We start from the raw sequence: 72,089 nt of genomic DNA, 5'->3' as shown, positions 1-72,089 counted from the left end.
ATAGTTTCTTCAAAGGCCTTGGTGCTGAATTTCTTTGGCAGTAACATAGCTAGGAAAAGTGATGAGTACCTGAAGAAAGAATATAAAGAGCTAGGTAGGAAGTTGAAAAGCAGGACCTCAAAGACAATAATATCTGGATTGATGCCTGTGCATATTAAGGGGAAGAATAGGAAAATTGGCAGATATATGTGTGGCTGGGGAATTGGTGCAGGGAACAGGATTTCAGATCTTTGGATTATTGGGATCTTCTGGGGAATATATGACCTATACAAAAGGGAAAAGTTACACCTGAACTTGAGAGAGCTGAATATCCTTGCGGATAGATTTGCTGGAGCTGCTGGGGAGGGTTTAAACTAGTTTGGTGTGGGATGGGACAGAGGATGGCACAGTTGGTATACACATAGATATAGCAAGTAAAAAGCATGTGAGGAAGGATAGGTGGTTGACAGGGTAAAATTGCAGTCAGTGATGTAGGTTGTATTATATCTATTTTAATACAAGAAGTAGCAGGAACAAGGGTGATGAACTTAGGACATGGGTCAGTACACGAAACTGCGACTTTTTAGCCATTATGGAGACCTGTCTGTCACAATGGTAGATCAGACTACTAGATGCTCCATGGTTTTGATGCTTCAAAAAGGTTAGGGAGGGAGGTAAAAAAGATAGGGGAGTGGCATTGCTAATCAGAATAATATCACAGCAACCAAAAGGGAGGACATCATGAAGGGATTGTCTGCTGTGGGTGGAAGTAAGAAACAGAAAGTATACAATCACTCTAGTGGAACCATTCTAGCATAGACAACCCCCTCCCTGACCAGTAGCAACAGAGACACTGAGGAACAGACTAGGAGACAGATTTTGGACAGGTGCAGAAATGACAGGGGTGTTATCATGGGTGGCTTCAACTTCTCCAATTTTGCTGGCACCTTCTTAGTGCATAGGGTTTCGATAGGCCAGTATTTCTTCAGTGTGTCTAGGAGGGATTCCTGACACAATATACAGTCAGGCTGAGTAGAGGAGCGGCCACATTGGATTTATTGCCAGCCAGTGAACCAGACAGATGTCAGATCTCTCTGTGGATGAGCATTTCAGAGACAGTGACCACAACTCCCTGATTTTTACCATATCCTTAGAGAGAGTTTAGAATTGACAGAATCAGGAAGTATTTTATTGGGGAGAAGAGGAATTTTGATGCTATTAGGCAGGAATTAGGGAGCATAAATTGAGAACAAATATTCTCAAGGTAGTGCACTATGGAAATCTAGAGCACATATAGTGCAAGGGGTTCTGAATATATTTGTTCCATTGAGGAAGGGAAAGGATAGTATGGTGAAGGAACCATGGTTGGAAGAGGGATATGAAACATCAAGTCAAGAGAAAGAAAGAAGCTTGCTTAAAGTTTAGGAATTAAAGATCAGGCGGGTCTCTATAGAATTACAAAGTAGCCAGGAAGGAGCTTAAGAATAGACTTAGGAGTGCTAGAAGTGGGCATGAGAAGACCTTGGTGAGTAGGATTAAGGAAAACTGAATGCATTCTCTATGTATGTGAAGAACAGGAGGATAACTAGAGTGAGGATAGAGTGCATGACCATACACTTACTGTATTCCATTTGCCATTTCTTTGTTCATTCACTAATCTATATAAGTCCTTTTGTAGCCTCTCAACTTCCTCAAAACTACCTGCCCCCTACCTATCTTCATATCATCCACAAACTTTGCAACAAATTCATCAATTTTATCATCCAAATCATTGACATATAACATTAAAAAATTGGTCCCAACACAGACCCCTGTGAAACACCACTAAGGTCTAGAAGACAATCAGAAAAGCCTCCTTTTTTTCCACTCTTTGCCTCCTGCTAATCAAACACAGTTTTATCCATGCTAGAATCTTTCCTGTAATGCCATGGGCTAGTAGCTTGTTAAGCAGCCTCATGTGTGGCACCTTGTTAAAGGCCTTCTAAAAATCCAAGTACGCAACATCAACCAATTCTCTTTTGTCCATCCTGCTTGTTATTTCTTCAAAGAATTCCAAAGGATTTGTCAGACAGGATTTTCCCTTGAGGAAACCATGCTGATTATGGCCCATTTAATCATGTGCCTCCAAGCACCCTGAGACCTCATCCTTAATATTTGACTCCAAAATCTTCCCAACCACTGACGTCAGACTAACTAGCCTATAGTTTCCTTTTTCTGCCTCTGTGCATTCTTGAAGAGTGGAGTGACATTTGCAATTTTCCAGTCTGCTAAACCACTCCAGAATCTAATGATTCTCAAAGGATCATTACTAATGTCTCCATGATCTCTTCAGACACCTCTTTCGGAACTCTGGGGTGTAAACCATCTGGTCTGGGTGACTTACCTACCTTTTGACCTTTCAGTTTCCCAAGAACCTTCTCCCTAGTTATGGTAACTGCACACTTAATATCCCCTGACACTTGAACTTCCACCATACTGTTAGTGTCTTTCACAGTGAACACTAATGCACAATACTTATTCAGTCCATCTGCAATTTCAATGTCCCTCATTACTACCTTTCCAGCATAATTTCCCAGTGGTCTGATATTCACTCTTGTCTCTTTTGCACTTTATATATCTGAAGAAACTTTTGATATCCTTTCTAATATTTTTGCTAGCTTACTTTTGTATTCCATCTTTACTTTCCTACTGACTTTTTAGTTCCTTTCTGTTGGTTTTTAAAAGCTTCCCAATCCTCTAACATCCCATTAATTTATCCTCTATCATATGCCCTTCTTTGGCTTTGACTTCTCTTGGTAGCCATGGTTGTGTCATCTTGTCTTTAGAATACTTCTTCCTCTTTGGGATGTATATAGCCTTCCAAATTGCTTCCAGAAATTCTGGCCATTGCTGCTCTGCCATCATCCCTGCCAGTGTTCTTTTCCAATCAATTCTGGCCAACTCCTCTCTCCTGCCTCTGTAATTCCCTTTACTCCACTGTAATACTGATACATTTGACTTTAGCTTCTTCTCAAATTTCAGGGTGAATCTGATCATATTATGATGACTCTCCCCTAAGGGTTATTTTACCTTAAACTCGCCAATCATTTCTGGATAATGGCACAAAACCCAATCTAGAATAGCTGATCCTCTCATGGGCTCAACCACCAGCAGCACTAAAAAGCCTTTTGATAGGCCCTCCTGGAATCCAGCACCAATGTGACTTTCCTAATCTACCTGCATATTGAAATCCCCCATGACTATTGTAACATTGCCCTTTTGGCATGCACTTTCAACCTCCCATTCCAATTTATAAACCACATCCTTACTACTGTTTGTGGGTCTGTATGCAAATCCAGTCAAGGTTTTTAAATCATGGAGTTCCTTAGCACCACCCACAATGATTCAACTCCGCCTGACCTTTCATGACCTCTTTGTAATGACTTGGTTCATTTTTTACCAACAGAGCAATGCTGCTCCGTTGTACTAAGTAATAGTGTGTAAGCCCTGCCACAATTGTTAAACATCAAATTCAATTCAGTTTTAATTATTATTCAACCATACATGAATACAGTCAAATGAAACAGCATTCCTCAGGGGTCAAGGTGCAAACATACACAGCAGATTCAAAGTAGCAAGCACACACACAGTCACACAAAAAGCATACACATATATATAGCCCAAGTCCCTGAGCAACGTGTTCCTCAAATTGATGGTGGTGTGTCAGGCATATGCAGACAAACATAGACATGCCATCCAGCCTTTCATTCCACCGGAGAGCACTAGAGGGCAGCACTGTTGGGAGAGGACTGCCACCAACTGTGCATGGATGCCACGCTACGCCTCCTCAAGCGTCGCCTCTTCTGGATTGTAGCAGCAGGCAAGGCCACGGCTTGAGGCCTGGTCCTCACTACAGACGAGGCCATGCAACTGCACCATCATCTATTGTACCACCAAACAAGGGAATTAGTCCATTATCAATGTTGAACAGAGTCTTGCGACGAGAAATGTCCAAGACAACCACCCAGAGTTACACTGCATGCCGCCTTTGCGCAGAAAAACCAATGTCTTTGATGCCTTCCGGAAGCAGGCAGCAACATAGACTGCACCCAGTCCACACCTCTGCCAACAACCTGCTCACTGATAGGGTATACCTGCAGTGTCTGAAATACTTGGAGCCCAACATTGTCTTACACTCATAAAAAAGGCACTTAACAAATTGTCCAAATTATGAATTGCCAAGTTCTGGGGCTCTGTAGGGGAAGACGTGAAATATTTTACTGGATCATAAACAAGAGAAAAGCTGCAGATGCTGGAAATCAAAGCAACACACACACACACACACACACACACACACACACACACACACACACACACACACACACACACACACACACACACACACACACACACACACACACACACACACACACACACACACTCAATGCTGGAGGAACTCAGCAGGCCAGGCAGTATCTATGGAAAAGAGTACAGTTGACGTTTTGGGCTGAGACCCTTCAGCAGGACTGGAGAAAAAAAGATGAAGAATCAGGTGGGGGGATGGGAGGAAGAAACACAAGGTGATAGGTGATAGGAGAGTGGGTGAAGAAAAGAGCTGGGAAGTTGATTCCTGAAAGAGATACTGTGGCAGGCGAGGGAAGAGATTGCTGAGCCTCTGGTGATGATCTTTGAATCATCAATGGGGACAGGAGATGTTCCAGTGGATTGAAGGGTTGCAGATATTGTTCCTTTAATTCAAGAAAGGGAGTAGAGATAGCCCACGGAATTATAGACCAGTGAGCCTTACTTCAGTGGTCGGTAAGTTGATGGAGAAGATCCTGAGAGGCAGGAGTTATGAACATTTGGAGAGGTATAATATGAATAGGAATAGTCAGCATGGCTTTGTCAAGGGCATATCATGCCTTACGAGCCTGATTGAATTTTTTGAGGATTTGACTAAACACGTTGATGAAGGAAGAGTAGTAGATGTAGTGTATATGGATTTCAGCAAGGCATTTGATAAGGTACCTCATGCAAGGCTTATTGAGAAAGTAAGGAGGCATTGTATCTGAGGGGACATTGCTTTGTAGATCCAGAACTGGCTTTCCCACAGAAGGCAAAGTGTGGTTTTAGATGGGTGATATTCTGCATGGAGGTCGGTGCCTAGTGGGGTGCCTCAGGGATCTGTTCTGGGACCCTTACTCTTTGTGATTTTTATAAATGACCTGGATGAGGAAATGGAGGGATAGGTTACTAAGTTTGCTGATGACACAAAGGTTGGAGGTGTTGTGGATAGTGTGGAGGGCTGTCAGAGGTTACAGCGGGACATTGATAGGATGCAAAACAGGGCTGAGAAGTGGCAGATGGTGTTCAACCCAGATAATTGTGAAGTGGATCATTTTGGTAGGTCAAATATGATGGCAGAATATAGTGTTAATAGTAAGACTCCTGGCAGTGTGCAAGATCAGAGGGATCTTGGGGTCCGAGTTCACAGGACGCTTAAAGCAGTTGCGCAAGCTAACTCTGTGGTTAAGAAGGCATATGGTGCATTGGCCTTCATCAATTGTGGAATTGAATTTGGGAGCCGAGAGGTAATGTTGCAGCTATATAGGACCCTGGTCAGACCCCACTTGGAGTATTGTGCTCAGTTCTGGTTGCCTCACTACAGGAAGGATGTGGAAGCCATATAAAGGGTGCAGAGGAGATTTACAAGGATGCTGCCTGGATTGGGGAGCATGCCTTATGAAAACAGGTTGAGTGAACTTGGTCTTTTCTCCTTGGAGAGAAGGAGGATGAGAGGTGACTTGATAGAGGTGTACAAGATCATGAGCGGCTTTTTTCCAGGGCTGAAATGGTTGCCACAAGAGGACACAGGTTTAAGGTGCTGTGGAGAAGGTACAGAGGAGATGACAGGGGTAAATATTTTACTCAGAGAGGGGTGAATGCGTGGAATGGGCTGCCGGCAACAGTGGTGGAGGCGGATACGATAGGGTCTTTAAAGAAAATTTTAAATAGTATCATGGAGCTTAGATAAATAGAGGGCTATGGGGAAGTCTAGTAATTTCTAAGGTAGGGTCATGTTCAGCACAACTTTATGGGCCAAAGGGCCTGAATTGTGCTATAGGTTTTCTATGTTTCTATTCTATGTTTCTAGATACATGGCTGGAGAAGGGGGATTCTAATAGGAGAGGGCAGTTGCCCATGGGAGAAAAAAAAGGGGAGGAGAACTAGAGGAAGATGATGGGTAGGCAAGGAGATAAAGTGAGAGAAGGAAAATGGGATGGGGTATAGAGAGGGGGGGGGGCATTACCAGAAGTTTGAGTAATTGATGTCCAGGCTAGCCAGATGGAATATGAGGTGTTGCTTTTCCGACCTGAGTGTGGCCTTGTCATGACAGTAAGAGTGGCCATGGATAGTCATAATGGAATGGGAATGGGAAGCATTGGACAGAATATATGAACCCATTAGACTCACATGTGTTTGCCTCACCTGGAAGGAAAGATGGGGGTGATTGAAAGATGTGCTTGGTGGTTTAGTCATCATTGGAGATGGCAGAGGTTACGGAAAATCTTGTGTTGTTATATTGGATATACACTTGTGCATACATGTCTTTATGAAATCAATGACAATGGTGGCTTATTCATTAAGTCCACTGATGAATCCTTGAATATGGATCAGTCCACTGACTTGAAGTAAATCCAAATTCATTCCTCTGCCTCTGCTGTCCAATTCTTCATATTCTTCCTCATCAGAGTTCCATTCTTCAGTCTCTGTCTACACTGAAAAAGTGCAGTCAATTGGTTGCATATGTGGGCAAACACTCTTGATGGTGGTATAGCAATAGTCAAGTGTGTTAGGTCCTCTACCATTGCAGGTGATGTGTTGACAGTAGTGGGCAGAAACCTCAAGGCGAAAAGTGTCAGAGTATATCGCTTTGTTCTTGTTGATTGCAACACCTAGGTTCTTTAGTACTGACTTGATGTCTGCCTGGGGTGACTGGTTGGAATTTAATTGAGCCTCTCTAAGGTTTGCAGAGGCTCACAGGCTTTGTAAATACATGCTGTTGTTGTTGTTGAGTATTCCTGTTGTTAAATCATAATGGTAGTGTAGTTGTCCAGAAGGTTTTTGTGAATTGATAGGCCTTTCTTCAGTGAAAATACCACTGCTGCCCAGTTTGGGACCTGGCCAGATTCGATCTCAGGACCACCCACCCCGAAGTCCAGTGTTGATGTCACTATACCACTGGTTGGCCCTTTTAAGTACATACTGTAGCTACAATGCTCTAGGTCCTAGAACAGGCCCACTTGAAAATATCAGAGTTAGATAATATGGTGAAATACATCAGGTGAAAAAAATATTTCATCACATCAGTTTCAGACGAAGGTAATGAAAGAATTTATAATTGTTGAAATGAAACAAGTGATAACTGAATGAAAAATGTAGTTTTCAGAGAACCAGTTGTAAGAAATGTCTACAAGACCTTCAAAATATATTTCTCATACTGCACTGGAGTGAAAGATTGTGAGTGTTCTGAGAAGTCTGGAGCAATGCCATGTTTATCCCTGCTAAAGTCATATTCATGTCCATGTTCCACAGTTCTGTTGCTTGCGGTCTTTTATTGCCATAAGGTCTTGTATTACCAAGGAATGTTCAGCAAGGTTTTTGAAGACCAAATATAATATAAATAGTAAGACTCTTGGCAGTGTGGAGGATGCTCAAAGCTGCTGCACGGGTTGATAGTGTTGTTAGAATGCATATAGTGTGTTGGCATTCATCAACCATTGAGTTCAAGAACTCTGACGTAATGTTACAGTTATATAAGACCTTAGTCAGACCCCACTTGGAGTACTGTGTTCAGTTCTGGTCACCTCACTACAGAAAGGATGTGGATACTATAGAGAGAATGCAGAGGAGCTTCACAAGGATGTTGCCTGGATTAGAGGGTGTATCTTATGAGGATAGGTTGAGTGTACTTGGCCTTTTCTCCTTGGGGCGATGGGGGATGAGAGGTGAACTGAAAGAGGTGAATAACATGATGAGGGACATTGATTGTGTGGATAGCTAGAGGATTTTTCCCAGAGCTGAAATAGCTAACATGAGGCGGCATAGTTTTAAGGTGCTTGGAAATGGGTACTGAGGGAATGTTGGGGGTAAGTCTTTCACACAGAGAGTGGTGGGTGCATGGAATACTCTGCCGGAGGCAGTGGTGGAAGTGTATACAATAGGGTCTTTTAAGAGCCTCTTAGATAGTTACATGGAGCATAGAAAAATAGAGGGTTTTGCAATAGGAAAATACTGGGCGGTCTCTAGAGTAGTTTACATGGTCGGCACAACATTGTGGGCCGAAGGGCCTGTAATCTCCTGTAAATTTCTATGTTCTATGTTCTTTAAGACTAAAAGCAAATAATTGTTACTGACAGTGTGAAACTTTCAGTTTTTATATCGCCATCATGGACATGATTGCTAAAGACTTGAGGCAGTATTATTTATATCTTCTGTACTTATTAACCAACTATTTTGCTTTTATCTAAGGATGTTAACTTTGTCGAAGATTACTAATTATGAGAACATACTAAGTAAGCATGGGTTGTTTTCTTTGGAACTCTTGTTTCCCATCCTTCCAGTCTGCAACCTACAAAGGAGTCTGAATGGAGATTTAATTGAGGTTTATAAAATTACCATAAACCTAGACTGGCTAACAGGACGAGAATTTTTTTTTCCTTCTAGTGGAGCTCAATAACCATGAGGTAAATTTAAGTAAATTGGTTGGGGAATTAGAGGAACTCTGAAGATATTTTTTCACTTAAGGAATATGGAGGTGGGGTAATACGTGTACTGTGGTGGAGGTGCTCAGCAGGTTAGGCAGCATCTATAGATGGGAATAAACAGTCAATGTTTCGGGCCGAGACCTGAAATGTTGACTGTTTATTCCTATCCATCAATGATGTCTGACCTGCTGAGCTCCTTTAACATATTGTGCATATTCCAGTATTCTAAATTTCCAACATTTGCAGTACCTCGTGCATATGGAGCTGGGGAATCTTCATGGGCAAAGCAAGAACGAAACTTATACTTTCAATTGAGTGGCATCTTAGCCAAAATGTAAAGACAGTGATCTGGCCTCACACATAAATATTGACTCAGCTTAATTGCTCATTTTCTGAGAGGAACCAAGGGTAAATGAAATAAATGAAACATTAAAAAATTAACTATTAATGACCTTGCAGGGGGAAACTGCAGTTACCTGGTCTCTGGCACTTAGTCTAGCTCTGGAGTTCAGAAGGGAAGGGGAGAAGAAGAGAGTGGTGGTGATAGCGGATTAAATAGTTCGCAAAATAGACAGGAGATTTTGTGGATATGAAAGAGACTCTCAATGGTTTATTACCTCCCAGTTGCCAGAATCAGGGATGTCTCAGATCAGGCTCACAGCATTCTTACAGGAGAGGCTGAAACACCAGAAATTGGTGTACATAATGGTGCTAATGACATACATAAGAAATGGGATGAGGGCATGAAGAGAAAATATAGGGAGTTAGTTAGGAAGCTGAAAACCAAGATGTCAAGGGTGATATTTGTGTCTGTGGACAAGTATGTATGTATATATATATATATATATATATATATATATATATATCAATAATCAAAGCTCTGACACAGCAGATGGCTTTAATCAGTGTCAACACAGGTGAATCTGCAGATGCTTGAAATAAATAAAAACACAAAATGCTAGCAGAACTCAGCAGGCCAGACAGCATCTATGGGAGGAGGTAGTGACGACGTTTCGGGCCGAAACCCTTCATCAGGAGGGTTTAACCTAGGCTTAAGCACACATCCTTAAGTTTCAGTCTATTGATTTTGGTGGACAAATGATTTGAATTCACTATCAAAAACTGTAAATGCTGGAAACTTGATGCCAAGTAAGAAAGTGTTAGAAACACTCAGCCCCCTGGTAGGTAATATCTGTTAAATAAAGAAACAGTGGCTTCTGTTTCTTTGAACACAGGTATTCACCACTGCATCAATTGTTTTGATCATTTTTTGTTTTAAGTAATTATTGCCCATATTTAGTTTTTACTTTATAGATCCTCGCATTATTCTGTTGCCTCAATGTATTCTGGAAATTTTTTTTAAAAATTCTCTCTAGTTTCTAGCAGCATAGGTAAGCTGAAGAAAGTGTTAGTCAAAATGAATATAATTGCTTCAATCTGAAACATTAAATTATTTTCTCATTTGTAGACACTGCCTGACCTACTGAGCATTTGTAACATTTTCTATATTTATTTCTATATAATCTGTATTTCTGTTGTCTGCAAAATCATGAAATCACATAACCATAGGAATGAACATGTGGTGGATATTTGATCTATAGTGTTAAAGCTGATTAAAAACTGAGCTATTTTGGTGATTCCCATTCATTGGTTTCATCACTTTGCAGATTTTGGCATTTCAGGGTTCGCAAGGTTAATTTTAAATATGATAAGTATTTTGACTTTCATCAACTTTTAAACAGTGGACCTGGAGACAATAATATCCACTTGACCTATCTACATTTACAATGAATGTGGTTTGTACTATCACCAGCTGTATGTGGGCCCAAATAACACCATAATTTCTTAATGTGTGATGTTTGGCATTTACTTGAGTTGATAGTGTATGATACCTTAATGAAATAGCTGAAAGTGGAATTTCTGATACCCCCTGAATTACGAAATTATTCCTTGTGATCAATCTGCCCGTAATTTAGTGACTAACCGACTTGTTCTTCCTGATGCCAGTATCTTCACATTTGCTGGCCATTAGCCATGTCTCCAGTTCATTATGACCTTATCCTCAGCCTTCGAATTGTGTGTGTGTGTCAAGTCCTCAGATTTTCAGAACACAAGAAGACTTCCCTTGTGGCTTTCTCACAGTACTCCAAGAACAATGTAAATAACCCATACACCTTTAATTACATTAGACAAATTGCTGGTCATAACACACATTGTGAAGTACATTTGGCCAGAACATACAACCAACCACCTCCCTCCCAGCTAATGACAACTTTAACTGATGATATTATTTTTTTCCCTACAAACTTGTAAGTTTTATGGACAACCAGAATATAGAGCACTTATCTCTTAAATGTCAGAATCAGAATCACATTTAACATCATCAGTATATGTTGTGAAATGTGTTGTTAAGTGGCAGCAGTACATTGCAATGCATAGTAATAAAAAACTAAATTACAGTAAGTTTATATATATTTAAAAAGTTAAATTAAATAGATAGTGCAAAAAGAGAAAATTAAGTAGTAAGGTAGTGTTCATGGATTCAATGTCCATTCAGAAATCGGATGGTAGAGAGGAAGAATCTATTCCTGAATCATTGAGTATGTGCCTTCAGGTTCTTGTACCACCTCCCTGATGGTAGCAATAATAAGAGGGCATGCCCTGTGGGAGTCCTTAATGATGAATGATGCCTTTTTAAGGTATCACTCCTTGAAGATGTCCTGAGCGCAAGGGAGACTAGTGTCCATGATGGTGTCACATGCTTTCTAATTCAGGCAGCATCCTGGTAAATCTTCCCTGCATTTCTCTAATGCTTTCACATCCTTCCTATAATGAGGTGACAAGAAATGAACACAAGTGTGGACTAACCAGAGTTTTAGCATGAATGAATAAACAGTTAATATTTTGGGCCAACACCCTTCTTCAGGACTGGAAAGGGAGGAGTAAGGCACCAGAATAAAAAAGTTGGAGGGAGGGGAAGGAGGGCTAGTCGGAAGGTGATGGATGAAGCCAGTTGGGTGGGAAAGATAAACTGGAGAAGCAGGAATCTGACAGGAAAGGAGAGTGGATCATGGGAGAAAGGGAAGAAGGAGGTAATATATTAGAGTGAGGAACAGGAGACAAGGGAAGGGGCAGGGAAAATAAAAATTAGCAGTAGGAGAAATTAACGTTCAGGTCATCAGGCTGGGGGCTACACAGATGGAATATGAGGTGCTGCTCTTCCACCCAGAGTGGCCTCATCGTAACAAAAGAGGAAGCCACAGACCAACATGTTGAAACAGGAACGGGGATCGGAATTAAAATGGTTGGCCACCAGCAAATTCCACTTTTGACAAAGCAGACCCATATTTACGCCAGCTCTCACCAATGTCCACATCGGGAGCAGCAGTTTCCAAAAATAACCCCAAAAGATTCATAGGTGAAGTACCGCCTCATCTGAAGGACTGTTTGAGCCCTAAATTGATGTAAAGGAGGGGGTGAACTGAATGGAGGTAAGGGCATTCTTTTCCAGTCCTGAAGAAGGGTCGCGGCTCAAAAAGTCAACTGTTTATTAATTTTCATAGATCCCACCTGACCTGTTGAGTTGCTCCAGTATTTTGTGGGTGTTGCAGCATCCACCATCTGCAGAATCACCTGTGTTTATGATTAATCCTGTATTCTGCCCTTTAAGTTCCAAAGAGAATCACTTCATGCTTTTTCCACATTGAACTCCATCTGCCACTTCTCAGCTTAGCTGTATATCGCATCAATGTTCTTTCACAAAACTGAAACCCTGTCCCTTACACCACTTCTTCAGCCTCACATTCATCTGACAAGTCATCCTATTCTTACACTCATTGGCATCCAGAAGTCAAGTGGACACCAGGTAGGATAGCAACAAGAACTGGGCCACTGACGTACATGACATATATTGGAGTTCGGACATGGAGATGTCATGTGGATCAGATACTGGATGCACAACCAAAGAAAACACCTGAGTTGATTTGCATCAATGAGACAGACACATTACAGCCACCAGATTTACCTCTCAGTATGGTCATGTCACCGACAGCAATGTGACAAAGGAAATAGAGAAGGTTATCTTAGGCAAGTCACCTGCCAAACCTGATGCCATTCCACAGGTCCAGAGGCGCTATCCTGAAAGAAACAGAGCGCCACCCAAAAGACTGAATCTTTAGAACTGTGAAGTTAATTATGGACTGTAATTGTGAAAGCATGCTTATTTGGATTTATGGGTTTATGAAAGGGAAATTGAATGTTTTGTGCAAATACAGTTTTATGTTGCATTAATCTGAAGCAGAAGGACGTATTATGTGTGGATCTATTTCTTTTAGAGCAAAGAACCCCACCAGCACTACGTATTGATCTGCTGTCTGTGCAGGCACTGTTGTCTATGCATGCACATTGTTCTCTCTCTTTCATTGCAACATGAGTACACTGATTAAATAAAAACACAAAATGCTGGCAGAACTGAGCAGGCCAGCCAGCATCTATGGGAGGAGGTAGTGACAACGTTTCGGGCCGAAACCCTTCATCAGGTTCTGGCCAAATGTACTTCACAATGTGTGTTATGACCGGCAATTTGTCTGATGTAATTAAAGGTGTATGGGTTATTTAATTTGTTCTTGGAGTACTGTGAGAAAGCCACAAGGGAAGTCTTCTTGTGTTCTGAAAGTCTGAGGACTTGACACACACACACACAATTCGAAGGCTGAGGATAAGGTCATAGTGAACTGGAGACATGGCTAATGGCCAGCAAATGTGAAGATACTGGCATCAGGAACAACAAGTCGGTTAGTCACTAAATTACGGGCAGATTGATCACAAGGAATAAATTCGTAATTCAGGGGGTATCAGAGATTCCACTTTCAGCTATTTCATTAAGGTATCGTACACTATCAACTCAAGAAAATGCCAAACCTCTGACTATCCATACTATCCACATCATCATATACATTTCTATCAGGTCACCTCTCATCCTCCATCGATCCAAGGGAAAAAGGCTGAATTCACTCAACCTATTCTCATAAGGCATGCTCCCCAATCCAGGCAACATCTCCTCTGCACCCTTTCTATGGTTTCCACATCCTTCCTATAGTGAGGTGACCAGAACTGAGCACAGTACTCCAAGTAGGGTCTGACCAGGCTCCTAAACTCAATCCCATGATTGATGAAAGTCAATCCACTGTATGCTTTCTTAACCACAGAGTCAACCTACACACCAGCTTTGAGTGTCCTATGGACTCTGACCCCAGTTCCCTCAAAAGTTCCATCAAAAATTGTTCAGGCACCAATCTGCAACAGCATCAAAGGAGAGAGAGAGATCATTCGAATGCAAGGACCTTCCCTGGGAAGTGGTGCGTGAGAAGGGGAGAGAGGTCATCACACACAGGCACCTACCTCATGCAGTAGCAAGCAAAAGGCTGGTAGACAGTACTGAGCAGTCATTCACTTCAGTGATATCAATCTTTCTCAGCACTTTAATGGGAATCGGCATTAAAATGTTTGACCTCCTTCTGCCACAAGCAGGACCTCCCAGTGGCCAAACATTTTAATTCTGATTCCCATTCCTGTCCTGACTTGTCAGTCCATGGCCTCCTCTTGTGCTGAGCTGTGCTTTATTGTAGGTTTCCAGCATCTGCAGTTGTTCTGTTTTAATTCATTTACTGTAATATTCTGACTGATTACATCTGCACCAAAATGAGGCCACCCTCAGGTCGGTGGTACAACACTTCATATTCCTTTGAGTTACTCTCCAAATTGATGGCATGAATATCGACTTTTGCTGTAAAACAAATCCCCACCACCCTCTATTCCCCACTCTGACCTTTTACTTCTGCTTACCTGCTTATTACTTCCTCCCCAGGATCCCCTCCTCTTTCCCTTTCATCTATGGTCCACTCTCCTCTGCTATCAGATTCTTTCTTCACCACCCCTTGACCTTTCCCACCCACCCATCACCTTCCAGCTAGCCTCTTTTCTCTCCCCCACCTTTTTATTCTGGTATCATTTCCCCCTTCCTTTTCAGTCCTTAAAGAGAGCCTCGGCCTGAAATGGTTACTGTTCATTCTTTTCCTTAGATGCTGCCTTACGTGCTGAGTTCCTCCAGCATTGTTATGTCTGTTGCTTTGGTTTCCTGCATTTGCAGGCTTTTTTGTGTTTATACATGTACAGATCCAATAAAAAGCTTAGTTGCAGCAGCATCCCAGGTACATAGCATCATATAAGCAGCACTGACAAGGAAAACATTAGCTCAATTGTTACAAGAAACTTTTACAAGAAAGGTGGTCAGAGCATTGATAAATTGTGGAGATTAGGGTTTTGCAAGTTAGTTCAAGAGCCAAATAGTTAAGGGGGATAGTTATTCTTGAACTTGGTGGTATGTTTTTCCCAATAGCAGCTATGAAAAGATGGCATGACCCAGGTAGAGGGGGGTCAGTAATGATAAATGTTGCCATCTTAAGGCAATAGCTCTTGTAGATACAAGAGGTGGGAAGGGATATGCCCATGATGTATCAGATAGAGTACACTACTCTACACTTTCTTACTTTCCTGTATATTTGAATTGCCATACCAGACTGCATTGCAATTAGTCAGGGTAATTTCAACAGTACATCTATAGAAGTTTGATACAGTGATGATGACAAGCTGAACCACCCTCACTTCCTAAGAAAGTAACGCTTTCCTTATGATTGCATTTATGTGCTGGGCTCATAATGATTCATCTCAAGCCTGAACTCACAGGAATTTAAAGCTGCTAGCTACCTTCACTGCTGATCCCACAGTGCAGACTGGTATGCCACCTTCTTTTCCCTTCCTGAAGTCAACAATCGCTTCTTTAGTTTTGTTGACATTGAGCAAGCCCTTGATTTTGTGGCGCCACTCAACAGGAGAACTCATTCAATCCAGTAAGCTGACTTATTACCTCCTGTGATTCACCCAGCAACAGTTTAATGGTCTGGTTTATTTTTCTATAATGTGCCAGGATATCAGTGTTAAGAGTGCATCAGAAAATTTCATTAAGAACAAATTATCTTCTGATTTTATGATAATTTCAGATCAGGACCTGATGACCAAACCAGCTTAACCCCTTCAAATCAGCTCTAGCAAATCTGCCTGCAAAGATATTACTTCAAAAGGTTTTCTTTAATATCAGAGAATGTATTCTGTATACAAACTAAAATGCCTACTCTTCGCAGACATCCACAAAACAAGAACACCCAAAGAATAAATGATAGAAACATCAGAACCTCAAATTCTCCCTGCCCCAGCCACACACAAGCCCCAGAAGCACCCCTGCCCCCCACTATGCAAGCAATAGCAAAAGAGTCCTAGAGAGAACGTAACACAAAATACACTGCAGATGCTGTGGTGAAATCTACACGTACAAACAAGCTGGATGAACTCAGCAGGTCGGGCAGCATCCTTGATCTGGAGTCAATCAAACACTACAGTCCATAGCACCATGGCCCAGCACTTTGGTATCTCAGACAGGCTCTCTCTCACAAGCGAGGGACAGAAAGATCATTCTACTGCAAGATTAAAATTGGGAAACCAGCAATTTGGTGTTCAGATGTTACAATCTTCCACATCACTTCTCCAAGCCCCCTGACTCAAGGACTGATAGGAACGGGAAGGAGGTGGAAAGGGAGAGGGAGGCAGAGAGGGTCCTGACATTTCAGTCTCACACGACACTTCAATCAGCGATGAACCAGGTCGTCTATGGGGCCACTCCCCGAAGGCACGCATCTTCTAGGCAATTCCTGGAGATAGCGAAGTGCCAGGTTGCACAATAGGACAATATTGCACTCAGTGAGATGGACTGAAATGTGTCTATTTTAATGCTAGATGTATCAGGAACAAGGGTGATGAACTTAGAGCATAGGTCAGTACATGGAACTTCCATGTGCGACCACTATGGGTACTTGTCTGATGTGAGAGCAGGAATGGCCGCTGGGTGGTCTGAGATATAGATATTTCAAAAGAGACAGGGAGGAGGACAAAAGAAGTGGGATAGTGGCATTGTTAATCAACGACAATATCACATCTGCAGAAAGGGAGGACATTGTGGAGGTATTATCTATTGAGTCAGTGTGGTTGGAAGTCAGAAACAGGAAGGGAGGAACCATTCTATTTGGAGTATTCTATACAACCCCTCCCCATAGCAACAACGCCAGAAGGCAGAAGGATGCCAGATGCCAGAACAGATCAGAACGCAGATTTTGGAAAGGTATGAAAACAATAGGGTTGTTGTCATGGGTGTCTTCAACTTAACTAATGTCAATGCAGTCCTTAGTGCAAAAAGTTTATCAGTCAGGCATACTGAGGAAGAATTCCTGACAAAATATGTACACAGGCTGACTACAAGGGAGGCCCATACTAGATCTGAGGTGTGGTGTCAGTGTGGTGAGCATTTCAGAGACAGTGATCACAACTCCCTGATATTTACCGTAGCTTTGAAGAGAGATAGGAGCAGACGGTATGGGAAAGTATTTCATTTGGGGAGGAGGGATTATGATGCTAACAGGCAGGAAGTTGGGAATAGAAATTGGGAATGGCTGAACTTAGGAACTGCATAACATAAATGTGGAGATTGCTTGGTGAGCCCTCGCATGGTGTTCTGGGTAGGTTTGTCCCATTGAGACAGGAGAAGGAAGGTAGGATGAAGGAACTATGGCTGACAAGTGACAAGTTAAGAGGAAAAAAGCTTACTTATGGTTCAGAAAGCAAGGATCAGACAGGGCTCTGCAGAGTTACAAGGTAGGCAGAAAGGAACTGAAGAATGGACTCAGGAGTGTTAGAAGGGGGCATGAGAAAGTCTTGGTGAGTAGGATTATGGAAAATCCCAAAGAACCCTATATGTATATGAAAAACAAGAGGATGTTTACTGTGAAAGTCATACCGATTACAGTTAGAAGAGGAAACGTGCCTGGAGTTGGGGGAAGTAGATGACATTCTTAATGAATACTTTGCTTCAGTATTCACCAGTCAGAGAGACATTGATGTTTGTGAGCACAGCTCAGAGCAGACTGTTACACTACAACATGTGGACATTAAGTATGAGGATGTGTTGGAAATATTGAAAAACATTGAGGTAGTTAAATCCCTGGGGCCAGACAGGACATACCCCAGCTGCTGGCAGCAGGTAAAGGAAGATATTGCTGTGACTTTGGCTATGATATTTATGTCTTCCCTTGCCTCAGAAATAGTATCAGAGAATTAGAGGGCAGCAAATACTTTTCCTTTATTCAAGAAAGGGAGTAGGGATAACCCTAGAAATTATAGACTAGTGAGTCAAGCATCTTGGAGAAGATTCTTAGAGATAGGAATTAGTAGTATTTGGTTAAGCATTGTCTAATTAGGAATACTAAATGTGGCTTTGTGAGAAGCACATCCTGCTTCATGAGCCTGACTGAATTCTCTGAGGATGTGACAAAGCACTTTGATGAAGGTGGAGTAATAAATAACATGTAAATTTTACAAAGGCATTTGAAGTAAATCCCTGTGGTAGGCTCACTCAGATAATAGGAATGCATAGTATCGAGTGAAACTTGGCTGTTTGGATACAATATTAGCTTGTCAGAGGTTACACAGGGCATTGCCAGGATGCAGAGCTGGGCTGAGGAGTAACAGATGAAGTTCAATCAAGGTCAGACTTGATGGAGAGTACGGAGTTAATGGTAGGATTTTTAGCAATTGAAAGAAAAGAGGAATCCTGAAGTCCACATCTGTAGATCCCTCAAAGTTGCCACACAGAGTGCTTAAGAAAGCGTCTGGTGTGTTGGGCTTCATTAGTCGGGGGACTGATTTTAAGAGTCATGGGGTAATGTTGCAGTTCTATTGAAACTCTGTTCAGACCCCACTAGGAGTACTGTGCTCAGTTCTGGTTCCCTCATTATAGCAAGGGTGTGGAAGCTTTAGAAAAGGTACACAGGAGATTTTAAGGTGGAAATGGCTAATGTGAAAGGAGATAATTTTAAGGTGACTGAAGCTGGGATATTAGGTAGGTTTTTTTACACAATGTTAGCTGCATGAGATGCACTGCTGGGGGTGGTGGCAGAGGCAGATACAATAGGGACATTTAAGAGACTCAAAATTCAAAGTAAAATTTATTATCATAGTACATACATATCACCACATACAACTCTGAGATTCTTTTTCTGTGGGCATACTTAGCAAATTTACAGAACAGTAACTGTAAACAGGATCAATGAACACAGCCTGTGCAACTGCAAATATAAATAACTGGTAATATATAATGACAGCATGAAGTCACAAGATAATGAGTCGTTAAAGTGAGATCATAGGTTGTGGGACCACGAGGTGTAGAATGAGTGTAGCTATCCACTTTTGTTCAAAAGTTTGGTGATTGAGGGGTAGTAATTCTGATTGAACCTGGTGGTGCAAGTCCTGAGGCTCCTGTACTTTCTACCTGATGGCTGCAGCAAGAAAAGAGCTTGGCCTGGGAGGTGAGGATCTTTCATTATGAATGCTGCTTTCCTACGGCAAATTTCATGTAGATTTGCTCAGTGGTTGGGAGGGTTTTACTTGTGAGGTACTAGGCCAAATCCACTATCTTTTAAAGGATTGTCTATTCAAAGGCATTGATGTTCCCATACCTGGCCTTAATGGAGCACACTTTCCACCACACTCCTATAGAGTTTGTCATGGTTTTTGATGACATGCCAAATCTCCACCAACTTCTGAAGAAGTAGAGGCACTGCTATGCTTTCTTTGCAATTATATTTGTGTGATGGGTCCAAGACAGGTCCTCTGAGATAGTGACATCCAGGAATATTAAGTTACTGACCCTCTCCACCTCTGATCCTCTAATGAATACTGGCTCATGGACCTCTGGTTTCCCTCTCCTGAAGTCTACAGTCAGTTCCTTGGTCTTGTTGACCGTGAGTGAGAGGTTGTTGTTATTACACCACTCAGCCAGATTTTTAATCTCCCACCTGTATGCTGAATCGTCATCACCTTTGACATGGTCCACAACAGTGGTGTCATCAGCAAACTTGTATATGGTGTTGGAACTGTACTTAGCCACACTGCCATTGGTGTAAAGCAAATAGAGCAGGGGGCTAAGCCCACATCCATCTGGTGCTCCTGTGCTGATGGAGCTTGTGGAGGAGATGCTTTTGCCAATCTGAACCGACTGGTGTCTACAAGTAGGAAAATACAGGATCCAGTTGCACAAAGGAATATTGAGGCCCAGACTTTGGAGTCACTGATTAGTTTTAAGGGGATGATGATACTAAATGCTGAGCTGTATGTAATTGATAAAGAGCATCCTGATGTATGGATCCAGATGTTCCAGAGTTATGTGAAGAGCTAATGACAAGGCATCTACTGTAGACCTGTTGCTTTGGTAGACAAATTGGAATGGATCCAAACTGCCACTCAGACAGGAGTTGATGTGCTTCAACACCAGCCTCTCAAAACACTTCATCACTATGGATCTAAGTGCCACTGGGTGATAGTCTTCAAGGTACAGGGATGAAAGAAAAGGGGAGAGCATTTTTTAGGGATCATTCTGGAGTTATGAAATTTGGATAAAATAATTATGGATTAATTAATATAGGAACCAGACTTCAGGAAATGAAACCTATACACAATATAACTTCCAGCTCTGTGACTAGTGAAACCAATCATATGGTGTGGGGTTTCTGATTCAATTCCATTGAAACCACATAGTAAAGACAATAGCTGAATGTTCCTGTTATTAGCATATTGTTAAAGATGTGTCCCTGTCACTTAAGGCACAATTTCAGACAAATCTTCTACCCCCTCATCAGGACGGCTTTCTTCCCCCTTTCCTTTCCAGTTTTGATGAAGGGTCTTGGCCCAAAACATTGACAGTTTATTCATTTCCTTAGACACTGCATGACCTGCTGAGTTCCTCCAGTATTTTCTGTGTGCTGTTCCAGATTTCTAGCAATTGCAGAATCTCTTGTGTTTTGAACAGATCTTTTATCACTTAACTACTTGGATAGTTGTATGTTCATAATGCCACCCTTCAACACTGTAATAAAGTTATATTTTGTGTGACTGCCTTTTGGAACAGATAGCAATCTTGAATACTCAAAGTGGTTCTGCTAGATGGGATGTGCTACCACTGTAAATACAATACGTAATTCTGTAAATTTAGCTGATTATATTCCAAATGTAGGTAATTATAGAAATTGAAACTTTAGTTAATTGATTATTGTTACCTTTGTTTGCCACAATAATAGCAGTTAACTCGGCACTATTATAGCTCAGGACCTCCCAGAGTTTGATTCTGCAAAGAGATTCTGTGCGTATTCCCCGCGGAATGCCTGGGTTTTCTCTGATTCCTCTGGTTTCCTTCCACAGTTCAAGAGTGTACTGAAACTGGAATTGGTCATTGTAAATTGACCAGTGATAAGATTAAGGTTAACTGGAGATTGTTGTGGAAGCTTGGCTCGAAGGACTACTTCGCACATTATTGCCGAATAAATAAAAATATAAATAAAACAACCATGTGGAACACACGCACTGTGCTGGAGGAATTTAGTGGTCAGGCAGCACCTATGGGGAAGAATAAACAGTTAATGTTTTGAGCCAAGACCCTTCACCAGCCTTGTGTTCTTATGTTTTCATTTGAATGAAAACTGGCTATCAGAATTAGGTTTAATATTACCAGTATATGCAGTGAAACTTGTTGTTATGCAGCAGCAGTACATTGCAATAGATAATAATAAAGTGTTAATTACTGTAAGTATTTAATATATATTCATTAAAGTTAAATTAAACATTTTAAACATTTGTATAAAGCTAATTTTATTCCACTAACTGAGTTACCTTAAAAGACTATTTAGTAAATGGTCTCCTCTTTCTTTATCCTTTTTAGGCCATATTAATTCTATTAAAATGAATATGTTACCTAAATTCTTATATCTTTTCCAAGCATTGCCTATTTTTATTCTGAAGGGTTTTTTCGACTCTTTAGACTCAATTCTCTCTTCTTACATATGGAATAATAAACAACCCCAGCTGAACAAAGTCTTTCTTTAAAGGAAAAATAAAGATGTTGGTCTAGTTTTACCTAATTTCAGATTCTATTACTGGGCAACTAATATAAGGAATATCACATTCTGGTCATATTATATCAAGACGGACGACTGTTCACCATGGACTTTACTGGAAGCTCAATCGGTTCAAATGCCTCAATTATTTCTCTTCTTGGATCTTCTCTTCCTTTACCCTTCAGTAAAATTACTGAAAACCCAGTTCTTAAACATCCTTTGAGAATCTGGTCGCAATTTAGGACTTTTTTTGGTTTGTCTCATTTTTCCCTTTCTAGTCCCATTCTTTGTAATTATTTTTTTCTACCCTCGACTACTGATAAAGTTTTTATAGAATGGAATAGATTGGGTATTCAACAATTTTTGGATTTATTTGTTGATGGGAACTTAGCGTCATTTGAGCAGCTATCCATCAAATTTGGTTTACCCCAAACTCATTTTTATGGTTACCTTCAAATTAGAGATTTTCTGCGTTCTGAATTGGCTACCTTTCCTTCAAGTTCAGATAAGAATCTCTTAGATGATATTTTAAATTTGAAACCTTTTTTTTGATGGATCAATCTCTAATATATATAATAAACTGCTTATGTTTAAGCAGCTTTCTTTACAAAATATTAGGCAAGCTTGGGAGCATGATCTGAATATGCAAATCTCTGATGAAGATTGGAATGCTATTTTAAAATTAGTGAATAAGTCATCTTTTTGTGCTCGCCATTCTTTGGTACAACTTAAAGTGGTACATAGAGCCTATTTGTCTAAAGAGAAATTATCCCGTTTTTATTCTGATATTTCTCCAACTTGTGACAAATGTAATTCAGCCAATGCTTTGTTAATTCATATGTTTTGGTTATGTCCCAGCTTAGAAAAATTTTGGAAAGATGTATTTTCTACTTTTTCTCAACTTTTTAACACTAACTTTGAACCTAATCCTCTTACTGCTCTCTTCGGTATTCTTGGAACACAAGGTATAACTTTAACTCCCTCAGACTTGTATGTTCTAGCTTTTATCTCACTTATGGTGAGAAGACGGATTTTGCTTAAATGGAAAGAAGCAGTCTCTCCTACTCATATGCAGTGGTTAGAAGACATTATTACTCATCTTAGTTTGGAGAAGATTCGGTGTTCTATTTCTAATTCAGCACAGTACTTTTATACAACATGGGGTCCTTTTATGAACTACTACTCTAACTTGTGAAAGGTTTTTTTTTCTACGTAGATGTTATTAATTATGTAATTCTTTGTTAACAAATTAGCAACACTTTTTAAAAAATATTTTCTTACCCATTGGCTTTCTTGGTAGGGGCTAGATTTTTTTATATATATAAAATTCCTGATGTATACTCTTTATAAATTTGCAGTATTAGTAATTATTACTGGAGTACTATATACACGTATGTTACTCAGTCCTATACAGTTCAATTTTTCTATTGTCTGTATTCTGTTAGTAATTTTTTATATATATACTCTGTATTTGTTATATATTCTTGTATACATTAATAAAAATATTGAAAGAGAAAACAAAAAATATTAAATAAGTAGTGCAAAAAGAGAAAATAAAGTAGTAAGGTAGTGTTCATAGATTCAATGTCCAATTAGAAAACGCAGAAGGGAAGAAGCTATTTCCGAATCACTGCGTGTGTGTGCCTTCAACCTCCTATACCTCGACCCTAATAGTAGCAATGAGAACAGGGCATTTCCTGGGTGATGGGGTCCTCAATGATGGATGTCACATTTCTGAGGCATCACTCCATGAAGAGTGGAGACTGGTGCCCATGATGGAGCCGGCTAATTTCACAATTGTCTGAAGCTTATTACGATCCTGTGCAGTAACTTCCCCCCACCACCACTTGCTCCTCCCACCCCCATACCAGACCGTGATGTAGCCAGTTAGAATGTTCTCCACTATACATATGTAGAAACTTGCAAATGTTGTTGCTGATATACCAAATCTCCTCAAACTCCTAATGAAATAGAGTTGCTATCATACCTGCTCTGCAACTGCATCAATATGGTGGACCCAGGATAGATCCACAGAGACGTTGACACCCCAGGAACTTGAAATTACTCATCGTTTCCACTTCTGATTCCTCGATGAGGACTATTGTGTGTGCTCTTACCCTTTCTGAAGTCCACAATCAATTCTTTAGTCTTACTGACATTATGGGCAAAGTTGTTGCTGCAACACCACTCAACCTGCTGATCTATTTCCCTCCTGTATGCCCTCTTGTCACCATCTAAAATTTTGCCAACAATGGGACTTACAAACTAATCATGAAATGGGAACTTCACTCCTTACTGAAGTCTAAGACTGCAGCATTGAATTCAGGTGACCCTGACCTTACAAGAAATTGAGGTATGATCTCCATAAAACGGTCAGAGACGCCAAGAGACGAAAAGTCTAAAATCAAGTCCTATACCTGTTACTTGTGCAGAGCTTAATGCTATAACAAGTAACCAAACAAAGTCAGGGAGTATTGCTGACAATAATACCTCCCTTCCCAATGAGCTGAACACATTTGAACAGAAGGGGATTAGTATATCACCACCCACCTCAACCAATCTCTAGTAAACCTGAATCCACAGTTACCATTGTGGATATAGATCAGTCATCTGGAAAATGAACTTGTGGAAAGTATCTGGCCTATATCATGTCCCTCGTAATATCCTTAGATCCTATGCAGATCAGCTATATGCCTTAGACACTGCTGCCCAGGGGTTCGGATATTAATCAACATTAAGTGCTTTAAGAAGCTAGTAATGGCATGCATTAACTCCAACCTTACAGATAACCTTGACCTACTGCAATTTGCCCACTGTTGAAATGGTTCCTTGACTCTCGCCATCTCCCTGGCCCTACATTCATTTCTGAGGCATCTGGACAGTAAAGACTCCATGCCAGACTATTGATTATTTACTACATATACACCTTCAATACTATAATTCAAAGCAAATTTATCACCAAACTCTGAGTTTGGGAGTCAGCACTTCCCTGTGGAACTCAACATTTTAACTAATGGATTGCAATCAATAGGGATAGGTAGTGACACTGCCTCCAGAATTATTCTAAACACTGTGCTCAACAAGATTGCATCCTCAGTCCCCTACTCCACTAAATCCACTCACAACTGTGTGGACAGATTTTGCTCTAAATCCATCTACAAGTTTGCAGATGATGCCACCAGAGTGGGCCATATCTCAGTAATAATGAGTCAAAGAATAGGAAGGAGTTATTGAGCTTAGTGCCATGAAAACACCCATTCACACAATATCAGCAATACAAAAGTGAAGATCATTAACTTCAGGAAGGGGAATGGTGCACATGTTACTGTCTTCATCAACAAGACTGAGTCTGAGATGGTTGAGAGCTCTCGGTTCCTCAATATCATCATTAACCTCTCCTGGTCCAACCACATTCATGTCATGATCATGAAAGCCCAACAATGCTCCTACTTCCTCAGGAGGGTAAAGGAATTGTCATATCAAAGTTCAAAGTGAAGTTTATTATCAGCGTACATACATGTCACCACATACAATCCTGAGATTCTTTTTCTGCAGGCATACTCAGCAAATTCATAGAACAATAACTGTAGACAGGATCAATGAAAAAGCAAGAGGATAGAAGACAACAAGCAGTTGAAATGCAACTGTAAGTAGCAATCAATAACAAGATAAGGAGTCCTTAAAGTAAGATCATTGGGTTGTGGGAACATCTCAATAGATTAGTGTAATTATCTTCTTTCGTTCAAGAGTCTGATGGAGATGTAATGTAAAGGTTTTTACTCCTCAGGTATGTGAAGGATGTAAGAAATAATGTCAATACAATTCAATGGGTTGAGGGGAAGTAGCTGTTCTTGAACTTACTGATACGAGTCCTGAGGCACTAGTACCTTCTATCTGATGGCAGCAGTGAGAAAAGAGCATGGGCTGGTCAATTCAGGTCAAGTCAAGTCACTTTTATTGTTATTTCAACCATAATTGCTGGTACAGTATATAGTAAAAATAAGACAGCGTTTTTCAGGAACATGGTGTTACATGACACAGTACAAAAACTAGACTGAACTACGTAAAAAACAACACAGAAAAAAAAACACACAACAACTACACTAGACTACAGACCTACACTGGACTGCATAAAGTGCACAAAAGAGTGCAAGCATTACAATAGATAATAAACAGGACAATAGGGCCATAAGGTGTCTGTCCAGGCTCTGGGTATTCAGCAGTCTGATAGCTTGAATAGCTTGAGGGAAGAAACTGTTATATAATCTGGTCGTGAGAACCCGAATGCTTTAGTGCCTTTTCCCAGACGGCAGGAGGGAGAAGAGTTTGTATGAGGGGTGCGTGGGGTCCTTCATAATGCTGTTTCCTTTGCAGATGCAGCGTGTAGTGTAAATGTCCGTGATGGCGGGAAGAGAGACCCCGATAATCTTCTCAGCTGACCTCACTATCCGCTGCAGGGTCTTGTGATCCAAGATGGTGCAATTTCCGAACCAGGCAATGATGCAGCTGCTCAGGATGCTCTGAATACAATCCCTGTAGAATGTTTTGAGGATGGGGGGTGGGAGATGGGGGTGGGTGCACTGGATGTTGAGAATCTTTGGTGATAGATGCTGCTTTCCTATGACAGCGTTTCAGGTAGATGTGCCCAATGGTTGCAGAGGCTTTACCCATTATGTATTGGGCCTAATCTATTACCGTTAGTAGAATTTTCTGTTCAAAGTCATTGATATTCCCATACCAGGCTGCAATGCAGCCATTCAATACACTTTCCACTACACATCTATAGAAGTTTGTGTTTGATGTCATGCCAAATCTCTGCAGCCTTCTAAGGAAGTAGAGGCGCTGTCACCTCTCACCAGCTTTTGTTGATGCATCATATCCAGATACATTACAGCCTGGTATGGCAACTGCTCTGCACGTGACTGCACAAAACTGCAGAGAGTTGTGGACATCATGGAAACCAGCCTTCCCTCCATGGACTCTATACTCTATACTTCTTGCTTCCCCGGTAAAGCAGCAGCTTCATCAAGGACCCCACCTAGTCTACAAAATCCTGAAAGCACGTACCACTAGGTTCAAGAGAAGCTTCTATTCTACTATTATAAGACTATTGAATGGTATAATAAGATGGATTTTTGACCTCACAATCTACTTTGTAATGATCTTGCAGCTTTTTGCTAACCTGCACTGCACTTACTCTGTTGCAGTTACACTTTTTTTTCTGTATTTTGTTATTGTGTTACCTTAAAGTATTTTGTAATGAATTAATCTGTATGAACAGTATTCAAGATGAGCTTTTCATTGTACTCCATTACATGTGACAATAATAAACCAATTCCAATTCCAACTATAATTGAGAATGCATCAAAGAATAGAGGCAGTAGCTTTTAGTCTCCTCTATTATTCAACAACTGTATGGCCTATCTTTCAACTCAATGCTACTTTTCTAATGTACTCCTCTCTCAAGCATTTCCAGTTTTGTTCCATATACAATGTTAAATTACATTAAAATCAAAAAGAATCATCAGTAAGTTTTCATTCAATTTTAAAGAAAATAAAAAAAATACAAAATTCTTTACAACCAAACTACAGTCATTTGTTGTTGTGTGGATTGAAAAATACTATGTAAATAAATCATGCTGACAAATTAAAGAAAAGCCTGACAGTAAGTCTTGTAATAAAGAAGCTTCATTTTATTACAATGGGCAAATAATAAATTCATTGCCTAAGGTAGAAGGAGTCAATTTTAGAAAACCTAGCGCATTTATTTTTCAACATAGTCCTCTCCTACATTTACACAATTAGCCCAGCGGCCGTGGAGCATACAGATCCCTTCTTTGTAGAAGTCGGCATCTTGGACCTCAGAAGTTGTCCACAGCAGGGTGATTGATAAGTTCGTGGCCTAAGGTAGAAGGAGATGAGTTATACTGCTCTTGTTACATGCATGTGCAGTTCAACTCATTGAGTGGTTATGCAGAAAGTTTGAAGTTAATAACTCGTAACTTAATTTCTCCAGGCTGGGTGAATAACTTAACTATGGAAGCAAACTCAGCTAGTCCTGGCAACATCTTTTAAATTTTTCTTTGTACTCTTTCAAGCTTATTTACATCTTTCCTGTAGGTAGATGACCAAAAGTACACACAATACTGTGGGTGGAGGTTAGGAACAGGAAAGGGTCTATAACTTTACTGGGTGTTTTTTTATAGTCCATCCAATAGTAACAGGGATATCGAGGAGCAGATAGGGAAACAGATGGAAAGCTGTAATAATAACAGAGTTGTCGTGATGGGAGATTATAATTTCCCAAATATCGTTTGGCATCTCCCTAGAGCAAGGGGTTTAGGGGTTTGTTAGGTGTGTTCAGGAAGGTTTCTTGACACAATATGTAGATAAGCCTACAAGAAGAGAGGCTGTACTTTTGGTATTGGGAAATGAACCTGGTCAGATGTCAAATCTCTCAGTGGGAGAGCATTTCAGAAATAAAGATCATAAATTTGTCTCCTTTACAATAGCATTGGAGGGAGATAGGAACAGAATAATTAGAAAAGCATTTAATTGGAGTAAGGGGAATTATGAGGCTATCAGGTAGGAAGTTGGAGGCTTAAATTGGAAACAGATGTTCTCAAGGAAAAGTATGGAAGAAATGTGGCAAATATTCAGGGTATATTTGTATGGAGTTCTGTATAGGTACGTTCCAATGAGACAGAGAAGTTATGGTAGGGTACAGGAACCGTGGAGTACAAAGGCTGTAATAAATCTAGTCAAGAAGAAAAGAAAAGCTTACAAAAAGTTCAGAGAGCTAGATAATGTTATGAGATCTAGAAGATTATAAGGCTAATAGGAAGGAGCTTAAGAAAGAAATTAGGAGAGACAGAAGAGGCCATGAGAAAGTCTTGGCAGGAAGAACTAAGGAAAACCCCAAGGCATTCTACGAGTATGTGAAGAGCAAGAGGATAAGACGTGAAAGAATAGGACGTATCATGTGTGACAGTAGGAAAGTATGTATGGAACCAGAGGAAATAGCAGAAGTACTTAATGAATACTTTACTTCAGCATTCACTATGGAAAAGGATCATGGTGATTGCAGTGAGGACTTTCAGCAGACTGAAAAGCATGCAGATATTAAGAAAGAGGAGGTGCTGGAGCTTTTGGAAAGCATCAAGTTGGATAAGTTGCTGGGACCAGATGAGATGTACTCCAGGCTACTGTGGGAGGCAAGGGAGGAGATTGCTGAGCCTTTAGCGATGACCTTTGCATCATCAATGGGGACGGGACAGGTTCCAGAGGATTGGAGGCTTGAGGATGTTGTTCCTTTATTCAAAAAAGGGAGTAGAGATAGCCCAGGGAATTATAGACAAGTGAATCTTACCTTAGTGGTTGATAAGTTGATGAAGAAGATCCTGAGAGGCAGGATTTATGAACATTTGCAGAGGTTTGATATGATTAGGAGTAGTCAGCATGGCTTTGTCAAGGGCAGGTTGTGCCTTACGAGCCTGGTTGAATTTTTTGAGGATATGACTAAACACATTGATGAAGGAAGAGCAGTAGATGTAGTGTATATGGATTTCAGCAAGGCATTTGATAAGGTTCCCCATGCAAGGCTTATTGAGAAAGTAAGGAGGCACGGGATCCAAGGGGACAGTGCTTTGTGGATCCAAAACTGGCTTGCCAATAGAAGGCAAAGAGTGGTTGTAGATGGGTCATGTTCTGCAAGGAGATCAGTCACCAGTGGAGTGCCTCAGGGAACTGTTCTGGGACCCTTACTCTTCGTGAATTTTATAAGTGACCTGGATGAGGAAGTGGAGGGATGGGTTAGTAAATTTGCTGATGACACAAAAGTTGGAGGTGGTGTGGATAGTGTGGAGGACTGTCAGAGGTTACAGTGGGATATTGAAAGGATACAAAACTGGGCTGGGAAGCAGCAGATGGAGTTCAACCCAGGTGAGCATGAAGTGGTTCACTTTGGTAGGTCAAATATGATGGCAGAAAATAGTATTAATGGTAAGACTCTTGGCTGTGTGGAGGATCAGAGGGATCTTAGGGTCCAAGTCCATAGGATGCTCAAAGCAGCTGTGCAGGTTGACTCTGTGGTTAAGAAGGTGTATGGTGTATTGGCCTTCATCAATCGTGGAACTGAATTTAGGAGCCGAGAGGTAATGTTGCAGCTATATAGGACCCTGGTCAGACCCTACTTGGAGTATTGTGCTCAGTTCTGGTTGCCTCACTACAGGAAGGATGTGGAAGCCACAGAAAGGGTGCAGAGGAGATTTACAAGGATGTTGCCTGGATTGGGGAGCATGCCTTATGAGAACAGATTGAATGAACTTGGCCTTCTCTCCTTGGAGTGACAGACGATGAGAGGTGACCTAATAGAGGTGTATAAAATGATGAGAGGCATCGATGGTGTGGATAGTCAGAGGCTTTTTCCCAGGGCTGAAATGGTTGCCACAAGAGGACACAGGTGCTAGGAAGTAGGAGATGTCAGGGGTAAGTTTTTAGCTCAGAGAGTGTGTGGAATGGGCTTCCAGCAACAGTGGTGGAGGCGGATACGATAGGGTCTTTTAAGAAACTTTTAGATAGGTACATGGAGCTTAGTAAAATAGAGGGGTATAGGTATGCCTAGTAATTTCTAAGGTAGGGACAACTTTGTGGGCCGAAGGGCTGTATTGTGCTGTAGGTTTTCTATGTTTTCTATACAGTATCAATGTTTTCTATCATTGGTTACAAAAGTAAATTAATATTAGTAACAAATTGAAGAAGTCATAGTCAGCCAGAAGATTGGGAACAGACTCTGTGAGGATACAGATTAGAATATACATACTTTTCTGCCTCGTTCCTCAGGTTCCTCAACCTTTCCCTGTTCTGGACTGAAGCTTCTGTCTAAAAGGCACTCCTAGCAGGATTACTGCAAAAGCACCCATGGTAAGTTATTTCCCGTGTATCAGTTTGAGGTAAAGCTCAATCAAGATGTCTAAGACAGCAAAGGAAAATCAGCCTTTGGAAGCAACATTTAGAAAGCTCTGCAACAGTCTAACTTTACTGTTTCAATGTGTGTAGCCCTTTAAATTGCGCAGCGACTGAGCACGCAAAGTAATTGAGACCTGATTTTCTTACTTACTGTTAAATAACATCCGTTGCCTGGGTCAACATAATCAATTTTATACTGGCAACAGTGGAAAATGGCATTGCATCAGGGCTCTCATCTTTAGCTGAATGTCTAAATTGAGGATGTGACAGTGTAGTGCACATTCCAATGCTACATACAGTATTCAGGAAGCATCTGCAAAATCTCTTGTGTTTATTAAAGTTCAACATTATTGAAAGAAGCTGTAGAGCTAAAACCTCTGGTTCTGCAGTTCTCTTGTACCAAAGACCAACATCGGAATTGCATTCCAAATTGCTTATTGAACCTATGCAGTAATCAGTATCTTGTGCTGCTACATGCTAAGATGCCTCTGGATGCCAATGTTTGCTTATGTCATTAATAAGGTATATAACCATATAACAATCACAGCATGGAAACAGGCCATCTTGGCCCTCCTAGTCCATGCCGAACCCTTAATCTCACCTAGTCCCACCTACCCGCACTCAGCCCATAACCCTCCACTCCTTTCCTGTCCATATACCTATCCAATTTTACCTTAAATGACACAACTGAACTGGCCTCTACTAGACCAATATGGAGACCAATTTTTCACTTTCCAGTACTTGATGACAGTAGAACACTGGCCATCAAAGGCACAGTGGAATGTTTATAATTGCCTTTGTCTGAAAAGTTCAGGGTTCCCACTGTCAAATATAAACTGTAATTCTTGAAGGTGCAGCTACCTATTCATATTTTGACAGCTCCACCTTGAAATTGGACTTCTTGTGGAATTTAACATGGGAAGATACTTACTTTGCCGTATCTGCAGACACTACTTTGACCTCGATGAAAAGGCAGTATCTGTAGTTACTTAAATGGAGAGAAATGGATGTGAGGAACAAGAAATATATTGGATAATTTACATCACTTAATATCAAGTGGATTTAAAATAAAGCTCAAACAATTGAAACATACTGAAATACTGATCCATAGCTCAGTGTGTCTAAGCTGGTCTTTTTCATTGAGATGGAGAAACTATCTTTAAACCACACATAAATTAATGCAGAATGTAGAAGCATATTCCTTACTATTAGACTTGCCAGACCTTTACCTCCTATGCTGAATGTCATGTGGATTCTGAAATGTAATTGCAATGCTTGCTGCCAATAAGGGAACACAAATTCAGAAATGCCACGTTCACATCAGTCTCAAAGTTACCATCAGTTAAGTAAATTCGCCAATTCCATTCTCATAGATTAGATCCAATCCAACAGACAACATGGACCACAGTTAAACCTAAAATAATGTGAAGCTATTTCTATATTCCCCTTAGTAAGATTTCCCAATGCAGATTTTAAAGTGGTTAAAATTTTTAGCCATCAGTTTATTATTTTGTCCATTATTAAATCCTTAGCACCTACAGAACAGACTTTGGGTAAATGACTTCATTTTGTTTACTTATTTATTGAGATACAGTGTGGAAGATTCCCTCTGGCCCTTTGAGCCCCACCATCCAGCAGCCCAGGATTTAACCCTAGCCTAATCACAGGACAATTTGCAATGAATAATTAAACTACCAACTGGCATGTCTTTGGATTGTGGGAAGGAACTGGGTTACCCAGACGAAACCCGCACAGGTTTGGGGAGAACATAGCGTTCCTTACAGACAGTGACGGGAAATTAACCCTGGTCATTGGTACTGTAAAGCATTGTGCTAACCAGTAGGCTACTGTGCCACCTTTTTGCTTGTGCGATTCAAAAACAAAAATAAACTAACACAATTCCTCACCCGTCTGCGCATTTTCTTAAGTTCTGGCCAAGTATTTTTGTTCTTAAGTGCAATATTGATTTCTGCCCCACCACACCACCAGGAAATGTGCTCCAAATGATGCCCCAAACTTTATTTTCTTTTGGCTGATATATCCAAAATATTTCTTAATGTTGTTTTTGAATTTTGTTTCCTTCATTTTAAAGTGAACAATAGGGTTAAAGGTAACAGATATTTGTTAATTCATGTGAAAGTCAACAGGAATCAATCCATTTACTAGACTTTAAATGAAAAATTAAAAGAATGGGAATCTGAGAAATGGACCCCAATAAACCAACATGGGAAAATCTGCAGACTCTGGAAATCTAAAGTAACACACCTAAAATGCTGGAGGAACTCAACAGGATAGGCCGCATCTATGGGATAGTGTAAACGTCGGCTGTTTACTCTTGCCCATAGATGCTGCCTGACCTGCTGAATTCCTCCAGCATTTTGTGTGTGTCCCCTTATAAACAAGCTTATTCATAAAATTATTTTTGTAATCATGAGTAACGTAAAGAGCCCTAGTCACAGCATTTTATATGTGAACACAAGATTAAAGATGTTCTGTCAAAACAATCAGAATATTCATTTCCCTGCAACTGCCAAAATACGCCATCCATAGTCATAAGTCTTGTCAGTAATCTTGAAAAACTAGATCTGTGGTTTCCTTGCAGATTAAGGACATTCCTGACAAGGACACCTGCAACAGTTTGCAATTTAGGTCATCATAACCCTTGAGATTCCCATAGCCACACTGTTGTTCACAGGGGTTGAGAATGTGAAATCTCTGTACGTTAACATCAGATAATGTTCTATGATGCATGCAATGAGTGCATCTTGGCTTTAGAAAGTAAAAGATTATCATAATGGAGTATGTCAACAACTCACACAAATATTGCTCAAAAATGACATGGTGGACATGGTAGAATATTTTTGCTTTCTTTGCTCACTCTTAATAGTTCGTTCACCTTTGATAGGCAATTTCATGTTAAAATCAGCAAAGCCCCAAACATCTTTGCAAATTTATTTCCTATATCTGGAATAACATCTACTAATTTGCTAATCCCATCACTCCTTTAGTAATGATGACCATGAATACTTACTAGATTGATGTGGAAGCCCATGTGTTTTACAAATGATCCACATCATATAATTGACTCTCAAGTGGCCTAGCAAGTCACTCAGTAGTACTATTACAATTTTTAAACAGAAGAGGAATAAAAACAACAAGCCACACAGGCAGAGAATTTATCAAATTTGTAACTTTGCTCCCAGCTCAGTTGACCTTACAAAGCTCTTCTCACAAACATTTGGGAACTGGTATCTATGTTGGGACAGATGTGCCTCAGACTAACTGCAGGAGCATATTTTTATGATACTTATGATTCTGCTACAGCCAACAAAAGCAGTCACAGAGAGCAAATATCCCAATTAAGTATGTTATATAAGGATACATATCCTGATGATATATAAAAAGATATTAATGAACTTGTTAGCTCCAAGTGGAATATTTTGGAAGACATAAATAGTCATCAGATTTCCTCCTAAAATAAATAATCTATGTAATAAATTGAGAAGAAAAGAGCGCTTTGGGAACATCTGATCACTAAATAGTTTACTGTTAACAAGCTGTAGAGTAAAAACGACCCTCAATGAAATGTGATACTGATCGATTGGTTGGGTCAAAATGATGCTTTGTCATGATCAGGATACTCACCAGAGATGGGTTTCTCATCTTAGGTTAGATAGAACTATTAGATGTTTACAGATTGGTCAGCCATTGAGTTTGAGGTACAGATTACATGAAATTATGTTAAGGGTATGTTGACATGATTTGTGATGTCTTGTTACAGTTTGATGTGATTTGTTAGGTTTTCTATGCAAGGGAGGGGCTGTTTGTGAGATGTATTTTTGATGTTTTTTTAAAGAACTTAAATGGTGTTTCTTTGTTTTGTGGCTATCAGGAGAAGACAAATCTCAGAGGTGTATACTGCATACAAACTTGAATAATAAATGAACCTTTGAACATTTGTTGATGATATTCTGGATCTCCGTAACAGAGTGACTTCCTTGCATATTCTTAAATAAATCAGTGAAATGAGGAATTTGAGTTTCAACTGACACAATGGGTTTGGAGCAGATTAAGCTCCTATAGCCCTTGTCAAGCAAATGCCTAGAGAGACTGTACTCATAGAATTATACATTAAGCACAACATGCCAAACTACTCCATTACCAACCTAGGATATGTCTTGCTCTACCAGCAAAATAGATCAAATGAAGGCAATGATAGATTAGTGGAGGGACAAGGGCTTACGGGCATCAACATTAGCTCCAATCTTATGAAGTTATATGCTGTTAGGTCAAGCATGTGTGAAGGAAGGTTTTCCTGATTATACGTCTCTCAACTGATGGAGGAAATGCTCCTCCATTTTGGCCAACATCAAATGAAGCACCATAGTAAGTAATAAGGACACAGGATTTGGACAGGGTGGACAGTAGCAGTCTGTTCCATTTGGCGGAGGTATCAAAGATTAGAGATAGCAAGCATTGAACAGAATCAACTGAACTAGCTATGGCTACAAGAGTTGGTCAAACAATGGTTACCCTAAGGTGCATGACTCACTTTAATACTTCAATGATTTTTCACCATCTGTAAGGCATAGCAGGATAGTCTCCACTTCCAGGATAAATGCAAAGACAAAATTTGACAAGAAACTCAACACCATTCTGGAGAAAGCAACATGCTTGATCGTCACCTTGTCAATCACACAAAACATTTACCCTCTCCATGACAGCACAGCGCCTGTAGTGCAGATCATATAAACATATACAGCAGTGACTCCATTTTGCGCTGTGATATTCTGACAACACTTCCCAAACCTGTGACCTTGACCACACACAGCCACAAGGGTAGCCAGCACATGGTAACACAATCACTTGTAAGTTCCCCTACAAACTGTAAACTATTTTGACTTGCAAGTATGTTTCTGTTCCTTCTTTGCCAAAGGGTTTAAGTCCTGGAACACCTTAGCCAACAGCAATCTGTGAGTACTTTCACCGGAATGTACCACATTTGAGGTCACTAAGGGTGGGGTGATAATTGTGAGCCTTGTGGGATAAATAAAAATAGCACTGAAAGGTATTTAACAATCATGTTTGTGTGCTAGTATCCTTTTTAATGGCTGTGAAAGACAAGCCTTGTTCTCCAAAATAGAACAACCGTGGAACCAACAGAGCAGTTGAAATGCGATCCTAAGAAAGAATTAGCCAAGGGTCAGTGTAGACCATGCCAGATACTTGATGGCTTTGCTGGCTCAAACAAGTGGAGAGGATGTTCTAGTGTCTACTGCCATAGACCATTCTCTGACATCAGTCTGGAGAAATAGGATCAAGGTTGATGTGGTCATCATAGACAGCCACCCAATTACACAGATTACAGTTTCTAGGTGAGATCAATGGGACATCAGATCCCACCTTCCAATAATTGCATCATTAGGCTTATATATTACTCCAACACTTACCCTATTACTTGTCTACAATTATTTCCCAATCAAACCTAATAAAGTGGTCTCTGAGTGTATTTCAGTATGATTCTGGTCTTCTGCTGCTGTAGCACATCTACTTCAAGGTTCAACATGTTATACATTCAGAGATGCTCTTCTGCACACCACTACACCACTGTTATAAAGCTGTTGTGGTTGCTTAATTTGCTGTCACCGTCCTGTCAGTTTGTCTGACCATTCTCCTCTGATCTTTCTCATTCCACCCACAGAACTGCCACTCATTGGACAATTTTTTAGTTTATTGCACCATATTCTGTAAACTCTGGGAAATGATGTACATGAAAATCCCAGAAAATCAGGCATTTCTAGATACTCAAACCGTCCCATGTGGCATCAACAATCATTCCATGGTCAGAGTCACTTAAATCACATTCCAATAGGTTCAATAGGTACATTTAATGTCAGAGAAATATATACAATATACATCCTGAAATTCTTTATCTGTGCAAACATCCACGAAAACAAGGGAGTGCCCCAAAGAATGAATGACAGTTAAATGTTAGAACCCCAAAGCCCCCTCCAACTCCACCCCTCCCATGCATAACCAGCAACAAAGCAAGGACCCCCCTCTCCCCCACCAGCAAAAAAGCATCAGCACCCTCCACCAAGCACTTAAGCGTGCAGCAAAGGATCAATAAAGACATGGACTTGCAGTACCCCAAAGACCACTAGTTCACTCAGTAATTCGACATAGCACAGGCTTTCTCTCTCCCTAATAAAGGAAAAAGAGGTGTCCCCATTTCACAGCAAGAGGAGAGACATCCCAAAACAACTCACTGATTTGTGGTGTTAAAAATCTGTTGCATCGCTTTTTCTGAGCTCTGTGCTTAAAGAACTCGGGTCTCCGGGCACGCAACCAGCAGCAAGCTCACTGCTTCCAGTCTTCTGTGTACTCCCATGATGCATCAAGTGGTGGCGGCCCTGACCTCGAATCTGCCCCCCTCCGGAACCGTGAAAATCCAGCACCAGTCTTCCAGGCTGCGTCCTTGGCATATCGAAAAGCAGCCAGTCATGAGGCCCTGAGAGTGGGTCCCACTTTCGCAAAGAACCAAAGTCAGCGTGTAACTCCAGGTCAGGGTCTTCAAAAGAACCTTGAAAGGGGAAAAAGGAGATATCAAAGATAAAAACAGAGCTGTTTCTGAGGAGTCACCTTTAGCCACCATCATCCTAAGCCCCGTCCCTTCACCATTCCACATCCTGATGTTTGCTCTGAACAACAATTGGACCTCTTGACCATATCTGCATGCTTTTTTGCATTAAGGTACTGCCACTTATTAGATAATTGCATTAATGGCCAGAAGTACAGGTGTACCTAATAAAGTGGCCACTGGATGTATTACTTGCCTTTATTCCAATTCTGCCCACTGATTAACACCTTTGTCTTCCCTTTGCCATTGCAATGTCATTGTTCCTCCAAATAAGAGGGAACTCACACCCATCCTGGTACTAAGATGGAGGCACGCTCTCACCTGCAGCCACCAGCTCAGAAAGTGACACTTCATCTACAGTACTGAGTATTGAAGAGGTTAGCTTGGAGGCTGGCTTGGTTTATGGATCTTGCTGATTTTGCAGAGTGCAACCAGGCCAGAGGGGAACTATATTCATTTGACACCAGAAAACATAGGAAGAGAATTAGGCTACTTAGCCCATCGAGGTTATTTGAGTTATTCAGCCTATAGCCAGGGTGCCAGTTGAGCATGTTATGAGCAGGTAAAGTAAGATTCTTGGGGCAACAGCTGTCTGCCTGAAAGCTTGATTGAAATATTGGTCTGAGGAAACCCAGATTAGGCAGTTCAAATAGACTTTTAAGGATTTGGAGCCCATTGTAAAGGCTTCAGGCAAGCTTCAATCATACCATTGCCAAAGAAGAGTGTGGTAACCTGCCTCAATGACTATTACCCAGTGGCGCTTACATCCACAGTGATCAAGTGTTTTGAGAGGCTGATGTTAAAACATATTGGCTTTTGTCTAAGTGATGACTTGGATACGCTCCAATTTGCCTACTGGGGCGACAGGTCTACAGCAGAACCATTTAACGATATAACAATTATAGCATAGAACAAGGCCATCTCTGCCCTTCTAGTCCATGCTGAATGCTTACTCAAAGAAACCTTCTCATTAGCTCTTTACACATCCCTGGAAAATCAGAATAGCAAAGATACTGTCAGTACCTCCAGCTGAACTTTGTCTTTTTGTGTGTTTTCCCTCTAGCTATCAGTTTGTTGTTTTGTATTGCCACGTGCTCTTGTTTGTTTTCATGCCCCATGTGTTCCTGTCCCCACTCCTGCTCTACACCAGCCCCTGTATCACTGAGTACTCTTTCTTTCATTATTACCTGTATTGCTGCCACCTGTGTCGCATTGTGCTCCACCTATCATCTGCCTCTGTTTATTGCTCAGTGTATTTCAGTCCTGCATTTTCACCTGTTTCTTGCCAGATTATACCAATGAGTTTTCCTGAGCCTTTCCAGCATTTGTATCTGTACTCTGTATGTGTGAATATCACCTCTGCCTGTTTCCCAATTCTGGTTTTTGGATTTCTCTGGATGATTTGGTCTCTACCTGAACTTTGATGCCAACTTTGTTTGCACCTTGGGATTAGTTACTCAATTAATATCACTGTGCGCACAGATCCCAGCTCCGGTGCCCTGACATATCCATATTGAGATGCTCATTATCGATTACAGCTCAGGATTTAATTCCATCATCCCCTAAAAGCTGATCAGTGAACTCCATGACCTGGGCCTCAATATCCCTGTGCAACTGGATCCAGGATTTATTCACTTGTAGGCCCCAGTCAGTTTGGATTGGTTAAAACATCTCCTCCACAATCTCCATCAGCACAGGTGCACCACAGGGCTACGAGCTTAGCCCCTTCCACTTCTCACTTGAAACCTATGACTATGAGGCGAAGTGCACCTCCAACACCATATTCAAGTTTGCTAATTATGCCACTGTTGTGGGTCAGATGATGACGAATCAGCGTAAAGGAGGGAGATTGAAAATTTGACTGGGTAGTTGTTGTCATAACAACAACCTCTCCCACAATGTCAGCAAGATCAAGTAACTGATTGTACAGTTCAGGAGAGGGAAACCAGAGGTCCATGAGCCAGTACTAATCAGAAGACCAGAGGTGGAGAGGGTCAGTAACTTTAAAATCTTGGGTCTCACTACCTCAGAAGACCTGTGATGGAACCATCATATAGTTCAAAGTTCAAAGTAAAATTTAATATCATAGTACATACAACCACCACATTCAACACTGAGATTCTTTTTCTGTGGACATATTTTGCAAATCTATAGAACAGTAACTGAAAACAGGATCAATGGAACACTGCAGATGCAGGATATAAATAAATATCAATAAATAATGAGCATGAAATAATAGGAGAAACGAGTTCTTAAATGAGTATAGTTATCTCCTTTAGTTCAAGAGCTTGACAGTCGAGAGGAAGTAACTGTTCTTGAACCTGGTGGTGAAATTTCTGAGGTACTTATACCTTCTAGCTAATGGCAGCAGTGTGAAAAAAAAACATGGCCTGGGTGGTGAGGATCTTTGAAGATTGATGCTGCTTTTCTATGGCAACATGTCATGTAGATGTTCTCTATGGTTGGGAGTGCTTTACCCAAGATGTACTGGGCCAAATCCACTGCCTTTTCTCGGATTTCACACTCAAAGGCATTGGTGTTCCCACACCTGACCATAAACCAGCCAGACAGCACAGTTTCCACTACACATCTGTAGAAGTTTGCCAAGTTTCTTATTGAATGCTGAATCTCCACAGACTCCTGGGGAAGTAGAGGTGTTCTTGTGTCTCCTTCACAATTATATTTATATGATGGGTATAGGGCAGGTCCTCTAAGATAGTGATACCCAGGAACTTAACATTACTGCCCCTCTCTGCCTCGGATCCTTCAATGATTACTGGCTAATGGACCTCTGGGTTCCCTTTCTTGAAGTCTACAACCACTCCCTTAGTATTACTGATATTGAGTGTTATTACACCACTCAGCTAAATTTTCAAATGTTCATGTTGTGGTAACTTACACTTTAAAAAAGGACCACTCAACAGTTTCATGGCCAAAAGAACATCTTTATCTGGGACAGCAAATAATATTTACAATACAGAGACTTTAGGACCCTTGTACAGCCTGGGTGGGGGAACTATATACAATGCATACCGGAAGTAAAAAGAGCAGAAGTAAAACCCTGCCAACCCCGGAACCAGACCCTTGTTACCAACAGCTTCCTGATTAGTATTAACTTACTTTTAAATATACTCACATTACAACACATGTAAATGTAATTGCAAAAGAAAGCACGACAACAGCTCTGTGTCCTTAGGAGTCTGTGGAGATTCAGTATTGAAAGCCTTGAAAGCCTTGACAAACTTCTATAGATGTGTAGTGGAAAGTGTATTGACTGAATGCATTACAGCCTTTTACACGAACACCAATGCCTTTGAGTGGAAAATTCTATAATAAGTAGTGAACTCAACCCAGTACAACACTCCCCCAACCATTGAACATCAGGAATTCACGTCACCCAGATCATGCTTTCTTGTTGCTGTTACTATCAGGTCTTGCGCCAGCAGCGTGCTACAGCATAATATCTGGCAGCTGCCATTGAGATTCAGCAAACAAATATTCTGAAGGATTTAAATTACTACTGCATATTTTTGGATGTTGTTAGCTGACCACAGGCATGGAAAATGGCAAGAGTTTGACTCATAGTTTTCAATTTTAACAGTATCAAACTAGAGGCATCTAGAAGCTTGACAAACTGGAAGGACCTCTGAGATCCAGTTCAGGAGTACAGAGAGCTTGATGATAGAAAAACAGAAAGGCTACAAGAACTTAGCTAGTCAAGTAGTTCCCATTTTGATTCAAAGACATTGATGCACCATCAATAACTCACACTGAGACATAAGGCGAGATATTGGCTTTTATTGACTGGAAGAAGGAACCAGGAGTGAGTGTCCATCATACCATGTCCTGGAGACTGAGGCCGAGCGTCAGGCCTCAGATCGCCTTTATACAGGGGCCTGTGGGAGGAGCCACAGGAGCAGTCAGAAGGGGGCGTGTCCAGACAGGCACATAGTTCACCACAGACATTTTACAAGAAGTCAAAATATTAAAAGTCATATTTTGAGAATCATAGTCATTAGAAAAGTACAGTGCAGAAACAAGCCCTTCAGCCTATCTACTTTGTGCTGAAACGTTTAAGCTGCCTACTCCCACTGACCTGCACTGAGACCATAACCCTCCATATCCCTCTTCCGTGTACATATTCAAACTTCTCTTAAACATTGAAATTGAGCTTGCATGTACCACATTTGCTAGCAGCTCATTTCACAGTGTCACAACCTTCTAAGTAAAGAAGTTTCTCCTGTTTCCCTGAAACTTTCCCCCTTTCACCCTTAACTCCATGACTTCTCAGTGAAAAAAAGCCTGCTTATAGTTACCTGATCTATACCCTTCATAATTTTGTATACTTCTGTTGAATCTTCTCTCAATCTTCTACGTTTCAAGCAATAAAGTCCTAAGCGATTTTTCTGTACTCTTTCAACCTTTCCTACATCTTTCCTATAGGTAGGTAACCAAAACTGCACACAATTTCCTTTACTCCACTGAAATACTGTTACATTAGACTTTACTTTCTCCCTATCAAATTTCAAGTTGACTCACTCATATTATGATCACTAAAGATTCTTTTATCTTAAGCTCCCTAATCATCCCTGATTCATTCCACAATACCCAATCCAGTATAGCTGAACTCCTAATAGGCTTAACGACAAACTGCTCTAAAGAGTCACCTCTTAGGCATTCAATAAACTTATTCTCTTGGGATCCATTTCCAAACTAATTTTTCCAATTGACCTGCATGATGAAATCTCCCATGACCAATGTTCCCTCTAATTTTTAGTAGTCAGTATGTGCAAAGATCTTAAGTTGCACAATTTTTTTTCCTGTGACAAAAGTATGCGCACACTGAATGCACAAATGGCACAGTTTATGTAGGTTTACAAAATATTTGACATAAAACTGCATAGAGTAACAACAAAATAACATACATATTTATGTCACTCAATTATTTTTTCTCTCTCCTGTTTTGGGCATTTAGCCATTCTTTGTAAACTCTATCTAGACTAATAGAACTTCCAATTGATAGCTTTTGATTCTCATTAACATATCCAAATGATAATCACCTAAGTGGTTTCTCAGCATGTTTTTGAGTTGATTCACTAATCTAAAACCTCACTCACAGTCTGCACTAGATGCAAGAAAGGTTCCCCCAATGTCCATCAACTGTACAAGGTCGCAAAAACGTTCATTTTATAGTACATATGCCACCATATGGGCAAAGTTTGAGATCAGTTTGGATTTAATTTTTTCTTGCATGGAAAATTTGAAATCATTAAACTGTCTAACTATTACAATATTTTCAGCTAGAAAATCATGATATTTCAGACATTTTAGACTTTGATCTCCTCTGGGTTTGATAGTTTTCACTCTTGCTCATCAGCACTCAACCATAACATGCCTAGAACTCCTGTAACGGGTAATGAGGGGTTGTGGTGCCTGAGCTTTTGTACATCATCCAAATGTGATTTATTTGCCAAACGATGCTTCAAAAAGTCAAGTTTCCAAATATCATCCCACTTCTTTCTACTAACAAATTCTCCAGCAACTTTTCGCATCATGACAATACAAACTGATAACTCCAGTTTCCGAATCATACATAAGTATTTCTCGTAGCTGAATGTTCATGACCTCATGAGCTTTCAGTGTAGCAGTTTCTACTATTTTTTAAGTCATTCAACTTTAAACAAATTTGCAGTTCTTTTGCACTTCAAGTCCTTTGTTTCTTTTGAATCTGTCATAGTGAATCAATATTTTTTCAATAAAAACTTAGTAAGCTACCTATAGGATTTGAAACAGATCTTTGTAAACTTTACGATATGAACACTGTCCGCCAAAGATGGCTGCCACTGTGATGCAGCTGTACAAACCGGAACAGGAAAAGTGAGCTGACGTAAATTAGTGATGTGCATTGTGGTATTTGAAAACCTGACTAACTAGTTAACAGAAACACTTAGCTAAAATATTATTTTCAATAAGTATAATTAATAATTTCTACATTATTTTAGGTAACTAACGTTTTGTGCATACTTTAATTCCCTTTGTGTGCTAGTTTAAAAACATGTGTGCGTTCACACATGTGCACAGCTTAGAGGGAACATAGCCCATGACTATCATAACTTTGCCCTTTTCTATTTCCTGTTGCAATCTGTAATCCACATCCCAGCTGCTGTTGGGAGGTCTGTACATAACTGCCATCAGGGTCCTTTTACCCTTGCAGTTTCTTAACTCAACCCACAAGGATTCAAGGTCTTCCAATGTCACATCTTTCTACTGATTTGATGCCATACTTCACCAGCAGAACCACACAACCCCCTCTGCCGACCTTCCTATCCCTCCGATACAATGCGTAGCTTTGGACATTCAGCTTCCAACTACAACCATCATTCAGCCACAATTCAGTGATGACCACAGTATCATACCCAACAATCTATAAAAGTGCAACAAGATCATCCATCTTATTTCTTATACTTATAAAGGCCAATCTGCCAAAAGCTTCCTTTCTGACCCTATCTACCTCTGACGCTACATTCAATGCACTATGGACCAGTATACCCAGATATCCTTCATTCAACTGCCCTCCTTAGTGCCCGACCACTCACTGTGTAAGACCTACCCTGACTGGTCCACCAAAGTGCTACACCTTGCACTTGTCTGCAATAAATTCCATCAGCCATTTTTCAGACTATTTTTCCAGCTAGTCTAGGTCCCACTACAAGTCACGATAGCGTTCCTTGCTATCCACTATACCCCCAAAGTGATGTCGTCCACAAATATGCTGAACTAGTTAACCACATTATCATCCAGATCGTCGATATACATGATAAACAACAATGGTCCCAGCACCAATCCCTGTGGTACTCCCCCAGTCACAGGCCCCTAGTTAGAGAGGCAACCATCTACTACCTCTCTCTGGCTTCTCCCACAAAGCCAATGTCTAATCCACATATCTTTCTTTCCACAAATTATCCCTGACTGGTTGAGTTCTTCCAGCATTCCTCTTTTTCTTTCGGATGCCAGCAATTGATATTGTTTTTGTTTTCCAGAACCTTGAAACTTAACCAGCAGCTAGCTGAATTAACTTTCTGTAACCTTTCAATTACTCATAAAAACCAGTCTTAGAGTGTGTCCAAATGAAAAGCCATTACACCATCTTATCAATGTAGTATACTACAGAAATTCATTTCATATTAATGCCATATCCTTTGGCAGAAGAGGAAAATGTCAAACAGTTAAATGGCAATTGGGTCCTTGATGCTGTTGCATAATCATGAATAGTTGATGAAACTATGAAGAAAGTCACAAAAAATGAGAAGGATAAGGGGAAAGGTGAAGCAGGAATGGTTGAATCAGAAACACAAGAGAGTCTACAGATGCTGAATATCCAGAGCAACACATGGAAAATGTTGGAGGAACTCAACAAATTGGGCAACATCTTTGGAAATGATTTCTTCAGAACTGGAAAAGAAGGGAAATTGCGCCAGAATTAAAAGGCGGGAGGAGGGGAAGGAGGACCAGCTAGAAGAAGATAGGTGGAGCCAAAAAATGGGAAAGGTAAAGAGCTGAAGAAGAAGATGGACCATGGAAGAAAAGGATGAAGGATGGGCACCAGTGGCAGGAGATAGGCAAATGAGGAGAAGAGGTAAAAGGCCAGAGAGGAGAACTTAGGAAGGGGAAGGGGGAAGGAAAAATTGCTGTAATGAGAAATCAAAGTTCATGTCATCAGGTTGGAGGCTACCTAGATGGAATATTAAGAGTTGTTCCCACTCTGATAGTGGCCTCTTCATGGCACAAAGGGAGAGAATGGACCGATATGTTGGAATGGGAATGGGGAAAGGAATTAAAATGATCGATCACTGGGAAATTCAGTGTAAGGCAGCTGGAGCAGAGGTACTGAACAAAGCAGTCACCCAATTTACATTGGGTCTCAGCAATGTAAAGAAAGCCGTATTGGGAGTACTGGATAAAATGGATGACCCCAATAGATTCACATATTAAGTGTTGCCTCAACTGGAAGGATTCTTTGGGCACTGAATAGAGGTTAAAGAGGAGGAGAATGGCCAGGTGTGGCATTTCTATTGCTTGCAGGTATACATGCCAGGAAGGAGATTAGTGGGGAGGGGTAAATAGACAAGGGAATCATGAAGGGAGTAATCCCTGCGGAGAGCAGAGTGGGGAAAGCAGAGCAGAGTCAGGAAGGGCAGGCAGCGAACAGGCTGAGTATCAAAACATTAGGGACGCAGAATCAGAAAGGATAGCAAATACGGTACTCAAGGTGTTGTATCTAAATGTACATTGTATAAGAAATAAGGTAGATGATCTTGTTGCAATATCACAGATTGCCAAGTATAATGTTGTGGCCAACACTGAATCGTGGCTTAAGGATGGTGGTAGTTTGGAGCTGAATATCTAAGGTTACACGTTATATCAGATGGATAGGAAGGTAGGCAGAGGGGGTGGTGTGGCTGTACTGGGATCAAATCAGTAGAAAGATGTGGCATAGGATCAGAAGATGTTGAATCCTTGTGGGTTGAGATAAGAACCTGGCATAAAGGAGGGTAAAAGGAGGGTGATGGCACTTATGTACAGGCCTCCCAACAGCGTCTGGGAAGTGGACCACAGATACAATAGGAACTAGAAAAGGTGAGTCAAAAGACCAATGTGGTGGTGGTCATGGGAATTTTATCATGCAGGTTGATTGGGAAAATCAGTTTGGTAATGGATTTCAAGAGAGTGAGTTTGCTAAAAGCCTAAGAGATGTCTTTTTAGAGCAGTTGGTCGTAGAGCCTACTAGGGGATCAGATATACTGGATTGGATGTTATGTAATGAACTGGAGGTGATTAGGGATCTTAAAGTAAAAGAACCCATAGGAACTAGTGATCACAATATGTTCAACTTGAAATTTGATAGGGAGAATGTAGCAGTATTTCAGTGCAGTAAGGGATATTACAATGGTATGAGAGAGGAGTTGGCCAAAATAAATTGGAAGGAGCTGCTGGCAAGGATGTCAGCAGAGAAGCATTGGTACACATTTCTGGGAAAAATGAGGAAGGTGCAGGACAAATGTAATCCAAAAATGAAGAAATATTCAAATGGCAAAATAGTACAACCATGGCTGACAAGGGAAGTCAATGCTATTGTAAAATCAAAAGAAAGAGCATACAACAAAGCAAAAATTAGTGGGAAAATAGAGAACTGGGAAGTTTTTAAAGACCTACAGAGAGCAACTAAAAGAATCATTAGAAAAGATGAACTATGGAAGCAAGCTACTAAATAATATCAAAGTAGATATTGAAAGTTTTTTTAAAGTATGTTAAAAATAAAAGACAAATGAGAGTGGATATAGGACCGCTAGAAAATGAGACAGGAGAAATAATAACAGGGACAAGGAGATGAATGGTGAACCAAATGAGTATTTTGCATCAGTCTTCACTGTGGAAGAATGTAGCAGTATGCCTGATGTTGTAGTGTGTGAACGAAGAGAGGTGGGTGCAGTTACTGTTAAAAGAGAGAAGGTGGTCAAAAAGCTGAAAGACCTAAAGGTACATAAGTCACCTGGACTGGATTAACTGCACCCTAGGGTTCTGAAAGAGGTTGTGTTGAAGATTGTGGTGGCATTAGTAATGATCTTTCAAAAATCATTAGATTCTGGCATGGTGCCAGAGGACTGGAAAATTGCAAATGTCACTCCACTCTTTAAGAAAGGAGGAGGACAGCGGAAAAGAAATTATAGACTAGGTAGTAATTCAGCAGAACACCCTAAAGGTTAACTTGCAGATCGAGTTGGTGGTGAGGAAGGCATATGCCGTGTTGGCATTCATTTCAAGAGGTCAAGAATATAAGAGCAAAAATCTGACACTGAGGCTTTGTTAAGGCACTGGTGTGGCCTCCTCTTAAGTATTGTGAACAGTTTTGGCTCCCTCATCTTAGAAAAGATGTGCTGGCATTGGAAAGGGTCCAGAGGAGTTTGATGATTCCAGGAATGAGACGGTTATCGTTATGAGGAATGTTTGATGGCTCTGGGTCTGTACTCGCTGGAACTCAGAAGAATGAGGGGGGATCTCATTGAAACTCTTCGAATGTTGAAAGGCTTCGATGTGAAAAGAATGTTTCTATGGTGGGAGAGTCTAGGACAAAAGGGCACAGTGTCAGGATGGGGGGGGTGGGGGTGCCCTTTCAAAACAGAGATGCGGAGAAACTTCGTGGTGTATTTGTGGAATTTGTTGCCTCATGCAGCTGTAGAGCTGTGGGTGTATTTAAGGCAGAGATTGATAGGTTCTTGATTGGATATGGCATCAAAGGTTACGGGGAGAAGTCTGGAAACTGGGGTTGAGGAGGAGAAAAAAAGGATCAGCCATGGGTCAGATGGCCTAATTCTGCTCCTATGTCTTATGGAAGGGGAGATTAAGATGTATTTGGTGATAGGATCCCATTGATTGCAGAAATTGCAGAGAATGTGTTCAATGTGGAAGTTCAATGGGCGGTAGGTGAGGACAAGAGGAACACTATCACAAGAGGAAGATGGGGTGAGCATGGATGTCCAGTAAATGGAGAAGATGTGGGTGAGGACAGCATCAATGGCAGAGGAGGAGATACCCAGCTTTCTGAAAAGGGAGACATCTTTGATATCTGTTCTCATCCTGGGAACAAATGCAGCAGAGACAAAGAAACTGAGAAAAGGGAAAAGCATTTTGACAGGAGCCAGCTGGTAGGAAGCTATAATCTAGCTAGCTATGGGAATTGGTAGGTTTATAAATGGTGTCGGTGGACATGGGTCAAGAAAAGAGAGAGTGATGTCAGAATGGTCCAAGTCAATTTAAGGACAAGGTGGAAGCTGGCTTTAACAAGATGGTGCCAGTGAACCATCATGCCATTCTATAGACAATGTACAACGTTTATGAATTAACCTCTTTTGATTTACTCTCAGTGCAAACACTTTAAGCAACATATTTTTATTTGACTTCATGAACTACATATTTCATGATCTTCTGAAGGACCTGGTGGACTTAATTCTCAGATACCCAGGTACAACACCCTTAAGTGGACAAAAGTTCTTTGCTATCGCTGGAAGTTGAGGAGGGTGGTGGGAACTCCAAGCCAGGCTGAAATACAGATGAAGGAGATCCCCTCTACCTAGCATCTTGTTAGCAAATGTGCAATTGCTAGAGAACAAAATTCAAGACATGAGGGTAGACATGAGCGTAAGATTGGTCTGTCAAAGGGAAATGAGAAATTGTCCTGTTCTCTTTTACTGAGATGTGTCTTTTGTTATTTATGACAATCAGTCTGAGGCTGTGTCCAAATAAAGAGCTAATGTGCCATCTCATCAATGAGAAATTCATTTTATGTTAATACTGTATTCTTTGGCAGAAGATGTAAGATCAAATAGATATATACTAATTTGGTTCCTGATTCTGCAGCATAGTCATGAATAATTGATGAATTTATCATGTTTCTAAGAATAAAGTCACAAAGAACGGGAAGGATAAGGGGAAAGTGAAGCAAGATTCTTTGAATCAGAAACACAAGAGATTCTGTATCAGTATAAACCTGTGTCACCAGAGGTCCTAGCACACTAGATCACTGTTATACTAAGACAAGGAATGCCAGACCATATTTTGGGAAATCTGATCAGTTTGCTGTCCTTCTCCCAGCTACATACAAGCAGAGGCTAAAGAGCAAGGCTCCAGAAATTAGGACAACAGGTGGTCACAGAAAGCAGAGGAGCAACTTTGAGTTGATGGACTGATCCATGATCAAGGACTCATTTTTGGATCTGAATGAATACAGCACAATTGTCAAAAACTTTATAAGAACATTTGTAGACAAGTGAGTCCTCACAAAAGAATTCAATGTCTTCCTCATCCAGAAGACCAGGATGAAGCATTTGATCCACAACGTGCTGAGGGCCAGATCAGAGGTATTCCATTTTGGTGACCAAGAACGTTGCAAGAGGTCCAGGTATGATCTCTAGCCCAGGTATCATCTCATGGATGAAATGCAATTCTGGACCAAACTTGAATCAATTAAAGATGCTCAATAACTGTTGTAAGGCTTGAATGCTGTCAAATCTTACAAAGTGAAATCAAGCGACATAGGTGACAACAGGACTTCCCTTCCAGATAAGCTTAGTTCCTTCTATGCTCGCACTTTGACTGTAAAAATATGGAGGAACTATCACTACCTCCCTCATCACCTGAAGAACCAGTGATTTCAGTCCTTGAGGAGGGTGAACCCATGGAAACCATTTGCCCCAGATGGGGTATCTGGCAGAGCATTAAAGACCTGTGCTGATCAACTGGTTGGAGTGTTCACTATGATTTTTAACCTCTCAATTTGGCAGTCTGAGGTATCCATCTGCTTCAAGCAGGCTTCAGTTCTACTGGTTCAGAAATATGTGGCAACCTGCCTCAATGACTATCATCCAGTAGCACCTACATCCACTGTGATGAAGAGTTTTGAGAGGTTGGTGATGAATCATATCAACTCCTGCTTGAGGAGTCGGATCTGCTCCTATGTCCTATTGGCACAATAGGTCCTGGCATTTCATTGACTCTTCACTCAATCCTGGAATATCTGGACAGCAAAGATGCATACATCAGGATGCTCTGCATCGACTGCAGCTCAGACTTTGGCTTCAATACCTCCAGGGCCCAGCATGTAAGCGTATTTAGGAAAAAAAAGCATGGCAACATCTCTATTTCCTTAGGAGTTGTGAAGAGTGGGTATAACATGTAAAACTTTGACTAACTTCTATAACTGTGTGGTAAAGGGTATATTGATTGCTTGCATCACAACCTGGTATGAAAACAACAGTGCCCTTACACTGAAAATCCTACAAAAAGTAGTGAATAGGGCCCAGTCCCTCACAGGTAAAGCTCTCCCCACCACTGAGCACATCTATATGGAGAGTTGTTGCAGGAAAGCAGCATCCATCATCAGGGACACCCATCACCCAAATCAGGTATTCCTCTTGTTGCTGCCATCAGGAAGAAGGTACAGGAACCTCAGGACTCATCTCACTAGGTTCAAGAACAATTACTACCCCTCAACTATCAGGCTCTGGACCAAAGCAGACAACTTCACTCAACTTCACTTGTCCCATCACTGAACAGTTCCACAACCACTGCAGTCACTTCTAAGGACTTTTCATCTTACTTTCTTGATATATATTGTTTATTTATCTATCAATTTGTTTGTGTTGTTTTTATTATTTTCTTTTGTATTTGCACAATTTGTTGTCTTTTGCACACTGGTTATCCACCCTGTTGGTGCAGTCTTTAATGGATTCCATTATTGTTATCAGATTTACTGAATATGCCCACAAGAAAATAAATGTCAGGATTGTGTATGGTGACATATATGCATAATAAATTTACTTTGACTTCCTGAACTTTGGAGGCAAAGTTGATGAAATTAATTATCTCAGCTTGGATACGTGAAACAGCACTAATGCAGTCATCAATGCAGCATAGGAAGAGTTGGGGAGCATTACTAGGGAAGGCTTAGAACATAGAAATCTTCAAATTAGGCAGGACAACGCCATGGACAAAACAGCCTCCCATTTTGTTGTACTATCCTGCGACAGGAGTTAATTCTAGCCATAACCAACCTCTCAAGGCACTCCATCACCTTAGATGTAAGTGCTACTGGACAATAGAACAGCTCACCCTGTTCTTTTTGGGTACTGGTATAATTGTTGCCCTTTTGAAACAGGTGAAAACTTATGACTGTAGCAAGGAAGGATTAAAAACATCTTTGAACACCCATGCCAGCTGGTTGGCACAAGTTAACAGAGCCCTACCAGGTCCTCCACTGAGGCCTGCTGCCTAGTGAGGATTCACCCTCTTAAAAAGCATTCTGACGCCAGCCTCTGAGACAGAGACGTCACCAGGTGCTGCAGGGATCTGCATTGCTGTAGTCTTATTCTCCCCTTCAAAGCAAGCATAAAAGGTATTGAGCTCATTGACAACATATTTATCTGAGCCTCCTAACTGTGACTTGCTATTAGTCAGGCCTGTTGTTAAAATGGCATGCACATCCAGATGAAGTTTTAATTTGATACAATTCATGTAAATTAGCAATCAGTACTGACGAAAGGTCTCAGCCCGACACATTTCATTTCATTAGATGATTCAGCTGCACCACCCCTCTCCAGCCTTTAACTCTTTAATCAACTTCCCTGCTCTTTACTTCACACCCTCCCCCCTTCTGTTTTCTCTTATTCTGTACTTCTTCCTCACTTCCCCCCACCTTCTTACTCTGACCTCCTTGTTCTATACAGTAATAATAAAGGGTCTTGGCAAAAAACGTCGACTGTTTACACTTTCCCCTAGATGCTGCCTGACCTGCTGAGTTCCTACAGCATTTGTGTGTGTTTCTCATGTAAGTTAGGTTGCACAGTTTTTCCAGTGCAGATCTAAATTCAGACATGAGAAATATGAGGGATCAGACAATGAATCTTCCTGAGCCTTTCCACACCCTGGATCATTGCCAATAAATATGCCTGTCAGCCATTGGGAGGGGTTAACCTTCTGCCATTGAATTCTATTGTTCCTTTGTGCCTTGTGCAGTAAAGCTAAAGCAGTCATGAAGATGTATTCTGATTAGAACTAATCCATGTAAGAGACAAGGTTGAAATGCTTATTCTATATTGCCTTTATACCCAGCACCCCTTCTGTCTTCTGATTACAATGCCCTTTGTTTCAATACCTGCAAATGATAACTTTTGCATTGAGAACCATGCACACAAAATGCTGGAGGCAGGTCAGGCAGCAGATGTGGAAGGAAATAAATAATCCACGTTTTGTGCGGACCCTTCATCAGGACTGGAAAGGAAGGGGGAAGTAGCCAGAATAAGGAGGTTGGGGAGGGGAAGGAGTACAAGATGGCAGGTGATACCTGAAATCAGGTGGGGGAAGTTGGGTGGTGGGGGGGAGGTGAAGTAAGAAGCTGGCAGGTGATACGTGAATCTAGGTGGGGGAAGTTGGGTGGGGGGGGAGGTGAAGTAAGAAGCTGGCGGGTGATACGTGAATCCAGGCGGGGAAAGTTGGGGGGGGGGGGAGGTGAAGTAAGAAGCTGGGAGGTGATAGGTGGAAAAGGTGAAAGGCTGATTGAAGAATGATCTGAAAAGACAGCAGAGTGGACCATGGGAGAAACGGAAGGAAGAAGTACACCAGAGGGAGGGGATAGACAGGTGAGGAAAAGAGAAAGGGTTATAGGGGGTCCAGAATTGGAATGGAACAAAAGAGAAGGGAGAAGGGGGAGAAATTACTAGAAGTTAGATAAATCAGTGTGGGGGCTTCCCAGACTGAGTTATAAGATGAGGTGTTTTCCCTCCATCCTGAGAGTGACTTTATCATGGCAGTCAAAGCTGTCAGCCCCAGCGAAAGGGGACCAGAGCAGCACATCGTTGATGCACCTCAGCTGAGAGATGGAAGGTGCAAAACAACCAGCAATTAAGGTCAGAACAGGAACAGAGACTAATCACCCATCAGTGACACCAGCCACAACCTGAGAAGGGCCGTTCCCAATACCTGAGCCCAAAAACAGTGAGGCAGTTCACGGAGGCCACAGGCACGAGGGCTCAGGCTGATTAACAATGGACTGTTTTTGCGATCCCAGAAGTCAAACAACTGTAACTATGGAATTAAAACTTTAATCTCTAAAGGTGTTCAATATGATACATAAACACATTGCAATACCTTGCCAAGGTCAAGGAAGATGTGACCTTTCTACAGGATTATGGGCTGCCATACCTCCGCAGGAGTTGTTCAATGTGACGGTACAGGCAATTGTCTATGTGGGGTGTGAGCACTGATACTCATACATCCAGCCTGGGGAATCTGCTGTGGAGAGGTAACTTCTCTGTCACTTAAGTCAAAGAAGTAGTGGGAGAGTGGGGGTGGGCTGTAGCCCCTTGTGGTTGATGTAAAGTCCTGTAACAATCTGCTCTTTCCCTTACTGAGAAAATGTATACACGAGGAAATCTGCAGATGCTGGAAATTCAAGCAACACACACAAAATGCTGATGGAACACAGCGGGCCAGGCAGCATCTATAAGGAGAAGCACCTTCGACGTTTCAGGCTGAGACCCTTCGTCAGGACTGAACGGGGTCTCGGCACGAAACGACGACAGCGCTTCTCCCTTTAGATGCTGCCTAGCCCACTGCATACCACCAGCATTCTGTATGTGTTGAGAGAATGTATAGCTGTCTTCCAGCAGCTCCCACTGCTGTTGGTGACATCACTATCTGTCATTCTGACTGGAGACTTCAACTGCATAATTGATGACTATCTTCACGTTGGGTTTGTATCAGTCTGTGGATTCAAAGTATGTGGGCACCAAGTGTCACAATGTACTGAGGTTATCCAGTACCTGTCCTCGATCGGGCCCTCTACAGCACAATGTCCCAGTCAGCTAGACATTGTCACATTACTAGTCCTTTGAGGAAGCATTGTTCCAAGTAATCACCTTTGACCAGAAGCCCATCAAGCAGTGGTCAGTGTGGAATGTACTGAAGACATTGTGGGACAGGGATACTAAGAATGTTGTGGCTTTGTTCCCAGGGAAAATACTGCAAACCATATAGTAGAATGCCTAATCACCAGGTCTGACTAACAAGCACCAAGGTTTCTCTTGATTGCATTGGGAGATGTTCTACCAATTAGTTTTACTCTATGGACACCTAACCACCCCCAATATGTGCACTAACTGCACTTAGGGCAATTAGCTTGGGGAGGAAACAGTCACTTAACTTTTTGGAGAGTGTGGATTGGTTAAGAGGGTACAGGAGTCTATGTCTCAGGTCATTCCCAGCAGCTGCTTAACAGAGGTCTTTCTGACTTATGAGTTGTTTACAGGACCACGTACCAAGACAGACATCAAGTGCTGCTGGAAGGTCTTCGTAGGTCTTCCAGTATAGTGAGATGTCTAACAGGGAACACTGTAGACTGGCTCAGTCCAGGTTTGGAGGTGTGGTGCTGAGGGACTCACAGAAGCTCATTGCAGGAAGGAAGGGCAGGGTTGGGTAGGGAAGCCCTTCAAACAATGAAAGGTGTATCTATCACCTTAGGCAGCTAGATGTGTAGTAATGATGCCGTTCATGATTTTTAAGGGGTTTAGACTACTAAACGTAACAACCATGAATATACAAGTATTTTAGCACTTTGTATATATAGGTGTGTGTGTGTGTGTGTGTGTGTGTGTGTGTGTGTGTGTGTGTGTGTGTGTGTGTGTGTGTCTGTGTGTGTGTGTGTGTGTGTGTGTGTGTGTGTGTGTGTGTGTGTGTGTGTCTATATATATAGAATAAACTCTGTTTTTAGATTTTTAAAAACTTTAAGATGTACCAATTGCATTTTTGGCCGAGCTATTTATGAATGTTGAAATTTGGAAGATCATACAGTATTTTAAATTTTTTCATGAGAGCAGACTGCACAAGGAACTAAAAGAGCAAAAGTAAAACAAAAATGGGAAAAAATAGAAACGCTGAACCATCAATCCCTCACTCAGTTCAGGAGAAAAATGAGACTTCAATTTCTGTTCTGTCTTTCACATCTTTGAAACATCTGACACCAAATAACTTTTGAAAGTTTAGTATCAGCTCTAATGTAGCAAAGTGTAGAGGTGGAATTACAAATGTTAGATGGAGCCGGCTAATCTTTGAATGACATTCCAAAATGTAGTGTTAATGTCATCCCTTCTTTATTAAATGTCCTTGCCCTACCCATAACTTACCCAATAGAGCACTTTTATTGCATCATTACAACTTGGCAGACATTTGCTAATCACCATGATTTGATGCGTTTATGCTTTGTAATCATTCTAACACAAAAGACTCATTATTATCACTGTCAGAATTCAAAATCATGTTTCTGTATGGACAGAAACTAATGAACAATACCTCACTATATTTCCTCTCTTTTTGCAATGCTTATTTAATTTAATTTAATTTAATTGCTGCAAAACAATGAATTTCTTGACATATGCCAATAATATTAAACCTGATTCTGATTCTGTACAATGAAATTTCATTTTCTAAGAAATAACATAAGGGAATAAGAGATCCTTGCACATTATGGTTCTATCTCAACAAACTACAGTATGAAGTGTCAGGATCCTTATGACAGAAGCCATCTTAAAGTTACCCATCAAAATCAGAATCAGGTTTAATATAACTGGCATATGTTGTGAAATTTTTAAATTTTTTGGCAGCTGTACAATGCAATACATAATAATAGAGAAAAAACTGAATTACAGTATGAATATATATATTAAATCATTAAATTAGTGTAAAAAATAGAAATAAAATTAAAGACGTAGTGTTCATCGGTTCAATGTCCATTCATGAATTGGATGGTAGAGCGGAAAAGGCTGTTCCTGAATCTGCCACAGATAACAACAAAAGTACATCTGTCCCAACAGATATGCAGGGAACACTAATGGAAGCTCTGAAAAAAAGAAGTGTAATTACAGGCAGTGAACTCATGAAGCCACAACTATCTCGATTGTGAACGTTGCCCTCTTGGGAACAATTATCCTGCATGAATTATGTAAACTGAAGTTGCACAAAGTGCTATATTATATCAACTAATGTTCAAATTAAATTTATTACCTAAGTATATATATGTCACCATATAGTATCCTGAGATTCATTTTCTTGTAGGCTTTCACAAAGAACAAAGAAAAAATACAATCTGTGAAAAGCTACACACATAAACTGAAAGTAAATGTATTATCAAAGTACATACATATGCTACCTTATATAACCCTGAGATTATTTTTTGTGGGCATTCACAGTAAATGCAAAGGAACAAAGCAAAATGACAATAATTTATATAACACCCTGGGAAAGGTTTCACTACTAATGTAATGGCCTTTCTGTAGAAGTATTGCTAATGTAATGGTTTTTCTGTAGCAGCAATGTTTGTGTTACGGCTAGAGATAACGGGGGCTTTGGAATGTATGCTGCACAAGTGCGCATAGCATCCACACAAGCAGGAGGTTTTGCACCTCTATCTCATACGTTTAGTATGAATGTCAGAGATTGTCTTCCCTAGACTTTCGCAGCCGACAGAACTTGAGAGTTACATAAATAAATAAGCAATAAGCATTGAGAAAATGAGATGAAGGGCCCTTGAAAATGAGTTCATTGGTTGTAGAATCAGTTCAGTGTTGGGGAGAGGGAAGTTATCCCCTCTGGTTCAAGAGCCTGATAGTTGAGGGGTAATAACTGTTCCTGGTGGTGTGGGTCCTGTGATTCCCATACTTCTTTTCTGATGGCAGCAGTGAGGAGAGAGCATGGCATGGATGGAGTGTCCTTGATGATGGATGCTGCTTTCCTATGACAGTGCTCCATGTAGATGTGCTCAACTTTGGGAGGACTTTACCCATGATGGACTGAGCTATATCTATTATTTTTCCATTCAAGGGCATTGGTGTTTCCATACCAGGCCATTAAGCAACCAGTCAATATACTCCCCACCGCCCATCTATAGAAGTTTGTCAAAGTTTTAGATGTCATGTTAAATCTCCACAAACATCTGAGAAAGTATAGGCACAGCCATGCTCTCTTTATAATGGTGCTTATGCTGGACAGATCCTCTGAACTGACAACACTGAGGAATTTAAAGTTGCTGACCCTCTTCACTTCTGATCCCCAAGAGGTTGTTGTTGTGGCACCAATTAGCCAGATCTTCTACCTCCCTCCTATGTGCTGATTTATCACCACCTTAAATTTAGCCAACAACAGTGGTGCCATCAGCAAACTTAAATATAGCATTGGAGATGAACTTAGCCTAACAGTCGTAAGTATTAAGCAAGTAGACCAGTACATAGCCTATGCTGATGCAGATGTGGAAGAGAAGTTGTTGCTGATCTGAACTGATCGTGGTTTGCAAGTGAGGAAATGAGGACTTCCAGCCATCTAGGCCATGCTCTCTTTTCTCTGCTGCCATCAGGAAAAGGTACAGGATCCTTTGGCCCCAAACCGCCGAGTTCATGAAGTCATTACCCCTCAAACATCCACCTTTGAATCAGAGGACATAACTTCACTCGCTTCCATTACCGAACTGCTCCTGCAACCTATGGACTCACTTTCAAAGACTTTTCAGCTCAGGTCTTTGATATTAATTGGTTACTTGTTTATTATTACTATTAGTTTTTCTTCTGTATTCACACAATTTGTTGCAAAAAGGGGTACATACAGCCCAGTCCATCATAGGAAAAGCCCTCCCCACCACTGAGCACATCTACAATGAGCACTGTCACAAGAAACCAGCATTATTGAAAGTTCAAAATAAATTTGTTATCAAAGTACATATATGTCACAATATGCAACCCGGAGATTTGTCTTCTTGCAGGCATATGCAGTAAGTCCAAGAAACACAATAGAATCAATGAAAGACCACAGAAAAACAATCAATGTGCAATAAACAACAAACCTCTCAAGTACAAAAGGAAAATTAGAGCAACTGTTTGGCTAGGCACAGCTGAAATATATCTGCCAATCACACAACTATTGTCGTCAATATCTCAGATGGTACCTAGCAGGTCTTCAGGAGTGAGATCAATCAACTGGTTGAGTGTTATCACAGCAACAACCTTGCTCTCACTGATCAAGGAAATGACTGTGGGCTTCAGGAAGGGGTAATTGAAGGAATACGCACTAGCCCTCAGAAATGGATTAGTAGTGGAAAGGGTAAACAGTTTCAAGCTCCTGGGTACCAACATTTCTGAAGATCTATCTTGGGCCTAGCATATTGTTACAATTACAAAAGAGGCAAAATAGTGGCTATATTTCACTTGGAGTTTGAAGAGACTTATTCACGAAAGAAAGAAGAAAAGAGAAATTGCCTTTCAACTCACAAGAGAGCATGGGCTGTCAACATTTTTCTTGCTATTGATGTTTCTGTAGCAGGTAACTTATTTTTTACGAGGGTGAGTTGCTAGCTTGACACTCATCCCAGCATAGATGGAAAATGTGCATGGGAGCCACCTTCCGCCTCAAAGTCCAGCACTGATTCCACTACACCACCAGCCAGCTTATGTCACAAAAGACTCTTAGAAATTTCTACGGATGTACCATGGACAGCATTCTAACTGGTTGCATAACATCTGGAATGGAGGGGCCACTGCACAGGATTGGAAAAAGATGCAGAAATGTGCAAACTCCACCAGCTTCATCATGGGCAGTAGCCTCTCCAGCATCAAGGTCGTCTTATAAAGGCAATGCTCCAATAAGTCTGCATCCATCATTAAGGGGCCTCATCAATCAGGATATGTGCTCTTCTCATTGCTACCATTAAGGAGGAGGTACTGAAGCCTGAAGACACACCCACGCAATGTTTCAGGAACAACTTCTTCCCCTCAGCCATCAGATATCTAAATAGATAATAAAACAATGTACAACTACTCACGTTTTTTTGCTTCTTTTTTCACTACTGATCTACTTAATTCTGATACAGATTTTCTTATAGTTATTTGTAGTTTTTTTATTATTATGTATTCTACTATACTGCTCCTGCAAAGCTACACACTTCATGACATATGCGATTCTGAGAACAGAATATCACAAGAGGCTAATCTCTGGGTGTACAAATATTCCAGTTATTGACAAACAGAGCAAAAATTCCTTTGAGCATGCTTGTGCTGCTAAGTAACAACAGAAGTCTGGCCTGGGAATCCTCGTTGATATCTGGCAGACGGGTACAAAATAACTAAGATGAAAGTGCCTTGTTTGATGTGGGCTTACTTATATGCTCCTATTGTCTCATATTCGGCTGATAGGTATGAGAATGGCTTATCAGCATGCCAATTTACAAACCCTATCTCTTGAGCAGCCACTAGCCTGTGTTCTGTGCTTGGTTTACAAAGCTGTCCTTTTAATTCTAAACTTAATTAAATTTGCTGTTTAAATTTAAACAGGTATTTTTGAAAACTGGATCACGTTTGTATTAATGCCTACTATCCTTATAATTCCTGAAAGATGTCCTGTCCTAGATGGCCTTAGATTCCACACCACCAGTTTCAGGAACAGTTATCAGCCACCAGGCTCCCCAACCAGCATGGATAACTTCATTCACCATGACTGTGAACTTAATTTTTACAATCTACAGACTCTCTTTCGAGGACTCTTTAAAAGTCATGTTCTCAGTTTGTCTTCTTTATACATTGGTTGTTTGTCAGTCTTTATTTATGTATAATTTTTCATAAATTCTATTGTATTTCTTTATTTTTCCTGTAAACCAAGAAGGATGATATTCATTAGGACAGCTCACACTGCTTTTCTTGGGCATTGCTATAATTGTTGCCCTTCTGAAGCAGGTGGGAACCTCTGACTGTAGCAACGAAAGACTGAAGATGTCTTTGAACACCACCACCAGTTGGTTGGCACAGGTTTTCAGAGCCTTACCAGATACTCCATTGGGTCCTGTCAACTTGCGAGAGTTCACCCTCTTGAAAGGCAGCCTGACGTCGGCCTCTGAGACAGAGATCACAGGGTCACTGGATGCTACAAAGATCTTCATGGCTGTGGTTTTATTTTCCTTTTCAAAGTGAGCATAAAAGCCATTAAGCTCATCTGCTAGTGAAGCAGTGTAGTCATTCATGATGTTGGGTTTTGCTTTGCAGGACGTAATGGCTTGCAAACTCTGCACCAGTTGATGTGCATCTGCTGTCACCTCTAGTTTCTCTTGGAATTGTTTTTTGAGCTCTCGAAATAGCCTTCCACAAGTCATACCTGTTTTTCTTACACATACCTAGGTTGCCACACTTAAGTGTCACAGAGCTAGCCCTCAGCAGACTAAAAGCCTCCTAGGACATCCACAACTTTTGGTTTGGGAATATACAGCAAGATATTGTAGGCACACATTCATCCGCGCAGGTTTTAATGAAGTTGGTGACATACTCATCTGTACTCGAAAGTGACTCCCTGAATGCAGTCCAGTCCACCGATTCAAAACAGTCCTATAACTGCTCTTTGCCTTCTTGGTCCTCACTACTGGTGCAGTCTTCAGTCTCTGCCTATACTCAGGGAGTAGAAGTACAACCAGGTGACAAGACTTACCAAAGTGTGGGCATGGGAGAGCATGGAAGGCACTCTTGATCTAATGTAGCAGAATGTGCCTGTGAGCCATGGCAGTGTGCTGTGGGCTACTTACAAAACTTCTAAACATACCTTTTCTGAATTACTCTCACTCCAATCTAAGCCTGTAATTTCCCTTTAATCTCCCTGCGCAGGTTGACTCTGTGGTTAAGAAGGCATACAGTGCATTGGCCTTCATCAACCATGGGACTGACGTTAAGAGCCAAGAGGTAATGTTACAGCTATATAGGACCCTGGTCAGACCCTACTTGGAGTACTGTGCTCAGTTCTGGTCACCTCACTACAAGAAGGATGTGAAAACTATAGAAAGAGCGCAGAGGAGATTTATAAGGATGCTGCCTGGATTGGGGAGCATGCCTTATGAGAATAGGTTGAGTGAACCTGGCCTTTTCTCCTTAGAGTGGCGGAAGATGAGAGGTGATCTGATAGAGGTGTGTGAGATATTGAAAGGCATTGATCGTGTGGATAGTCGGAGGCTTTTTCCGAGGGCTGAAAAGGCTAACACGAGAGGGCATAGTTTTAAGGTGCTTGGAATTAGAACAGAGAAGATGTCAGGGGTAAGTTTTTTTACACAGAGAGTGGTGAGTGCATGGAATGGGCTGCCGGCAACGGTGGTGGAGGCGGATTGGATAGGGTCTTTTAAGAAACTTTTGGATAGGTACATGGAGCTTAGAAAAATAGAGGGCTATGGGCAACCTTAGGTAATTTCTAAGTAAGTAGATTAGATTAGATTCAACTTTATTGTCATTGTGCCGAGTACAGATACAAAGCCAAATGAAATGCAGTTAGCATCTAACCAGAAATGCAAACAATAGTGTTATTTACAAAATGACTGCGAATAAAAAGTAAGTGCTACAGCACACAAACATAGGAGTACTGAGACAGCACAATATGGGCGCAATACTGCTTAGCGCTGTGATGTGAGGCTCAGCAGGGTCACAGCCTCGGAAGAAGCTCTTCCTGTGTCTGCTGGTGCGGGAGTGGAGGCTCCTATAGCACCTACCAGATGGGAGGAGAGTAAAAAGGCAAATTGATGGGGGTCCAGGGTAGTGGGCAGACAGGATTTCAGATGTGATAGAACCTGTCTCTCAAAGCTCTTTGGAATGATGGGGGTGAGTGCAACTGGGCAGAAGTCATTCAGGCCCGTGGCAGTGGAATGCTTTGGCACTGGCACGATGGTGGCGATCTTGTGGGGACAACTGCCTGGGCCAGGGACAGATAGAAAATGTCCGTGAAGACCCCGGCCAACTGCCCTGCACTGACTCTGTGCACACGGCCAGGTATTCCATCCAGACCAGCTGCCTTCTGTACATTCACCCTGCTTAGGTCAGGGTACATGTTCAGCACAGTGTGTGGGCCGAGGGACCTGTTTTGTGTTGTAGGTTTTCTATGTTTAAGTAGCATACGGCACTTTATTATTGTCTAAATGAACTAGGAATTTCATGATTTTCTGAAGCATTCAGCAGATTTAACTCTCAAGCATACAGATGCAGCACCTTTAAGCAGACAAAGGTACATTTACATAGTTGGAAGAGAAGGAAGAGAGGACTCCAAAACAGGCTAAGACGCTGGAGAATTAAACTTCTTCTACCCAGCATTTTGTTAGCAAGTTTACTGGAGAACAAGAATGGACCTAAGGGCAAGGTTGCCATATTAGAAGGAAATGGAGTTGCTGTGATCTGTGTTTCTCAGAGACATGGCTTTCACGGAACATATCTGATGTATTGGTAAGACCTGAAGGCTTCTTGATACACAGGATGGACCAAAGTATTGATTCGGAGAAGGCAAAAGGAGGGTGTCATGATGGTGGTGCCTTGTGGTGCTTGGATGTGAGGGTTTTGTTGTACTCTTGTTCTCATGATTATTTTATGTACCAAAAGAAGTCTCCTCTGTGATCCTGACTGTAGTTTACATACTGCTAAAGGCCAACGCTAATCAGGCATTCAAAATATTAAACGCCACCATCACTAAACAAGAAACAGCACACTCTAATATATTTTGAATCATATTCGGAGATTTCAAGCAAGCTTCTTTTAGGAAGTATCTGCCCAATTATCATCAGCAACCTGCAACACCAGGGGTCCCAACACACTTGAATAGAATGCCTACCGTTCCATGTATAGACCTCATTTTGGTAACTCTGATCACTAACTGTCCTCCTCCCTGCACACGGGCAGAGGCTAGAGAGCAAGTCAACAGAGAAAAGGAAAATAAGGAGGTGGTTGTAGGAGGCAGAGGAGTGGCTACGGGATTGCTTCAAGCCAGTGGACTGGACCATGTTCAAGTAGGCATTAGAGAATCTGAGATGAATACAGCACAGTTGCCACAGACATTATAAAACAGTCATGGACAAGTGTGTCCCGACAAAGTCATTCAGTCTTCTCCAATCAGAAGCCCTGGAGAACCATGAGATCCAGAATCTGTGACAGCCAAATCAGCGGCATTCAGGTCTGATGGCCAAATAGGGTTCAATTATACCAGTCCCTAAGAAGAACATGACAACCTGCCTAATTGATTATTGTCCAGCAGCACTTCTATCCATGGTGATGAAGTGTTTTTTAGAAGTCAGTAATGAAACATATCAAATCCTATTTGAGAAGCACCTTGGATCCACTCAGTTTGCCCAGTGGGAAAATAGGTCCACAGCAAATGCCATTTCATTGGCTTTTCATTCAGCGCTGGAATATCTGGACAATAAAGGTATATACATCAGGATGTGCTTTAGTGACTACAGCTCAAGAATCAAGAGAATCAGAATCAGAATCAGGTTTAATATCAGTGTCATATGTTGTGAAATTTGTCAACGTAGTGGCAGCAATACACTGCAATACATAATACAGAAAAAACAAATAAGTAAGTCATGTACAGTAATATATAATATTTAAATTAAAATAATGAAAAATGAGAAATAATAAAAGTGAGGTTGTGTTCATTGGGTCAATGTCCATTTAGAAATCGGATGGCAGAGGGGAAGAAGCTGTTCCTGAATCACTGAGTGTGTCCCTTCAGGCTTCTGTACCTCCTTCCTGATGGTAGCAATGAGAAGCAAGCATGCCCCGGGTGACGGGGGTCTTTAATAATGGAAGCCACCTTTCTAAGGCACCGCTACTTGAAGACGTCTTTGACATTACGGAGGCAAGAATCCAAGATAATGCTGACTAAATTTACAACTTTCTGTGGCTTCTATCAATCCTGTGCAGTAGATTCCATCACCCCCCCACCCCCCCATACCAGACAGTGATGCAGCCTTTCAGAATGCTCTCCGTGGTACATCTACAGAAGTTTTTGAGTGTTTTAGGTGACAAATGTAATCTCCTCAAACTCCTAATGAAATACAGCTGCTGTCCTGCCTTCTTTACAGCTACATCAATATGTTGGGACCAGGTTAGATCCTCAGAGATACTGACACCCAAGAACTTGAAAATGCTCACTCTCTCCACTTCTGATCCCCTCATTCTACTTTTTCTGAAGTCCACAATCAGCTCTTTGGTCCGAGTGCAGGTTATTGCTGCAACACCGCTCAACTAGCTGGAGTATCTCACTCTGTTACACCCTTTTGTCTCCATCAGCGATTCTGCCAACAATGGTTGTATCATCAGCAAATTTATTGATGCCATTTGAGCTATACTTAGCCACACAGTCCTTGGTATAGAGAGAGTAGAGCCGTGTGCTTAGCACACATTGCAGGGACATGGACTTAGCCCCTTGCTCTACTGGCTTTACACCTGTGATGTTGTGGCCAAGTACAGTACAGCTCCAACACCATACACAAGTTTGCTGATGACACCACTGTTGTGGGCTGTATCAAAGGGGGTGATGAATCAGCGTACAGGAGGGAGACTGAAAACTTGGCTGAGAGGTGTAATAACAACAGTCAATGTCAATAGCACCAAGGAACTGATTGTAGATTTCAGGAGGGGAGGCCCATGAGCCAGTAACCATCAGAGGATCAGAGACAGAGACGGTTAGTAGCTTTAAATTGCTGAGTGTCACTTTCTCAGAGGACCAGTCTTGGACCCATCATATAACTATTATTGTGAAGAAAGCACGGCAGTGCCTCTACTTCCTCAGGAGTCTGCAGAGTTTTGGCATGTCATTGAAACTCTTGGCAAACTTTTATAGATGTGTGGTGGAAAGTGTGCTGACTGGCTGCATTGTGGCCTGGTATGGGAACACTGTTGTATCTGTGCAATTACATAACCATTAAATAAAGGCACACACATGAGAGATGGCTTTATCTGGTATATTCACATTGCAGCAAGAGAGAGAGATGGAATGCATGTATAGACAACCGATCAATATGTAGTGCTAAGGAGGGTGCCAATACTCTAAAAGAAATTGATTCATAGGTTACACTTCCTCACCTTTTAGATTAATTCATCATAAAACTGTATACTTACAAAACATTCCATTCCTCTTTCACAAACCATATTCAAATAAAAATGCTTTCACAATAACATAGAACATAGAATAGTACAGCACATTACAGGCCATTTGGCCCACAATGTTCTGCTGACCCTCAAACCCTGCCTCCCATATAACCCCCCACATTAAATTCCTCAATATACCTGTCTAGTAGTCTCTTAAACTTCACTAGTGTGTCTGCCTCCACCACTGACTCAGGCAGTGCATTTCATGCACCAACCACTCTCTGAGTGAAAAACCTTCCCCTAATATCCCCCTTGAACTTCCCTCCACTTAATGTAAAGCCATGTCCTCTTGTACTGAGCAGTGGTGCCCTGGGGAAGAGGCACTGGCTGTCCACTCTGTCTATTCCTCTTAATATCTTGTACACCTCTATCATGAATCCTCTTATCCTCCTTCTCTCCAAAGAGTAAAGCCCTAGCTCCCTTAATCTCTGATCATAATCCATACTCTCTAAACCAGGCAGCATCCTGGTAAATCTCCTCTGTACCCTTTCCAATGCTTCCGCATCCTTCCTTTTAGTGAGGCGACCAGAAACTGGACACAGTACTCCAAATGTGACCTAACTAGAGTTTTATAGAGCTGCATCATCACATCGTGTCTCTTAAACACTATCCCTTGACTTATGAAAGCTAACACCCCGTAAGCTTTCTTAACTACCCTATCTACCTGTGAGGCAACTTTCTGGGATCCATGGACATGTACCCCCAGATCCCTCTGCTCCTCTACGTTACCAAGTATCCTACCATTTACTTTGTACTCTGCCTTGGAGTTTGTCCTTCCAAAGTGTACCACCTCACACTTCTCTGGATTGAACTCCATCTGCCACTGCTCAGCCCACTTCTGCATCCTATCAATGTCTCTCTGCAATCTTTGATAATCCTCTACACTATCTACAACACCACCAACCTTTGTGTCGTCTGCAAACTTGCCAACCCACCCTTCTACCCCCACATCCAGGTCGTTAATAAAAATCACGAAAAGTAGAGCTCCCAGAACAGATCCTTGTGGGACACCACTAGTTACAACCCTCCAATCTGAATGTACTCCCTCCACCACGACCCTCTGCTTTCTGCAGGCAAGCCAATTCTGAATCCACCTGGCCAAACTTCCCTGGATCCCATGCCTTCTGACTTTCTGAATAAGCCTAACATGTGGAACCTTGTCAAATGCCTTATTAAAATCCATGTAGGTCACATCCACTGCACTACCCTCATCTATATGCCTGGTCACCTCCTCAAAGAACTCTATCAGGTAACTTCAATGTTCTAAAGATTCAGTCTTTTGGGTGATGCTCTGTTTCTTTCAGGGTAGCGCCTCTGGACCTGCGGATTGGCATCAGGTTTGGTAGATGCCTTGTCTAAGACAATGCTCCCAGTTGCTGATGAAACATTGACATCATCACTGAGAGGCAAGTCCTGTGACTGTACTGTGTCCATCTTGTTGGATGCAATCAACTCAGCTGTGTTCTTCGGTTATGCATCCAGTATCTGGTCTACATGATGTCTCCATGTCTGATCTCCAACATCCACTGTCTACATCAGTAGACCAGTTCTTGTAGCTATCCTACTGGGAATCTGCTTGTCTTCTCGGTTATCACGTGCTAGAACTTCCTGTCCAACCTTGAAGCTCCTTGCTGCTTTCCTTGGCAACTGGCTGAATTGTTAATTCTGCACTTCCCTTTGTAGGTCTGGTAACAGAAAGTCTATGCAAGATCTCAGATTCCTTCTCATGAACAGCATTACAGGTGTTTGATTTGTGGTTGCATGAACAGAATTCCAATACACAAAAAGAAAGTTGTTCACCTTGTGCTACAGAGTAATACCCTCCTTGTCCATAGCCTTATTGGACTTCTTGAATGTATGGATAAACCTTTCAGCTAACCCATCAGTTGGTGGTGAGCAGCTGACTTGAAATATCTAATACTATTTTTCTTCATGAATTGTCTGAATTCTTCTGACATGTATTGTGGTCCGTTGCAAGTTACAATCTGTTTTGGCAAACAGTTTCTGGCAAAGATAGGCCTCAGAGGAGAGACAGTCTTTGCTGAGGTGCTTGACTTCAGTGGTATAGCCACTGGCCACTTCAAATGAGCATCCACAGCAACCAAAAAAATGGAGACTATGAATGGCCCAGCAAAGTCAATATGTATTCTTTGACATGCCGAAGACGGTCACTCTAAGGGTGTAACAGTGCCTGTGGGGGTGCATTTTGAACTTTTTGGGGTCCCATATAAAGTTTGGTCAAGCCTTCAAACTGTTTATCTCTTCCCTTCTCAGACAACTTCTCATTAGCAATGAGCAGTTGTGCCAGTCTCTGGTTAGTGCTACCATTTGGGTTGCAGTTGCCACTTGATGCCACATTGAGAGCTTTGATTGTGTGCCAGTCTAGTTGGATTCACATCCAAAAATGCTGGCCTTCCACTTCTGGCCTCCATATGTCATATTCATCTTCAGTTTGCCTTTGGGAGACACATTTTTGCTTCATAGGTCTTTAACATCACTGAGGTCTTCTCTAACTGCATCTTAGAAAGCAGTTTATTTTAGTCAGCCTCTGAAATTATAGACAAAGCTGACCCTGTATCTAGTTTTTCACTGGACACTTCTATTGTGATCCATGTGATTTTCTGATCTGCTTCGGTACTGCTATGCAGTTCTAGGCGTGACCGCTCACCTTTGTCAGACTCTCTGTTGTCTGTTCCACATTCAGTCACTTTATTACTTTGCTTAATTTTGTGTTTGAAATTTTTCACTCAGTGTGTTTTTTCTCTTTGGTTGTCTGCCTTGTGCAATCTCTCTCTGTGTCCTTGACTGGAACACATTCTCCAAACTTTTTCCACATCGATGTCACAATAGGCAATAGGTGCAAGATTAGGCCATTTGGCCCTTCTAGCCAGCACCACCTTTCACTGCGATCATGGCTGATCATAAACAATCAGTACCCTGTTTCTACCCTCTCCCCATATCCCTTGACCCTGCTACCTATAAGAGCTCTATCTAACTCTCTCTTGAATGCATCCAGAGACTTGGCATCCACTGCCTTCTGGGGCAGAGCATTCCAAATATCCACCACTCTCTGGGTGAAAAAGATTTTTCGCATCTCAGTTCTAAATGGCCTACCCCTTATTCTTAAACTGTGGCCTCTAGTTCTGGACTCACCCATCAGTGGGAACATGCTTCCTGCCTCCAGCGTGTCCAATCCCTTAATAATCTTATATGTCTCAATCAGATCCCCTCTCATCCTTCTAAATTCCAGTGTATACGAGCCCAGTCGCTCCAATCTTTCAATACATGACAGTCCCGCCATTCCGGGAATTAACCTTGTGAACCTACGCTGCATTCCCTCAATAGCAAGAATGTCCTTCCTCAAATTTGAAGACCAAAATTGCACACAATACTCCAGGTGGGGTCTCACCAGGGCCCTGTACAGCTGCAGAAGGACCTCTTTACTCCTATACTCAATTCCTCTTGTTATAAAGGCCAGCGTGCCATTAGCTTTCTTCAGTGCCTGCTGTACCTGCATGCTAGCTTTCATTGACTGATGTACAAGAACACCCAGATCTCGTTGTGCCACATCGAGTAAATTCAGAGACATTTTGTGCATTTCACATTCTAACTTCCTTTTCTGTAGTTCTGCTGCTTCCTTTGCTGCAGTTTCTAACAAAACTGTAATGGTCAATGCCCATTCTAAGGTTAGGGCTTTTTCTGACAGTAGCCTCTTTTGAGTGTGTTGACTATGCATGTGGCAAAAAGCCTGTCCCTTAATCCATCAGAAAGTCTATATCTAAAATCACAGCACTGGGAAAGTTTGCGCAGTTCTCTAATGTATTAAGAAATGCTTCCATCCTTTGACTGGTTCTTTTTGTAAAACCTAAATCTCTCAGCTATTACCAACAGCTTAGGGCTCAAGAGATTTTGTAAAATGGTAACAATTTCATCAAACTCCTTGCGTGTAGGCTTTTTAGGAGTTACTAGGTTATGTAAGAGAATGTACATTCCAGGACCCATGAGGTGTGGGGAATCTCCAGTGGGATTCCACCACCAAGCACGCCTTTCTCTCTCCTCCCCAACCCCACTTTCTGGTTCCCTCAGGGATCACGCCTTACGTGACTCCCTTGTCTACTCATCCTTCCTTACTGATCTCCTTCCTTGCAAGCAGAACAAATGCTACACCAACCCCTACACTTCCTCCATCACTACCATTCAGACCTTCCAGGTAAAGCTACACTTCACCAATGAGTCTTTTGGAGTCATTTACTGTATCTGGTGCTCCTGGTATGGGCTCCTGTGTATTGGTGATATCCTATGTAGCACCTATACTCCGTCTGCCAGAAAAAGCAGGATCTCCCAGTGACCATCCATTTTAACTCTACTTCCCATTCTGACATGTCAGCCCATGGCCTCCTCTACTGTCCTGATGACACCACACTCAGGAGCAACACTTTATATTTTGTCTGGGAACCCTCCAACCTGATGGCATGAACATCGATCTCTCGAACTTCCAGTAATGCCCACCCCACCTTCACTATTCCTCATTCCCACTTCCCTTTCTCACCTTATCTCCTTACCTGCCTATCACCTCCCTCTGGTGCTCTTCTTTCTTTAATGGCATTCTGTCCTCTCCTATCAGTTTTCCCCTTCTCCATCCCTGTATCTCTTTCACCAATCAACTTACAATTCTTTACTTCACCCCTCCTGGTTTCACCTATCACCTTTTGTTTCTTTTTCCCCTCTTGCCACCTTCTTACTTTGACTCCTCATCTTTTTTTCTCCAATCTTGATGAAGGGTCTCAGCCCAAAATATCAACTGTATTCTTTTCCATAGATGTTGCCTGGCCTGCTGAGTTCCTCCAGCAATTTGTGTGTGTTGCTTGAATTTCATGCATCTACAGAATTTCACTTATTCAAGAAAAATGGGGGATTCTGATTCCGTCACATTGTTTGCATTACAATATAATTCCACCCTCTCATTATTGACTTGCAGCCTTCATTAGTACTATTGAATTCGTCAACTCCAACTAAAGTCACCATTGGGTTATTTTCAGTTTAACTTTGCTAGTTGCTTGTCTCTCGCTGAGTACTATGTGTAGATAACAGAGCAATACCATGTGTAGACAACAGATCAATGTGCATACACAGCCAACAAACCACAATGCACGCACTGCCGATCATATGTAATGCTAAGGAGAGTCATTGCTCCTGAAGAAATAGGTCCGTACATTATAAGTACAACTGCCTTTCGAGTGGAAAATCCTACAAAAGGTAGCAGATTCGGCCCAGTACATCACGGGTAAAACTCTCCCAATCTTTGAGCACATCTACATGAAATGTTGCTGTGAAAATGCAGCATCTGTCTTCAAAGATCCTCATCAACTAGACCATGCTCTTTTCTCACTGCTGCCATCAAGTAGAAGGTACAGGTGCCTCAGGACTCGCACCACCAGGCTCTTGAACAAAAGGTGATAGCTGTACTTGTTTGCGACTATTATATTGTAATTTCTGGCTTGCTATTTATTGATATTTACTTAAATCTGTCAACACACAGCTTGTTTAGTTTCTAGTTCCTGGTGCTTACAATGACTGTTCTATGGATTGATTTGCGACATACGCTGCCGGTAAAAAAATAATCTCAAGGTTGTATGTGGTGACGTGTATGTACTCTGATAACAAATTTTACATTGAACTTTGAATTTTGGCTTGAGTCCTGATAAATGCTTTAATTATTTGTTCTTGAAAAATTTAAGGTATCAATGCTTTAGGAAGAAGAACGAAAACATCCACTAGAATATAAACAGGCAAAAATCAATTTAAATATATGAAGAGCAAGAGTAAACTGTGTTTATTGTCCTTGGAACAGAGTAGGTTGGTGGGGGATTGAATTCAAAAGTTCATTTATTATTAAAGTATTTATGCAGTATACAAATCCGAGATCTTACATTTCCAGATATGGGCGATGCTCAAAGAAAAACATCAACACCCCAGCACAAAAAAAACCAAATCTTGGCAATGGCAACACGATCATCAACCCACCCCCCCCCCCCGACCACCCACATAAAAAAAAATTGCATACAGCAACAAGAACATCAACCATCACATCCCATCCCCATGCAGAAAAACAGTTTGTGCAAATGGCACAATCAGATTCAGTCTTAATATCATTGATAAATTGATATGAAAAGGCAACAGAATTTCATTGGACATGTGATTAGGAATGGGGAGTTAGAATGCGCGGTAATTATGGGAAAGATTGAAGGGAAGGAGACAAGAGGAAGGCAAAGTCAAATGATGATGGAGACAGCAGCCAGAGAACTGGAAATGAATGCCAATGAACTGATCGACTTGACCCGAAACAGGAGTGTGTGGGCCATGGCAGTCAAAGCCCAAACTGGGCATGGCCTGACGATGATGATGATATGACATAAGATTTTGCAGAAGGGCAATTATTTACTGTGTCTTGAAAAAGTATTTAGCTCGCACAATTATTTTCACATTTTATTGTCTCACTTTATAAATTGAAAATATACAGAAGGAGGATTTTTGAGCAAATCTACAAAACATTGTGTGGTGAGTCAAATATAAAGGATATTTCCAAACCTGTCAACAATTTTCTAAAAAATAAAATCCAAAACTGTGAGACTGAAGAAGTATTCATTCTCTTCATAATTACTATGCTAACTTGCTCAGATGCAGTACTGTATTACCTTTCCAACTCACCTAATCTGTTGATGTAGAAAACTGGTGGATCACCTATTTTCAATGAATTCATAAGAATAAATAACTCCTCTCTCTGTAAGGTCCAACAGTATGGTAGATTTTCAACAGACCAAACCTAAATTAAGACAAAAGAGCATTCAAGACAAGTCAGGGAAACGATAATAAAGAAGCACAAATCTGGAAAAGGGTACAATACCACCTCACGGGCACTGAACATTTCTCAAAGCTCAGTGCAGTTCATCGTGAAACCACATTTCTCCTGTTCTTCTTTAAAATATTACCCTGAGAACTTTACATTCACCTTTGAGTATAGCAAGGCCTTGGTTTAACATCTACTTCAAAAGAAGACACTTTGAAGGGTTCAAAGCTACATTGGAACGTCTGCCTTGTAAACTCTAGATCCAGATTCCTCTGATCCCAAGACAAGAATGCCCACAACTACACTATAACTGGGAGTACCCTGCTCATT

Source organism: Hypanus sabinus, chromosome 13 (genome assembly GCF_030144855.1).
Source record: "Hypanus sabinus isolate sHypSab1 chromosome 13, sHypSab1.hap1, whole genome shotgun sequence".
NCBI classification, from domain to species: domain Eukaryota; kingdom Metazoa; phylum Chordata; class Chondrichthyes; order Myliobatiformes; family Dasyatidae; genus Hypanus; species Hypanus sabinus.
Note: the sequence above shows the minus strand (reverse complement) of the source record.